The following is a 72,089-nucleotide window of genomic DNA, read 5'->3' on the forward strand; positions in this document are numbered from 1 at the left end:
TCTTTTGAAATGCCATTTCAGCCGAAGGTTGCACAAGAAAGAAATGCAGGAAAATGCCGAGCACATTCCCATCAGATACAGGACATTTAAAACACCTACAAGTGTTGCTTCAAATGGTTCTGAGTATGAAGCAGTCATTTGGGGTATCTTTTTCCAGCCACTGTTTCTCGATGAACCTATTTGTAATTGTTCCGGAAGTGTCCGAACTAGGGTTAGGGTTAGGTTTAGAACAACACCTAGGCATTTTGGGACGCCTCGGTTGTGATTTAGGTTGCATTTGGAATGCGGGAAGAGTGTTGCTTCGTTGTTTGCTCGAGATCGAAAATTGGCCCAATTTTGCTTTTTTTGATAAGCCGCGCGCCTGTCGAAAATGGTCAAAAATCCAAAGTTTGAAAACACACTTCCTGCATGCTCAAATTTCTTGTTGTTGGCATTGAAAACCAAATCAAATACTCATATCAGCCAGACTTTAGTGGTCATTGTGATTTTAACCTGTAAATGGCCCATAACCTGCTCTTTTTAAATGCCATTTCAGCCGAAGGTTGTACAAGAAAGACATGCAGGAAAATGCCGAGCACATTCCCATCAGATACAGGACATTTAAAACACCTAAAAGTGTTGCTTCAAATGGTCCTGAGTATGAAGCAGTCATTTGGGGTATCTTTTTCCAGCCACTGTTTCTCGATGAACCTATTTGTAATTGTTCCGGATGTGTCCGAACTAGGGTTAGGGTTAGGTTTAGAACAACACCTAGGCATTTTGGGACGCCTCGGTTGTGATTAAGGTTGCATTTGGAATGCGGGAAGAGTGTTGCTTCGTTGTTTGCTCGAGATCGAAAATTGGCCCAATTTTGCTTTTTTTGATAAGCCGCGCGCCTGTCGAAAATGGTCAAAAATCCAAAGTTTGAAAACACACTTCCTGCATGCTCAAATTTCTTGTTGTTGGCATTGAAAACCAAATCAAATACTCATATCAGCCAGACTTTAGTGGTCATTGTGATTTTAACCTGTAAATGGCCCATAACCTGCTCTTTTTAAATGCCATTTCAGCCGAAGGTTGCACAAGAAAGAAATGCAGGAAAATGCCGAGCACATTCCCATCAGATACAGGACATTTAAAACACCTAAAAGTGTTGCTTCAAATGGTCCTGAGTATGAAGCAGTCATTTGGGGTATCTTTTTCCAGCCACTGTTTCTCGATGAACCTATTTGTAATTGTTCCGGAAGTGTCCGAACTAGGGTTAGGGTTAGGTTTAGAACAACACCTAGGCATTTTGGGACGCCTCGGTTGTGATTTAGGTTGCATTTGGAATGCGGGAAGAGTGTTGCTTCGTTGTTTGCTCGAGATCGAAAATTGGCCCAATTTTGCTTTTTTTGATAAGCCGCGCGCCTGTCGAAAATGGTCAAAAATCCAAAGTTTGAAAACACGCTTCCTGCATGCTCAAATTTCTTGTTGTTGGCATTGAAAACCAAATCAAATACTCATTTCAGCCAGACTTTAGTGGTCATTGTGATTTTAACCTGTAAATGGCCCATAACCTGCTCTTTTGAAATGCCATTTCAGCCGAAGGTTGCACAAGAAAGAAATGCAGGAAAATGCCGAGCACATTCCCATCAGATACAGGACATTTAAAACACCTACAAGTGTTGCTTCAAATGGTTCTGAGTATGAAGCAGTCATTTGGGGTATCTTTTTCCAGCCACTGTTTCTCGATGAACCTATTTGTAATTGTTCCGGATGTGTCCGAACTAGGGTTAGGGTTAGGTTTAGAACAACACCTAGGCATTTTGGGACGCCTCGGTTGTGATTAAGGTTGCATTTGGAATGCGGGAAGAGTGTTGCTTCGTTGTTTGCTCGAGATCGAAAATTGGCCCAATTTTGCTTTTTTTGATAAGCCGCGCGCCTGTCGAAAATGGTCAAAAATCCAAAGTTTGAAAACACACTTCCTGCATGCTCAAATTTCTTGTTGTTGGCATTGAAAACCAAATCAAATACTCATATCAGCCAGACTTTAGTGGTCATTGTGATTTTAACCTGTAAATGGCCCATAACCTGCTCTTTTGAAATGCCATTTCAGCCGAAGGTTGCACAAGAAAGAAATGCAGGAAAATGCCGAGCACATTCCCATCAGATACAGGACATTTAAAACACCTACAAGTGTTGCTTCAAATGGTCCTGAGTATGAAGCAGTCATTTGGGGTATCTTTTTCCAGCCACTGTTTCTCGATGAACCTATTTGTAATTGTTCCGGAAGTGTCCGAACTAGGGTTAGGGTTAGGTTTAGAACAACACCTAGGCATTTTGGGACGCCTCGGTTGTGATTTAGGTTGCATTTGGAATGCGGGAAGAGTGTTGCTTCGTTGTTTGCTCGAGATCGAAAATTGGCCCAATTTTGCTTTTTTTGATAAGCCGCGCGCCTGTCGAAAATGGTCAAAAATCCAAAGTTTGAAAACACACTTCCTGCATGCTCAAATTTCTTGTTGTTGGCATTGAAAACCAAATCAAATACTCATTTCAGCCAGACTTTAGTGGTCATTGTGATTTTAACCTGTAAATGGCCCATAACCTGCTCTTTTGAAATGCCATTTCAGCCGAAGGTTGCACAAGAAAGAAATGCAGGAAAATGCCGAGCACATTCCCATCAGATACAGGACATTTAAAACACCTACAAGTGTTGCTTCAAATGGTTCTGAGTATGAAGCAGTCATTTGGGGTATCTTTTTCCAGCCACTGTTTCTCGATGAACCTATTTGTAATTGTTCCGGAAGTGTCCGAACTAGGGTTAGGATTAGGTTTAGAACAACACCTAGGCATTTTGGGACGCCTCGGTTGTGATTTAGGTTGCATTTGGAATGCGGGAAGAGTGTTGCTTCGTTGTTTGCTCGAGATCGAAAATTGGCCCAATTTTGCTTTTTTTGATAAGCCGCGCGCCTGTCGAAAATGGTCAAAAATCCAAAGTTTGAAAACACGCTTCCTGCATGCTCAAATTTCTTGTTGTTGGCATTGAAAACCAAATCAAATACTCATTTCAGCCAGACTTTAGTGGTCATTGTGATTTTAACCTGTAAATGGCCCATAACCTGCTCTTTTGAAATACCATTCAGCCGAAGGTTGCACAAGAAAGAAATGCAGGAAAATGCCGAGCACATTCCCATCAGATACAGGACATTTAAAACACCTACAATAGTTGCTTCAAATGGTTCTGAGTATGAAGCAGTCATTTGGGGTATCTTTTTCCAGCCACTGTTTCTCGATGAACCTATTTGTAATTGTTCCGGAAGTGTCCGAACTAGGGTTAGGGTTAGGTTTAGAACAACACCTAGGCATTTTGGGACGCCTCGGTTGTGATTTAGGTTGCATTTGGAATGCGGGAAGAGTGTTGCTTCGTTGTTTGCTCGAGATCGAAAATTGGCCCAATTTTGCTTTTTTTGATAAGCCGCGCGCCTGTCGAAAATGGTCAAAAATCCAAAGTTTGAAAACACACTTCCTGCATGCTCAAATTTCTTGTTGTTGGCATTGAAAACCAAATCAAATACTCATATCAGCCAGACTTTAGTGGTCATTGTGATTTTAACCTTCAAATGGCCCATAACCTACTCTTTTTAAATGCCATTTCAGCCGAAGGTTGCACAAGAAAGAAATGCAGGAAAATGCCGAGCACATTCCCATCAGATACAGGACATTTCAAACACCTAAAAGTGTTGCTTCAAATGGTCCTGAGTATGAAGCAGTCATTTGGGGTATCTTTTTCCAGCCACTGTTTCTCGATGAACCTATTTGTAATTGTTCCGGAAGTGTCCGAACTAGGGTTAGGGTTAAGTTTAGAACAACACCTAGGCATTTTGGGACGCCTCGGTTGTGATTTAGGTTGCATTTGGAATGCGGGAAGAGTGTTGTTTCGTTGTTTGCTCGAGATCGAAAATTGGCCCAATTTTGCTTTTTTTGATAAGCCGCGCGCCTGTCGAAAATGGTCAAAAATCCAAAGTTTGAAAACACACTTCCTGCATGCTCAAATTTCTTGTTGTTGGCATTGAAAACCAAATCAAATACTCATTTCAGCCAGACTTTAGTGGTCATTGTGATTTTAACCTGTAAATGGCCCATAACCTGCTCTTTTGAAATGCCATTCAGCCGAAGGTTGCACAAGAAAGAAATGCAGGAAAATGCCGAGCACATTCCCATCAGATACAGGACATTTAAAACACCTACAAGTGTTGCTTCAAATGGTTCTGAGTATGAAGCAGTCATTTGGGGTATCTTTTTCCAGCCACTGTTTCTCGATGAACCTATTTGTAATTGTTCCGGAAGTGTCCGAACTAGGGTTAGGGTTAGGTTTAGAACAACACCTAGGCATTTTGGGACGCCTCGGTTGTGATTTAGGTTGCATTTGGAATGCGGGAAGAGTGTTGCTTCGTTGTTTGCTCGAGATCGAAAATTGGCCCAATTTTGCTTTTTTTGATAAGCCGCGCGCCTGTCGAAAATGGTCAAAAATCCAAAGTTTGAAAACACACTTCCTGCATGCTCAAATTTCTTGTTGTTGGCATTGAAAACCAAATCAAATACTCATTTCAGCCAGACTTTAGTGGTCATTGTGATTTTAACCTGTAAATGGCCCATAACCTGCTCTTTTGAAATACCATTCAGCCGAAGGTTGCACAAGAAAGAAATGCAGGAAAATGCCGAGCACATTCCCATCAGATACAGGACATTTAAAACACCTACAAGTGTTGCTTCAAATGGTTCTGAGTATGAAGCAGTCATTTGGGGTATCTTTTTCCAGCCACTGTTTCTCGATGAACCTATTTGTAATTGTTCCGGAAGTGTCCGAACTAGGGTTAGGGTTAGGTTTAGAACAACACCTAGGCATTTTGGGACGCCTCGGTTGTGATTTAGGTTGCATTTGGAATGCGGGAAGAGTGTTGCTTCGTTGTTTGCTCGAGATCGAAAATTGGCCCAATTTTGCTTTTTTTGATAAGCCGCGCGCCTGTCGAAAATGGTCAAAAATCCAAAGTTTGAAAACACACTTCCTGCATGCTCAAATTTCTTGTTGTTGGCATTGAAAACCAAATCAAATACTCATTTCAGCCAGACTTTAGTGGTCATTGTGATTTTAACCTGTAAATGGCCCATAACCTGCTCTTTTGAAATACCATTCAGCCGAAGGTTGCACAAGAAAGAAATGCAGGAAAATGCCGAGCACATTCCCATCAGATACAGGACATTTAAAACACCTACAAGTGTTGCTTCAAATGGTTCTGAGTATGAAGCAGTCATTTGGGGTATCTTTTTCCAGCCACTGTTTCTCGATGAACCTATTTGTAATTGTTCCGGAAGTGTCCGAACTAGGGTTAGGGTTAGGTTTAGAACAACACCTAGGCATTTTGGGACGCCTCGGTTGTGATTTAGGTTGCATTTGGAATGCGGGAAGAGTGTTGCTTCGTTGTTTGCTCGAGATCGAAAATTGGCCCAATTTTGCTTTTTTTGATAAGCCGCGCGCCTGTCGAAAATGGTCAAAAATCCAAAGTTTGAAAACACACTTCCTGCATGCTCAAATTTCTTGTTGTTGGCATTGAAAACCAATTCAAATACTCATTTCAGCCAGACTTTAGTGGTCATTGTGATTTTAACCTGTAAATGGCCCATAACCTGCTCTTTTGAAATGCCATTTCAGCCGAAGGTTGCACAAGAAAGAAATGCAGGAAAATGCCGAGCACATTCCCATCAGATACAGGACATTTAAAACACCTACAAGTGTTGCTTCAAATGGTTCTGAGTATGAAGCAGTCATTTGGGGTATCTTTTTCCAGCCACTGTTTCTCGATGAACCTATTTGTAATTGTTCCGGAAGTGTCCGAACTAGGGTTAGGATTAGGTTTAGAACAACACCTAGGCATTTTGGGACGCCTCGGTTGTGATTTAGGTTGCATTTGGAATGCGGGAAGAGTGTTGCTTCGTTGTTTGCTCGAGATCGAAAATTGGCCCAATTTTGCTTTTTTTGATAAGCCGCGCGCCTGTCGAAAATGGTCAAAAATCCAAAGTTTGAAAACACGCTTCCTGCATGCTCAAATTTCTTGTTGTTGGCATTGAAAACCAAATCAAATACTCATTTCAGCCAGACTTTAGTGGTCATTGTGATTTTAACCTGTAAATGGCCCATAACCTGCTCTTTTGAAATGCCATTTCAGCCGAAGGTTGCACAAGAAAGAAATGCAGGAAAATGCCGAGCACATTCCCATCAGATACAGGACATTTAAAACACCTAAAAGTGTTGCTTCAAATGGTCCTGAGTATGAAGCAGTCATTTGGGGTATCTTTTTCCAGCCACTGTTTCTCGATGAACCTATTTGTAATTGTTCCGGAAGTGTCCGAACTAGGGTTAGGGTTAGGTTTAGAACAACACCTAGGCATTTTGGGACGCCTCGGTTGTGATTTAGGTTGCATTTGGAATGCGGGAAGAGTGTTGCTTCGTTGTTTGCTCGAGATCGAAAATTGGCCCAATTTTGCTTTTTTTGATAAGCCGCGCGCCTGTCGAAAATGGTCAAAAATCCAAAGTTTGAAAACACACTTCCTGCATGCTCAAATTTCTTGTTGTTGGCATTGAAAACCAATTCAAATACTCATTTCAGCCAGACTTTAGTGGTCATTGTGATTTTAACCTGTAAATGGCCCATAACCTGCTCTTTTGAAATGCCATTTCAGCCGAAGGTTGCACAAGAAAGAAATGCAGGAAAATGCCGAGCACATTCCCATCAGATACAGGACATTTAAAACACCTACAAGTGTTGCTTCAAATGGTTCTGAGTATGAAGCAGTCATTTGGGGTATCTTTTTCCAGCCACTGTTTCTCGATGAACCTATTTGTAATTGTTCCGGAAGTGTCCGAACTAGGGTTAGGGTTAGGTTTAGAACAACACCTAGGCATTTTGGGACGCCTCGGTTGTGATTTAGGTTGCATTTGGAATGCGGGAAGAGTGTTGCTTCGTTGTTTGCTCGAGATCGAAAATTGGCCCAATTTTGCTTTTTTTGATAAGCCGCGCGCCTGTCGAAAATGGTCAAAAATCCAAAGTTTGAAAACACACTTCCTGCATGCTCAAATTTCTTGTTGTTGGCATTGAAAACCAAATCAAATACTCATTTCAGCCAGACTTTAGTGGTCATTGTGATTTTAACCTGTAAATGGCCCATAACCTGCTCTTTTGAAATACCATTCAGCCGAAGGTTGCACAAGAAAGAAATGCAGGAAAATGCCGAGCACATTCCCATCAGATACAGGACATTTAAAACACCTACAAGTGTTGCTTCAAATGGTTCTGAGTATGAAGCAGTCATTTGGGGTATCTTTTTCCAGCCACTGTTTCTCGATGAACCTATTTGTAATTGTTCCGGAAGTGTCCGAACTAGGGTTAGGGTTAGGTTTAGAACAACACCTAGGCATTTTGGGACGCCTCGGTTGTGATTTAGGTTGCATTTGGAATGCGGGAAGAGTGTTGCTTCGTTGTTTGCTCGAGATCGAAAATTGGCCCAATTTTGCTTTTTTTGATAAGCCGCGCGCCTGTCGAAAATGGTCAAAAATCCAAAGTTTGAAAACACACTTCCTGCATGCTCAAATTTCTTGTTGTTGGCATTGAAAACCAATTCAAATACTCATTTCAGCCAGACTTTAGTGGTCATTGTGATTTTAACCTGTAAATGGCCCATAACCTGCTCTTTTGAAATGCCATTTCAGCCGAAGGTTGCACAAGAAAGAAATGCAGGAAAATGCCGAGCACATTCCCATCAGATACAGGACATTTAAAACACCTACAAGTGTTGCTTCAAATGGTTCTGAGTATGAAGCAGTCATTTGGGGTATCTTTTTCCAGCCACTGTTTCTCGATGAACCTATTTGTAATTGTTCCGGAAGTGTCCGAACTAGGGTTAGGGTTAGGTTTAGAACAACACCTAGGCATTTTGGGACGCCTCGGTTGTGATTTAGGTTGCATTTGGAATGCGGGAAGAGTGTTGCTTCGTTGTTTGCTCGAGATCGAAAATTGGCCCAATTTTGCTTTTTTTGATAAGCCGCGCGCCTGTCGAAAATGGTCAAAAATCCAAAGTTTGAAAACACACTTCCTGCATGCTCAAATTTCTTGTTGTTGGCATTGAAAACCAAATCAAATACTCATATCAGCCAGACTTTAGTGGTCATTGTGATTTTAACCTGTAAATGGCCCATAACCTGCTCTTTTTAAATGCCATTTCAGCCGAAGGTTGTACAAGAAAGACATGCAGGAAAATGCCGAGCACATTCCCATCAGATACAGGACATTTAAAACACCTAAAAGTGTTGCTTCAAATGGTCCTGAGTATGAAGCAGTCATTTGGGGTATCTTTTTCCAGCCACTGTTTCTCGATGAACCTATTTGTAATTGTTCCGGATGTGTCCGAACTAGGGTTAGGGTTAGGTTTAGAACAACACCTAGGCATTTTGGGACGCCTCGGTTGTGATTAAGGTTGCATTTGGAATGCGGGAAGAGTGTTGCTTCGTTGTTTGCTCGAGATCGAAAATTGGCCCAATTTTGCTTTTTTTGATAAGCCGCGCGCCTGTCGAAAATGGTCAAAAATCCAAAGTTTGAAAACACACTTCCTGCATGCTCAAATTTCTTGTTGTTGGCATTGAAAACCAAATCAAATACTCATATCATCCAGACTTTAGTGGTCATTGTGATTTTAACCTGTAAATGGCCCATAACCTGCTCTTTTTAAATGCCATTTCAGCCGAAGGTTGCACAAGAAAGAAATGCAGGAAAATGCCGAGCACATTCCCATCAGATACAGGACATTTAAAACACCTAAAAGTGTTGCTTCAAATGGTCCTGAGTATGAAGCAGTCATTTGGGGTATCTTTTTCCAGCCACTGTTTCTCGATGAACCTATTTGTAATTGTTCCGGAAGTGTCCGAACTAGGGTTAGGGTTAGGTTTAGAACAACACCTAGGCATTTTGGGACGCCTCGGTTGTGATTTAGGTTGCATTTGGAATGCGGGAAGAGTGTTGCTTCGTTGTTTGCTCGAGATCGAAAATTGGCCCAATTTTGCTTTTTTTGATAAGCCGCGCGCCTGTCGAAAATGGTCAAAAATCCAAAGTTTGAAAACACGCTTCCTGCATGCTCAAATTTCTTGTTGTTGGCATTGAAAACCAAATCAAATACTCATTTCAGCCAGACTTTAGTGGTCATTGTGATTTTAACCTGTAAATGGCCCATAACCTGCTCTTTTGAAATGCCATTTCAGCCGAAGGTTGCACAAGAAAGAAATGCAGGAAAATGCCGAGCACATTCCCATCAGATACAGGACATTTAAAACACCTACAAGTGTTGCTTCAAATGGTTCTGAGTATGAAGCAGTCATTTGGGGTATCTTTTTCCAGCCACTGTTTCTCGATGAACCTATTTGTAATTGTTCCGGATGTGTCCGAACTAGGGTTAGGGTTAGGTTTAGAACAACACCTAGGCATTTTGGGACGCCTCGGTTGTGATTAAGGTTGCATTTGGAATGCGGGAAGAGTGTTGCTTCGTTGTTTGCTCGAGATCGAAAATTGGCCCAATTTTGCTTTTTTTGATAAGCCGCGCGCCTGTCGAAAATGGTCAAAAATCCAAAGTTTGAAAACACACTTCCTGCATGCTCAAATTTCTTGTTGTTGGCATTGAAAACCAAATCAAATACTCATATCAGCCAGACTTTAGTAGTCATTGTGATTTTAACCTGTAAATGGCCCATAACCTTGTCTTTTTAAATGCCATTTCAGCCGAAGGTTGCACAAGAAAGAAATGCAGGAAAATGCCGAGCACATTCCCATCAGATACAGGACATTTAAAACACCTAAAAGTGTTGCTTCAAATGGTCCTGAGTATGAAGCAGTCATTTGGGGTATCTTTTTCCAGCCACTGTTTCTCGATGAACCTATTTGTAATTGTTCCGGAAGTGTCCGAACTAGGGTTAGGGTTAGGTTTAGAACAACACCTAGGCATTTTGGGACGCCTCGGTTGTGATTTAGGTTGCATTTGGAATGCGGGAAGAGTGTTGCTTCGTTGTTTGCTCGAGATCGAAAATTGGCCCAATTTTGCTTTTTTTGATAAGCCGCGCGCCTGTCGAAAATGGTCAAAAATCCAAAGTTTGAAAACACGCTTCCTGCATGCTCAAATTTCTTGTTGTTGGCATTGAAAACCAAATCAAATACTCATTTCAGCCAGACTTTAGTGGTCATTGTGATTTTAACCTGTAAATGGCCCATAACCTGCTCTTTTGAAATACCATTCAGCCGAAGGTTGCACAAGAAAGAAATGCAGGAAAATGCCGAGCACATTCCCATCAGATACAGGACATTTAAAACACCTACAAGTGTTGCTTCAAATGGTTCTGAGTATGAAGCAGTCATTTGGGGTATCTTTTTCCAGCCACTGTTTCTCGATGAACCTATTTGTAATTGTTCCGGAAGTGTCCGAACTAGGGTTAGGGTTAGGTTTAGAACAACACCTAGGCATTTTGGGACGCCTCGGTTGTGATTTAGGTTGCATTTGGAATGCGGGAAGAGTGTTGCTTCGTTGTTTGCTCGAGATCGAAAATTGGCCCAATTTTGCTTTTTTTGATAAGCCGCGCGCCTGTCGAAAATGGTCAAAAATCCAAAGTTTGAAAACACACTTCCTGCATGCTCAAATTTCTTGTTGTTGGCATTGAAAACCAAATCAAATACTCATTTCAGCCAGACTTTAGTGGTCATTGTGATTTTAACCTGTAAATGGCCCATAACCTGCTCTTTTGAAATGCCATTTCAGCCGAAGGTTGCACAAGAAAGAAATGCAGGAAAATGCCGAGCACATTCCCATCAGATACAGGACATTTAAAACACCTACAAGTGTTGCTTCAAATGGTTCTGAGTATGAAGCAGTCATTTGGGGTATCTTTTTCCAGCCACTGTTTCTCGATGAACCTATTTGTAATTGTTCCGGATGTGTCCGAACTAGGGTTAGGATTAGGTTTAGAACAACACCTAGGCATTTTGGGACGCCTCGGTTGTGATTTAGGTTGCATTTGGAATGCGGGAAGAGTGTTGCTTCGTTGTTTGCTCGAGATCGAAAATTGGCCCAATTTTGCTTTTTTTGATAAGCCGCGCGCCTGTCGAAAATGGTCAAAAATCCAAAGTTTGAAAACACGCTTCCTGCATGCTCAAATTTCTTGTTGTTGGCATTGAAAACCAAATCAAATACTCATTTCAGCCAGACTTTAGTGGTCATTGTGATTTTAACCTGTAAATGGCCCATAACCTGCTCTTTTGAAATACCATTCAGCCGAAAGTTGCACAAGAAAGAAATGCAGGAAAATGCCGAGCACATTCCCATCAGATACAGGACATTTAAAACACCTACAATAGTTGCTTCAAATGGTTCTGAGTATGAAGCAGTCATTTGGGGTATCTTTTTCCAGCCACTGTTTCTCGATGAACCTATTTGTAATTGTTCCGGAAGTGTCCGAACTAGGGTTAGGGTTAGGTTTAGAACAACACCTAGGCATTTTGGGACGCCTCGGTTGTGATTTAGGTTGCATTTGGAATGCGGGAAGAGTGTTGCTTCGTTGTTTGCTCGAGATCGAAAATTGGCCCAATTTTGCTTTTTTTGATAAGCCGCGCGCCTGTCGAAAATGGTCAAAAATCCAAAGTTTGAAAACACACTTCCTGCATGCTCAAATTTCTTGTTGTTGGCATTGAAAACCAAATCAAATACTCATATCAGCCAGACTTTAGTGGTCATTGTGATTTTAACCTGTAAATGGCCCATAACCTACTCTTTTTAAATGCCATTTCAGCCGAAGGTTGCACAAGAAAGAAATGCAGGAAAATGCCGAGCACATTCCCATCAGATACAGGACATTTCAAACACCTAAAAGTGTTGCTTCAAATGGTCCTGAGTATGAAGCAGTCATTTGGGGTATCTTTTTCCAGCCACTGTTTCTCGATGAACCTATTTGTAATTGTTCCGGAAGTGTCCGAACTAGGGTTAGGGTTAAGTTTAGAACAACACCTAGGCATTTTGGGACGCCTCGGTTGTGATTTAGGTTGCATTTGGAATGCAGGAAGAGTGTTGTTTCGTTGTTTGCTCGAGATTGAAAATTGGCCCAATTTTGCTTTTTTTGATAAGCCGCGCGCCTGTCGAAAATGGTCAAAAATCCAAAGTTTGAAAACACACTTCCTGCATGCTCAAATTTCTTGTTGTTGGCATTGAAAACCAAATCAAATACTCATTTCAGCCAGACTTTAGTGGTCATTGTGATTTTAACCTGTAAATGGCCCATAACCTGCTCTTTTGAAATGCCATTCAGCCGAAGGTTGCACAAGAAAGAAATGCAGGAAAATGCCGAGCACATTCCCATCAGATACAGGACATTTAAAACACCTACAAGTGTTGCTTCAAATGGTTCTGAGTATGAAGCAGTCATTTGGGGTATCTTTTTCCAGCCACTGTTTCTCGATGAACCTATTTGTAATTGTTCCGGAAGTGTCCGAACTAGGGTTAGGGTTAGGTTTAGAACAACACCTAGGCATTTTGGGACGCCTCGGTTGTGATTTAGGTTGCATTTGGAATGCGGGAAGAGTGTTGCTTCGTTGTTTGCTCGAGATCGAAAATTGGCCCAATTTTGCTTTTTTTGATAAGCCGCGCGCCTGTCGAAAATGGTCAAAAATCCAAAGTTTGAAAACACACTTCCTGCATGCTCAAATTTCTTGTTGTTGGCATTGAAAACCAAATCAAATACTCATTTCAGCCAGACTTTAGTGGTCATTGTGATTTTAACCTGTAAATGGCCCATAACCTGCTCTTTTGAAATACCATTCAGCCGAAGGTTGCACAAGAAAGAAATGCAGGAAAATGCCGAGCACATTCCCATCAGATACAGGACATTTAAAACACCTACAAGTGTTGCTTCAAATGGTTCTGAGTATGAAGCAGTCATTTGGGGTATCTTTTTCCAGCCACTGTTTCTCGATGAACCTATTTGTAATTGTTCCGGAAGTGTCCGAACTAGGGTTAGGGTTAGGTTTAGAACAACACCTAGGCATTTTGGGACGCCTCGGTTGTGATTTAGGTTGCATTTGGAATGCGGGAAGAGTGTTGCTTCGTTGTTTGCTCGAGATCGAAAATTGGCCCAATTTTGCTTTTTTTGATAAGCCGCGCGCCTGTCGAAAATGGTCAAAAATCCAAAGTTTGAAAACACACTTCCTGCATGCTCAAATTTCTTGTTGTTGGCATTGAAAACCAATTCAAATACTCATTTCAGCCAGACTTTAGTGGTCATTGTGATTTTAACCTGTAAATGGCCCATAACCTGCTCTTTTGAAATGCCATTTCAGCCGAAGGTTGCACAAGAAAGAAATGCAGGAAAATGCCGAGCACATTCCCATCAGATACAGGACATTTAAAACACCTACAAGTGTTGCTTCAAATGGTTCTGAGTATGAAGCAGTCATTTGGGGTATCTTTTTCCAGCCACTGTTTCTCGATGAACCTATTTGTAATTGTTCCGGAAGTGTCCGAACTAGGGTTAGGATTAGGTTTAGAACAACACCTAGGCATTTTGGGACGCCTCGGTTGTGATTAAGGTTGCATTTGGAATGCGGGAAGAGTGTTGCTTCGTTGTTTGCTCGAGATCGAAAATTGGCCCAATTTTGCTTTTTTTGATAAGCCGCGCGCCTGTCGAAAATGGTCAAAAATCCAAAGTTTGAAAACACGCTTCCTGCATGCTCAAATTTCTTGTTGTTGGCATTGAAAACCAAATCAAATACTCATATCAGCCAGACTTTAGTGGTCATTGTGATTTTAACCTGTAAATGGCCCATAACCTGCTCTTTTTAAATGCCATTTCAGCCGAAGGTTGTACAAGAAAGACATGCAGGAAAATGCCGAGCACATTCCCATCAGATACAGGACATTTAAAACACCTAAAAGTGTTGCTTCAAATGGTCCTGAGTATGAAGCAGTCATTTGGGGTATCTTTTTCCAGCCACTGTTTCTCGATGAACCTATTTGTAATTGTTCCGGATGTGTCCGAACTAGGGTTAGGGTTAGGTTTAGAACAACACCTAGGCATTTTGGGACGCCTCGGTTGTGATTAAGGTTGCATTTGGAATGCGGGAAGAGTGTTGCTTCGTTGTTTGCTCGAGATCGAAAATTGGCCCAATTTTGCTTTTTTTGATAAGCCGCGCGCCTGTCGAAAATGGTCAAAAATCCAAAGTTTGAAAACACACTTCCTGCATGCTCAAATTTCTTGTTGTTGGCATTGAAAACCAAATCAAATACTCATATCAGCCAGACTTTAGTGGTCATTGTGATTTTAACCTGTAAATGGCCCATAACCTGCTCTTTTTAAATGCCATTTCAGCCGAAGGTTGCACAAGAAAGAAATGCAGGAAAATGCCGAGCACATTCCCATCAGATACAGGACATTTAAAACACCTAAAAGTGTTGCTTCAAATGGTCCTGAGTATGAAGCAGTCATTTGGGGTATCTTTTTCCAGCCACTGTTTCTCGATGAACCTATTTGTAATTGTTCCGGAAGTGTCCGAACTAGGGTTAGGGTTAGGTTTAGAACAACACCTAGGCATTTTGGGACGCCTCGGTTGTGATTTAGGTTGCATTTGGAATGCGGGAAGAGTGTTGCTTCGTTGTTTGCTCGAGATCGAAAATTGGCCCAATTTTGCTTTTTTTGATAAGCCGCGCGCCTGTCGAAAATGGTCAAAAATCCAAAGTTTGAAAACACGCTTCCTGCATGCTCAAATTTCTTGTTGTTGGCATTGAAAACCAAATCAAATACTCATTTCAGCCAGACTTTAGTGGTCATTGTGATTTTAACCTGTAAATGGCCCATAACCTGCTCTTTTGAAATGCCATTTCAGCCGAAGGTTGCACAAGAAAGAAATGCAGGAAAATGCCGAGCACATTCCCATCAGATACAGGACATTTAAAACACCTACAAGTGTTGCTTCAAATGGTTCTGAGTATGAAGCAGTCATTTGGGGTATCTTTTTCCAGCCACTGTTTCTCGATGAACCTATTTGTAATTGTTCCGGATGTGTCCGAACTAGGGTTAGGGTTAGGTTTAGAACAACACCTAGGCATTTTGGGACGCCTCGGTTGTGATTAAGGTTGCATTTGGAATGCGGGAAGAGTGTTGCTTCGTTGTTTGCTCGAGATCGAAAATTGGCCCAATTTTGCTTTTTTTTGATAAGCCGCGCGCCTGTCGAAAATGGTCAAAAATCCAAAGTTTGAAAACACACTTCCTGCATGCTCAAATTTCTTGTTGTTGGCATTGAAAACCAAATCAAATACTCATATCAGCCAGACTTTAGTGGTCATTGTGATTTTAACCTGTAAATGGCCCATAACCTTGTCTTTTTAAATGCCATTTCAGCCGAAGGTTGCACAAGAAAGAAATGCAGGAAAATGCCGAGCACATTCCCATCAGATACAGGACATTTAAAACACCTAAAAGTGTTGCTTCAAATGGTCCTGAGTATGAAGCAGTCATTTGGGGTATCTTTTTCCAGCCACTGTTTCTCGATGAACCTATTTGTAATTGTTCCGGAAGTGTCCGAACTAGGGTTAGGGTTAGGTTTAGAACAACACCTAGGCATTTTGGGACGCCTCGGTTGTGATTTAGGTTGCATTTGGAATGCGGGAAGAGTGTTGCTTCGTTGTTTGCTCGAGATCGAAAATTGGCCCAATTTTGCTTTTTTTGATAAGCCGCGCGCCTGTCGAAAATGGTCAAAAATCCAAAGTTTAAAAACACACTTCCTGCATGCTCAAATTTCTTGTTGTTGGCATTGAAAACCAAATCAAATACTCATATCAGCCAGACTTTAGTGGTCATTGTGATTTTAACCTGTAAATGGCCCATAACCTGCTCTTTTGAAATACCATTCAGCCGAAGGTTGCACAAGAAAGAAATGCAGGAAAATGCCGAGCACATTCCCATCAGATACAGGACATTTAAAACACCTACAAGTGTTGCTTCAAATGGTTCTGAGTATGAAGCAGTCATTTGGGGTATCTTTTTCCAGCCACTGTTTCTCGATGAACCTATTTGTAATTGTTCCGGATGTGTCCGAACTAGGGTTAGGGTTAGGTTTAGAACAACACCTAGGCATTTTGGGACGCCTCGGTTGTGATTTAGGTTGCATTTGGAATGCGGGAAGAATGTTGCTTCGTTGTTTGCTCGAGATCGAAAATTGGCCCAATTTTGCTTTTTTTGATAAGCCGCGCGCCTGTCGAAAATGGTCAAAAATCCAAAGTTTGAAAACACACTTCCTGCTTGCTAAAATTTCTTGTTGTTGGCATTGAAAACCAAATCAAATACTCATATCAGCCAGACTTTAGTGGTCATTGTGATTTTAACCTGTAAATGGCCCATAACCTGCTCTTTTGAAATACCATTCAACCGAAGGTTGCACAAGAAAGAAATGCAGGAAAATGCCGAGCACATTCCCATCAGATACAGGACATTTAAAACACCTACAAGTGTTGCTTCAAATGGTTCTGAGTATGAAGCAGTCATTTGGGGTATCTTTTTCCAGCCACTGTTTCTCGATGAACCTATTTGTAATTGTTCCGGAAGTGTCCGAACTAGGGTTAGGGTTAGGTTTAGAACAACACCTAGGCATTTTGGGACGCCTCGGTTGTGATTTAGGTTGCATTTGGAATGCGGGAAGAGTGTTGCTTCGTTGTTTGCTCGAGATCGAAAATTGGCCCAATTTTGCTTTTTTTGATAAGCCGCGCGCCTGTCGAAAATGGTCAAAAATCCAAAGTTTGAAAACACACTTCCTGCATGCTCAAATTTCTTGTTGTTGGCATTGAAAACCAAATCAAATACTCATATCAGCCAGACTTTAGTGGTCATTGTGATTTTAACCTGTAAATGGCCCATAACCTGCTCTTTTTAAATGCCATTTCAGCCGAAGGTTGCACAAGAAAGAAATGCAGGAAAATGCCGAGCACATTCCCATCAGATACAGGACATTTAAAACACCTAAAAGTGTTGCTTCAAATGGTCCTGAGTATGAAGCAGTCATTTGGGGTATCTTTTTCCAGCCACTGTTTCTCGATGAACCTATTTGTAATTGTTCCGGAAGTGTCCGAACTAGGGTTAGGGTTAGGTTTAGAACAACACCTAGGCATTTTGGGACGCCTCGGTTGTGATTTAGGTTGCATTTGGAATGCGGGAAGAGTGTTGCTTCGTTGTTTGCTCGAGATCGAAAATTGGCCCAATTTTGCTTTTTTTGATAAGCCGCGCGCCTGTCGAAAATGGTCAAAAATCCAAAGTTTGAAAACACACTTCCTGCATGCTCAAATTTCTTGTTGTTGGCATTGAAAACCAAATCAAATACTCATTTCAGCCAGACTTTAGTGGTCATTGTGATTTTAACCTGTAAATGGCCCATAACCTGCTCTTTTGAAATACCATTCAGCCGAAGGTTGCACAAGAAAGAAATGCAGGAAAATGCCGAGCACATTCCCATCAGATACAGGACATTTAAAACACCTAAAAGTGTTGCTTCAAATGGTCCTGAGTATGAAGCAGTCATTTGGGGTATCTTTTTCCAGCCACTGTTTCTCGATGAACCTATTTGTAATTGTTCCGGAAGTGTCCGAACTAGGGTTAGGATTAGGTTTAGAACAACACCTAGGCATTTTGGGACGCCTCGGTTGTGATTTAGGTTGCATTTGGAATGCGGGAAGAGTGTTGCTTCGTTGTTTGCTCGAGATCGAAAATTGGCCCAATTTTGCTTTTTTTGATAAGCCGCGCGCCTGTCGAAAATGGTCAAAAATCCAAAGTTTGAAAACACGCTTCCTGCATGCTCAAATTTCTTGTTGTTGGCATTGAAAACCAAATCAAATTCTCATTTCAGCCAGACTTTAGTGGTCATTGTGATTTTAACCTGTAAATGGCCCATAACCTGCTCTTTTGAAATGCCATTTCAGCCGATGGTTGCACAAGAAAGAAATGCAGGAAAATGCCGAGCACATTCCCATCAGATACAGGACATTTAAAACACCTACAAGATTTGCTTCAAATGGTTCTGAGTATGAAGCAGTCATTTGGGGTATCTTTTTCCAGCCACTGTTTCTCGATGAACCTATTTGTAATTGTTCCGGAAGTGTCAGAACTAGGGTTAGGGTTAGGTTTAGAACAACACCTAGGCATTTTGGGACGCCTCGGTTGTGATTTAGGTTGCATTTGGAATGCGGGAAGAGTGTTGCTTCGTTGTTTGCTCGAGATCGAAAATTGGCCAAATTTTGCTTTTTTTGATAAGCCGCGCGCCTGTCGAAAATGGTCAAAAATCCAAAGTTTGAAAACACGCTTCCTGCATGCTCAAATTTCTTGTTGTTGGCATTGAAAACCAAATCAAATACTCATTTCAGCCACACTTTAGTGGTCATTGTGATTTTAACCTGTAAATGGCCCATAACCTGCTCTTTTGAAATGCCATTTCAGCCGAAGGTTGCACAAGAAAGAAATGCAGGAAAATGCCGAGCACATTCCCATCAGATACAGGACATTTAAAACACCTACAAGTGTTGCTTCAAATGGTTCTGAGTATGAAGCAGTCATTTGGGGTATCTTTTTCCAGCCACTGTTTCTCGATGAACCTATTTGTAATTGTTCCGGAAGTGTCCGAACTAGGGTTAGGGTTAGGTTTAGAACAACACCTAGGCATTTTGGGACGCCTCGGTTGTGATTTAGGTTGCATTTGGAATGCGGGAAGAGTGTTGCTTCGTTGTTTGCTCGAGATCGAAAATTGGCCCAATTTTGCTTTTTTTGATAAGCCGCGCGCCTGTCGAAAATGGTCAAAAATCCAAAGTTTGAAAACACACTTCCTGCATGCTCAAATTTCTTGTTGTTGGCATTGAAAACCAAATCAAATACTCATATCAGCCAGACTTTAGTGGTCATTGTGATTTTAACCTGTAAATGGCCCATAACCTGCTCTTTTTAAATGCCATTTCAGCCGAAGGTTGTACAAGAAAGAAATGCAGGAAAATGCCGAGCACATTCCCATCAGATACAGGACATTTAAAACACCTAAAAGTGTTGCTTCAAATGGTCCTGAGTATGAAGCAGTCATTTGGGGTATCTTTTTCCAGCCACTGTTTCTCGATGAACCTATTTGTAATTGTTCCGGAAGTGTCCGAACTAGGGTTAGGATTAGGTTTAGAACAACACCTAGGCATTTTGGGACGCCTCGGTTGTGATTTAGGTTGCATTTGGAATGCGGGAAGAGTGTTGCTTCGTTGTTTGCTCGAGATCGAAAATTGGCCCAATTTTGCTTTTTTTGATAAGCCGCGCGCCTGTCGAAAATGGTCAAAAATCCAAAGTTTGAAAACACGCTTCCTGCATGCTCAAATTTCTTGTTGTTGGCATTGAAAACCAAATCAAATACTCATTTCAGCCAGACTTTAGTGGTCATTGTGATTTTAACCTGTAAATGGCCCATAACCTGCTCTTTTGAAATGCCATTTCAGCCGAAGGTTGCACAAGAAAGAAATGCAGGAAAATGCCGAGCACATTCCCATCAGATACAGGACATTTAAAACACCTACAAGTGTTGCTTCAAATGGTTCTGAGTATGAAGCAGTCATTTGGGGTATCTTTTTCCAGCCACTGTTTCTCGATGAACCTATTTGTAATTGTTCCGGAAGTGTCCGAACTAGGGTTAGGATTAGGTTTAGAACAACACCTAGGCATTTTGGGACGCCTCGGTTGTGATTTAGGTTGCATTTGGAATGCGGGAAGAGTGTTGCTTCGTTGTTTGCTCGAGATCGAAAATTGGCCCAATTTTGCTTTTTTTGCTATTTGTAATTGTTCTGGATGTGTCCGAACTAGGGTTAGGGTTAGGTTTAGAACAACACCTAGGCATTTTGGGACGCCTCGGTTGTGATTTAGGTTGCATTTGGAATGCGGGAAGAGTGTTGCTTCGTAGTTTGCTCGAGATCGATAATTGGCCCAATTTTGCTTTTTTTGATAAGCCGCGCGCCTGTCGAAAATGGTCAAAAATCCAAAGTTTGAAAACACACTTCCTGCATGCTCAAATTTCTTGTTGTTGGCATTGAAAACCAAATCAAATACTCATATCAGCCAGACTTTAGTGGTCATTGTGATTTTAACCTGTAAATGGCCCATAACCTGCTCTTTTTAAATGCCATTTCAGCCGAAGGTTGCACAAGAAAGAAATGCAGGAAAATGCCGAGCACATTCCCATCAGATACAGGACATTTAAAACACCTAAAAGTGTTGCTTCAAATGGTCCTGAGTATGAAGCAGTCATTTGGGGTATCTTTTTCCAGCCACTGTTTCTCGATGAACCTATTTGTAATTGTTCCAGAAGTGTCCGAACTAGGGTTAGGATTAGGTTTAGAACAACACCTAGGCATTTTGGGACGCCTCGGTTGTGATTTAGGTTGCATTTGGAATGCGGGAAGAGTGTTGCTTCGTTGTTTGCTCGAGATCGAAAATTGGCCCAATTTTGCTTTTTTTGATAAGCCGCGCGCCTGTCGAAAATGGTCAAAAATCCAAAGTTTGAAAACACGCTTCCTGCATGCTCAAATTTCTTGTTGTTGGCATTGAAAACCAAATCAAATACTCATTTCAGCCAGACTTTAGTGGTCATTGTGATTTTAACCTGTAAATGGCCCATAACCTGCTCTTTTGAAATGCCATTTCAGCCGAAGGTTGCACAAGAAAGAAATGCAGGAAAATGCCGAGCACATTCCCATCAGATACAGGACATTTAAAACACCTACAAGTGTTGCTTCAAATGGTTCTGAGTATGAAGCAGTCATTTGGGGTATCTTTTTCCAGCCACTGTTTCTCGATGAACCTATTTGTAATTGTTCCGGAAGTGTCAGAACTAGGGTTAGGGTTAGGTTTAGAACAACACCTAGGCATTTTGGGACGCCTCGGTTGTGATTTAGGTTGCATTTGGAATGCGGGAAGAGTGTTGCTTCGTTGTTTGCTCGAGATCGAATATTGGCCAAATTTTGCTTTTTTTGATTAGCCGCGCGCCTGTCGAAAATGGTCAAAAATCCAAAGTTTGAAAACACGCTTCCTGCATGCTCAAATTTCTTGTTGTTGGCATTGAAAACCAAATCAAATACTCATTTCAGCCAGACTTTAGTGGTCATTGTGATTTTAACCTGTAAATGGCCCATAACCTGCTCTTTTGAAATGCCATTTCAGCCGAAGGTTGCACAAGAAAGAAATGCAGGAAAATGCCGAGCACATTCCCATCAGATACAGGACATTTAAAACACCTACAAGTGTTGCTTCAAATGGTTCTGAGTATGAAGCAGTCATTTGGGGTATCTTTTTCCAGCCACTGTTTCTCGATGAACCTATTTGTAATTGTTCCGGAAGTGTCAGAACTAGGGTTAGGGTTAGGTTTAGAACAACACCTAGGCATTTTGGGACGCCTCGGTTGTGATTTAGGTTGCATTTGGAATGCGGGAAGAGTGTTGCTTCGTTGTTTGCTCGAGATCGAATATTGGCCAAATTTTGCTTTTTTTGATTAGCCGCGCGCCTGTCGAAAATGGTCAAAAATCCAAAGTTTGAAAACACGCTTCCTGCATGCTCAAATTTCTTGTTGTTGGCATTGAAAACCAAATCAAATACTCATTTCAGCCACACTTTAGTGGTCATTGTGATTTTAACCTGTAAATGGCCCATAACCTGCTCTTTTGAAATGCCATTTCAGCCGAAGGTTGCACAAGAAAGAAATGCAGGAAAATGCCGAGCACATTCCCATCAGATACAGGACATTTAAAACACCTACAAGTGTTGCTTCAAATGGTTCTGAGTATGAAGCAGTTATTTGGGGTATCTTTTTCCAGCCACTGTTTCTCGATGAACCTATTTGTAAATGTTCCGGATGTGTCCGAACTAGGGTTAGGGTTAGGTTTAGAACAACACCTAGGCATTTTGGGACGCCTCGGTTGTGATTTAGGTTGCATTTGGAATGCGGGAAGAGTGTTGCTTCGTTGTTTGCTCGAGATCGAATATTGGCCCAATTTTGCTTTTTTTGATTAGCCGCGCGCCTGTCGAAAATGGTCAAAAATCCAAAGTTTGAAAACACGCTTCCTGCATGCTCAAATTTCTTGTTGTTGGCATTGAAAACCAAATCAAATACTCATTTCAGCCACACTTTAGTGGTCATTGTGATTTTAACCTGTAAATGGCCCATAACCTGCTCTTTTGAAATGCCATTTCAGCCGAAGGTTGCACAAGAAAGAAATGCAGGAAAATGCCGAGCACATTCCCATCAGATACAGGACATTTAAAACACCTACAAGTGTTGCTTCAAATGGTTCTGAGTATGAAGCAGTTATTTGGGGTATCTTTTTCCAGCCACTGTTTCTCGATGAACCTATTTGTAATTGTTCCGGAAGTGTCCGAACTAGGGTTAGGGTTAGGTTTAGAACAACACCTAGGCATTTTGGGACGCCTCGGTTGTGATTTAGGTTGCATTTGGAATGCGGGAAGAGTGTTGCTTCGTTGTTTGCTCGAGATCGAAAATTGGCCCAATTTTGCTTTTTTTGATAAGCCGCGCGCCTGTCGAAAATGGTCAAAAATCCAAAGTTTGAAAACACACTTCCTGCATGCTCAAATTTCTTGTTGTTGGCATTGAAAACCAAATCAAATACTCATATCAGCCAGACTTTAGTGGTCATTGTGATTTTAACCTGTAAATGGCCCATAACCTGCTCTTTTTAAATGCCATTTCAGCCGAAGGTTGTACAAGAAAGAAATGCAGGAAAATGCCGAGCACATTCCCATCAGATACAGGACATTTAAAACACCTAAAAGTGTTGCTTCAAATGGTCCTGAGTATGAAGCAGTCATTTGGGGTATCTTTTTCCAGCCACTGTTTCTCGATGAACCTATTTGTAATTGTTCCGGAAGTGTCCGAACTAGGGTTAGGATTAGGTTTAGAACAACACCTAGGCATTTTGGGACGCCTCGGTTGTGATTTAGGTTGCATTTGGAATGCGGGAAGAGTGTTGCTTCGTTGTTTGCTCGAGATCGAAAATTGGCCCAATTTTGCTTTTTTTGATAAGCCGCGCGCCTGTCGAAAATGGTCAAAAATCCAAAGTTCCTGCATGCTCAAATTTCTTGTTGTTGGCATTGAAAACCAAATCAAATACTCATATCAGCCAGACTTTAGTGGTCATTGTGATTTTAACCTGTAAATGGCCCATAACCTGCTCTTTTTAAATGCCATTTCAGCCGAAGGTTGCACAAGAAACAAATGCAGGAAAATGCCGAGCACATTCCCATCAGATACAGGACATTTAAAACACCTACAAGTGTTGCTTCAAATGGTTCTGAGTATGAAGCAGTCATTTGGGGTAACTTTTTCCAGCCACTGTTTCTCGATGAACCTATTTGTAATTGTTCCGGAAGTGTCCGAACTAGGGTTAGGATTAGGTTTAGAACAACACCTAGGCATTTTGGGACGCCTCGGTTGTGATTTAGGTTGCATTTGGAATGCGGGAAGAGTGTTGCTTCGTTGTTTGCTCGAGATCGAAAATTGGCCCAATTTTGCTTTTTTTGATAAGCCGCGCGCCTGTCGAAAATGGTCAAAAATCCAAAGTTTGAAAACACGCTTCCTGCATGCTCAAATTTCTTGTTGTTGGCATTGAAAACCAAATCAAATACTCATTTCAGCCAGACTTTAGTGGTCATTGTGATTTTAACCTGTAAATGGCCAATAACCTGCTCTTTTGAAATGCCATTTCAGCCGAAGGTTGCACAAGAAAGAAATGCAGGAAATTGCCGAGCACATTCCCATCAGATACAGGACATTTAAAACACCTACAAGTGTTGCTTCAAATGGTTCTGAGTATGAAGCAGTCATTTGGGGTATCTTTTTCCAGCCACTGTTTCTCGATGAACCTATTTGTAATTGTTCCGGAAGTGTCCGAACTAGGGTTAGGGTTAGGTTTAGAACAACACCTAGGCATTTTGGGACGCCTCGGTTGTGATTTAGGTTGCATTTGGAATGCGGGAAGAGTGTTGCTTCGTTGTTTGCTCGAGATCGAAAATTGGCCCAATTTTGCTTTTTTTGATAAGCCGCGCGCCTGTCGAAAATGGTCAAAAATCCAAAGTTTGAAAACACACTTCCTGCATGCTCAAATTTCTTGTTGTTGGCATTGAAAACCAAATCAAATACTCATATCAGCCAGACTTTAGTGGTCATTGTGATTTTAACCTGTAAATGGCCCATAACCTGCTCTTTTTAAATGCCATTTCAGCCGAAGGTTGTACAAGAAAGAAATGCAGGAAAATGCCGAGCACATTCCCATCAGATACAGGACATTTAAAACACCTAAAAGTGTTGCTTCAAATGGTCCTGAGTATGAAGCAGTCATTTGGGGTATCTTTTTCCAGCCACTGTTTCTCGATGAACCTATTTGTAATTGTTCCGGAAGTGTCCGAACTAGGGTTAGGATTAGGTTTAGAACAACACCTAGGCATTTTGGGACGCCTCGGTTGTGATTTAGGTTGCATTTGGAATGCGGGAAGAGTGTTGCTTCGTTGTTTGCTCGAGATCGAAAATTGGCCCAATTTTGCTTTTTTTGATAAGCCGCGCGCCTGTCGAAAATGGTCAAAAATCCAAAGTTCCTGCATGCTCAAATTTCTTGTTGTTGGCATTGAAAACCAAATCAAATACTCATATCAGCCAGACTTTAGTGGTCATTGTGATTTTAACCTGTAAATGGCCCATAACCTGCTCTTTTTAAATGCCATTTCAGCCGAAGGTTGTACAAGAAAGACATGCAGGAAAATGCCGAGCACATTCCCATCAGATACAGGACATTTAAAACACCTAAAAGTGTTGCTTCAAATGGTCCTGAGTATGAAGCAGTCATTTGGGGTATCTTTTTCCAGCCACTGTTTCTCGATGAACCTATTTGTAATTGTTCCGGAAGTGTCCGAACTAGGGTTAGGGTTAGGTTTAGAACAACACCTAGGCATTTTGGGACGCCTCGGTTGTGATTTAGGTTGCATTTGGAATGCGGGAAGAGTGTTGCTTCGTTGTTTGCTCGAGATCGAAAATTGGCCCAATTTTGCTTTTTTTGATAAGCCGCGCGCCTGTCGAAAATGGTCAAAAATCCAAAGTTTGAAAACACGCTTCCTGCATGCTCAAATTTCTTGTTGTTGGCATTGAAAACCAAATCAAATACTCATATCAGCCAGACTTTAGTGGTCATTGTGATTTTAACCTGTAAATGGCCCATAACCTGCTCTTTTTAAATGCCATTTCAGCCGAAGGTTGCACAAGAAAGAAATGCAGGAAAATGCCGAGCACATTCCCATCAGATACAGGACATTTAAAACACCTAAAAGTGTTGCTTCAAATGGTCCTGAGTATGAAGCAGTCATTTGGGGTATCTTTTTCCAGCCACTGTTTCTCGATGAACCTATTTGTAATTGTTCCGGAAGTGTCCGAACTAGGGTTAGGGTTAGGTTTAGAACAACACCTAGGCATTTTGGGACGCCTCGGTTGTGATTTAGGTTGCATTTGGAATGCGGGAAGAGTGTTGCTTCGTTGTTTGCTCGAGATCGAAAATTGGCCCAATTTTGCTTTTTTTGATAAGCCGCGCGCCTGTCGAAAATGGTCAAAAATCCAAAGTTTGAAAACACACTTCCTGCATGCTCAAATTTCTTGTTGTTGGCATTGAAAACCAAATCAAATACTCATTTCAGCCAGACTTTAGTGGTCATTGTGAGTTTAACCTGTAAATGGCCCATAACCTGCTCTTTTGAAATGCCATTTCAGCCGAAGGTTGCACAAGAAAGAAATGCAGGAAAATGCCGAGCACATTCCCATCAGATACAGGACATTTAAAACACCTACAAGTGTTGCTTCAAATGGTTCTGAGTATGAAGCAGTCATTTGGGGTATCTTTTTCCAGCCACTGTTTCTCGATGAACCTATTTGTAATTGTTCCGGAAGTGTCCGAACTAGGGTTAGGATTAGGTTTAGAACAACACCTAGGCATTTTGGGACGCCTCGGTTGTGATTTAGGTTGCATTTGGAATGCGGGAAGAGTGTTGCTTCGTTGTTTGCTCGAGATCGAAAATTGGCCCAATTTTGCTTTTTTTGATAAGCCGCGCGCCTGTCGAAAATGGTCAAAAATCCAAAGTTTGAAAACACACTTCCTGCATGCTCAAATTTCTTGTTGTTGGCATTGAAAACCAAATCAAATACTCATTTCAGCCAGACTTTAGTGGTCATTGTGATTTTAACCTGTAAATGGCCCATAACCTACTCTTTTTAAATGCCATTTCAGCCGAAGGTTGCACAAGAAAGAAATGCAGGAAAATGCCGAGCACATTCCCATCAGATACAGGACATTTCAAACACCTAAAAGTGTTGCTTCAAATGGTCCTGAGTATGAAGCAGTCATTTGGGGTATCTTTTTCCAGCCACTGTTTCTCGATGAACCTATTTGTAATTGTTCCGGAAGTGTCCGAACTAGGGTTAGGGTTAAGTTTAGAACAACACCTAGGCATTTTGGGACGCCTCGGTTGTGATTTAGGTTGCATTTGGAATGCGGGAAGAGTGTTGTTTCGTTGTTTGCTCGAGATTGAAAATTGGCCCAATTTTGCTTTTTTTGATAAGCCGCGCGCCTGTCGAAAATGGTCAAAAATCCAAAGTTTGAAAACACACTTCCTGCATGCTCAAATTTCTTGTTGTTGGCATTGAAAACCAAATCAAATACTCATTTCAGCCAGACTTTAGTGGTCATTGTGATTTTAACCTGTAAATGGCCCATAACCTGCTCTTTTGAAATGCCATTCAGCCGAAGGTTGCACAAGAAAGAAATGCAGGAAAATGCCGAGCACATTCCCATCAGATACAGGACATTTAAAACACCTACAAGTGTTGCTTCAAATGGTTCTGAGTATGAAGCAGTCATTTGGGGTATCTTTTTCCAGCCACTGTTTCTCGATGAACCTATTTGTAATTGTTCCGGAAGTGTCCGAACTAGGGTTAGGGTTAGGTTTAGAACAACACCTAGGCATTTTGGGACGCCTCGGTTGTGATTTAGGTTGCATTTGGAATGCGGGAAGAGTGTTGCTTCGTTGTTTACTCGAGATCGAAAATTGGCAAAATTTTGCTTTTTTTGATAAGCCGCGCGCCTGTCGAAAATGGTCAAAAATCCAAAGTTTGAAAACACACTTCCTGCATGCTCAAATTTCTTGTTGTTGGCATTGAAAACCAAATCAAATACTCATTTCAGCCAGACTTTAGTGGTCATTACGATTTTAACCTGTAAATGGCCATAACCTGCTCTTTTGAAATGCCATTTCAGCCGAAGGTTGCACAAGAAAGAAATGCAGGAAAATGCCGAGCACATTCCCATCAGATACAGGACATTTAAAACACCTACAAGTGTTGCTTCAAATGGTTCTGAGTATGAAGCAGTCATTTGGGGTATCTTTTTCCAGCCACTGTTTCTCGATGAACCTATTTGTAATTGTTCCGGAAGTGTCCGAACTAGGGTTAGGATTAGGTTTAGAACAACACCTAGGCATTTTGGCACGCCTCGGTTGTGATTTAGGTTGCATTTGGAATGCGGGAAGAGTGTTGCTTCGTTGTTTGCTCGAGATCGAAAATTGGCCCAATTTTGCTTTTTTTGATAAGCCGCGCGCCTGTCGAAAATGGTCAAAAATCCAAAGTTTGAAAACACGCTTCCTGCATGCTCAAATTTCTTGTTGTTGGCATTGAAAACCAAATCAAATACTCATTTCAGCCAGACTTTAGTGGTCATTGTGATTTTAACCTGTAAATGGCCCATAACCTGCCCTTTTGAAATACCATTCAGCCGAAGGTTGCACAAGAAAGAAATGCAGGAAAATGCCGAGCACATTCCCATCAGATACAGGACATTTAAAACACCTACAAGTGTTGCTTCAAATGGTTCTGAGTATGAAGCAGTCATTTGGGGTATCTTTTTCCAGCCACTGTTTCTCGATGAACCTATTTGTAATTGTTCCGGAAGTGTCCGAACTAGGATTAGGGTTAGGTTTAGAACAACACCTAGGCATTTTGGGACGCCTCGGTTGTGATTTAGGTTGCATTTGGAATGCGGGAAGAGTGTTGCTTCGTTGTTTGCTCGAGATCGAAAATTGGCAAAATTTTGCTTTTTTTGATAAGCCGCGCGCCTGTCGAAAATGGTCAAAAATCCAAAGTTTGAAAACACACTTCCTGCATGCTCAAATTTCTTGTTGTTGGCATTGAAAACCAAATCAAATACTCATTTCAGCCAGACTTTAGTGGTCATTGTGATTTTAACCTGTAAATGGCCAATAACCTGCTCTTTTGAAATGCCATTTCAGCCGAAGGTTGCACAAGAAAGAAATGCAGGAAATTGCCGAGCACATTCCCATCAGATACAGGACATTTAAAACACCTACAAGTGTTGCTTCAAATGGTTCTGAGTATGAAGCAGTCATTTGGGGTATCTTTTTCCAGCCACTGTTTCTCGATGAACCTATTTGTAATTGTTCCGGAAGTGTCCGAACTAGGGTTAGGGTTAGGTTTAGAACAACACCTAGGCATTTTGGGACGCCTCGGTTGTGATTTAGGTTGCATTTGGAATGCGGGAAGAGTGTTGCTTCGTTGTTTGCTCGAGATCGAAAATTGGCCCAATTTTGCTTTTTTTGATAAGCCGCGCGCCTGTCGAAAATGGTCAAAAATCCAAAGTTTGAAAACACACTTCCTGCATGCTCAAATTTCTTGTTGTTGGCATTGAAAACCAAATCAAATACTCATATCAGCCAGACTTTAGTGGTCATTGTGATTTTAACCTGTAAATGGCCCATAACCTGCTCTTTTTAAATGCCATTTCAGCCGAAGGTTGTACAAGAAAGAAATGCAGGAAAATGCCGAGCACATTCCCATCAGATACAGGACATTTAAAACACCTAAAAGTGTTGCTTCAAATGGTCCTGAGTATGAAGCAGTCATTTGGGGTATCTTTTTCCAGCCACTGTTTCTCGATGAACCTATTTGTAATTGTTCCGGAAGTGTCCGAACTAGGGTTAGGATTAGGTTTAGAACAACACCTAGGCATTTTGGGACGCCTCGGTTGTGATTTAGGTTGCATTTGGAATGCGGGAAGAGTGTTGCTTCGTTGTTTGCTCGAGATCGAAAATTGGCCCAATTTTGCTTTTTTTGATAAGCCGCGCGCCTGTCGAAAATGGTCAAAAATCCAAAGTTCCTGCATGCTCAAATTTCTTGTTGTTGGCATTGAAAACCAAATCAAATACTCATATCAGCCAGACTTTAGTGGTCATTGTGATTTTAACCTGTAAATGGCCCATAACCTGCTCTTTTTAAATGCCATTTCAGCCGAAGGTTGTACAAGAAAGACATGCAGGAAAATGCCGAGCACATTCCCATCAGATACAGGACATTTAAAACACCTAAAAGTGTTGCTTCAAATGGTCCTGAGTATGAAGCAGTCATTTGGGGTATCTTTTTCCAGCCACTGTTTCTCGATGAACCTATTTGTAATTGTTCCGGAAGTGTCCGAACTAGGGTTAGGGTTAGGTTTAGAACAACACCTAGGCATTTTGGGACGCCTCGGTTGTGATTTAGGTTGCATTTGGAATGCGGGAAGAGTGTTGCTTCGTTGTTTGCTCGAGATCGAAAATTGGCCCAATTTTGCTTTTTTTGATAAGCCGCGCGCCTGTCGAAAATGGTCAAAAATCCAAAGTTTGAAAACACGCTTCCTGCATGCTCAAATTTCTTGTTGTTGGCATTGAAAACCAAATCAAATACTCATATCAGCCAGACTTTAGTGGTCATTGTGATTTTAACCTGTAAATGGCCCATAACCTGCTCTTTTTAAATGCCATTTCAGCCGAAGGTTGCACAAGAAAGAAATGCAGGAAAATGCCGAGCACATTCCCATCAGATACAGGACATTTAAAACACCTAAAAGTGTTGCTTCAAATGGTCCTGAGTATGAAGCAGTCATTTGGGGTATCTTTTTCCAGCCACTGTTTCTCGATGAACCTATTTGTAATTGTTCCGGAAGTGTCCGAACTAGGGTTAGGGTTAGGTTTAGAACAACACCTAGGCATTTTGGGACGCCTCGGTTGTGATTTAGGTTGCATTTGGAATGCGGGAAGAGTGTTGCTTCGTTGTTTGCTCGAGATCGAAAATTGGCCCAATTTTGCTTTTTTTGATAAGCCGCGCGCCTGTCGAAAATGGTCAAAAATCCAAAGTTTGAAAACACACTTCCTGCATGCTCAAATTTCTTGTTGTTGGCATTGAAAACCAAATCAAATACTCATTTCAGCCAGACTTTAGTGGTCATTGTGAGTTTAACCTGTAAATGGCCCATAACCTGCTCTTTTGAAATGCCATTTCAGCCGAAGGTTGCACAAGAAAGAAATGCAGGAAAATGCCGAGCACATTCCCATCAGATACAGGACATTTAAAACACCTACAAGTGTTGCTTCAAATGGTTCTGAGTATGAAGCAGTCATTTGGGGTATCTTTTTCCAGCCACTGTTTCTCGATGAACCTATTTGTAATTGTTCCGGAAGTGTCCGAACTAGGGTTAGGATTAGGTTTAGAACAACACCTAGGCATTTTGGGACGCCTCGGTTGTGATTTAGGTTGCATTTGGAATGCGGGAAGAGTGTTGCTTCGTTGTTTGCTCGAGATCGAAAATTGGCCCAATTTTGCTTTTTTTGATAAGCCGCGCGCCTGTCGAAAATGGTCAAAAATCCAAAGTTTGAAAACACACTTCCTGCATGCTCAAATTTCTTGTTGTTGGCATTGAAAACCAAATCAAATACTCATTTCAGCCAGACTTTAGTGGTCATTGTGATTTTAACCTGTAAATGGCCCATAACCTGCTCTTTTGAAATACCATTCAGCCGAAGGTTGCACAAGAAAGAAATGCAGGAAAATGCCGAGCACATTCCCATCAGATACAGGACATTTAAAACACCTAAAAGTGTTGCTTCAAATGGTCCTGAGTATGAAGCAGTCATTTGGGGTATCTTTTTCCAGCCACTGTTTCTCGATGAACCTATTTGTAAATGTTCCGGAAGTGTCCGAACTAGGGTTAGGGTTAGGTTTAGAACAACACCTAGGCATTTTGGGACGCCTCGGTTGTGATTTAGGTTGCATTTGGAATGCGGGAAGAGTGTTGCTTCGTTGTTTGCTCGAGATCGAAAATTGGCCCAATTTTGCTTTTTTTGATAAGCCGCGCGCCTGTCGAAAATGGTCAAAAATCCAAAGTTTGAAAACACACTTCCTGCATGCTCAAATTTCTTGTTGTTGGCATTGAAAACCAAATCAAATACTCATTTCAGCCAGACTTTAGTGGTCATTGTGATTTTAACTTGTAAATGGCCCATAACCTGCTCTTTTGAAATGCCATTTCAGCCGAAGGTTGCACAAGAAAGAAATGCAGGAAAATGCCGAGCACATTCCCATCAGATACAGGACATTTAAAACACCTACAAGTGTTGCTTCAAATGGTTCTGAGTATGAAGCAGTCATTTGGGGTATCTTTTTCCAGCCACTGTTTCTCGATGAACCTATTTGTAATTGTTCCGGAAGTGTCCGAACTAGGGTTAGGATTAGGTTTAGAACAACACCTAGGCATTTTGGCACGCCTCGGTTGTGATTTAGGTTGCATTTGGAATGCGGGAAGAGTGTTGCTTCGTTGTTTGCTCGAGATCGAAAATTGGCCCAATTTTGCTTTTTTTGATAAGCCGCGCGCCTGTCGAAAATGGTCAAAAATCCAAAGTTTGAAAACACGCTTCCTGCATGCTCAAATTTCTTGTTGTTGGCATTGAAAACCAAATCAAATACTCATTTCAGCCAGACTTTAGTGGTCATTGTGATTTTAACCTGTAAATGGCCCATAACCTGCTCTTTTGAAATACCATTCAGCCGAAGGTTGCACAAGAAAGAAATGCAGGAAAATGCCGAGCACATTCCCATCAGATACAGGACATTTAAAACACCTACAAGTGTTGCTTCAAATGGTTCTGAGTATGAAGCAGTCATTTGGGGTATCTTTTTCCAGCCACTGTTTCTCGATGAACCTATTTGTAATTGTTCCGGAAGTGTCCGAACTAGGGTTAGGGTTAGGTTTAGAACAACACCTAGGCATTTTGGGACGCCTCGGTTGTGATTTAGGTTGCATTTGGAATGCGGGAAGAGTGTTGCTTCGTTGTTTGCTCGAGATCGAAAATTGGCCCAATTTTGCTTTTTTTGATAAGCCGCGCGCCTGTCGAAAATGGTCAAAAATCCAAAGTTTGAAAACACACTTCCTGCATGCTCAAATTTCTTGTTGTTGGCATTGAAAACCAAATCAAATACTCATATCAGCCAGACTTTAGTGGTCATTGTGATTTTAACCTGTAAATGGCCCATAACCTACTCTTTTTAAATGCCATTTCAGCCGAAGGTTGCACAAGAAAGAAATGCAGGAAAATGCCGAGCACATTCCCATCAGATACAGGACATTTCAAACACCTAAAAGTGTTGCTTCAAATGGTCCTGAGTATGAAGCAGTCATTTGGGGTATCTTTTTCCAGCCACTGTTTCTCGATGAACCTATTTGTAATTGTTCCGGAAGTGTCCGAACTAGGGTTAGGGTTAAGTTTAGAACAACACCTAGGCATTTTGGGACGCCTCGGTTGTGATTTAGGTTGCATTTGGAATGCGGGAAGAGTGTTGTTTCGTTGTTTGCTCGAGATTGAAAATTGGCCCAATTTTGCTTTTTTTGATAAGCCGCGCGCCTGTCGAAAATGGTCAAAAATCCAAAGTTTGAAAACACACTTCCTGCATGCTCAAATTTCTTGTTGTTGGCATTGAAAACCAAATCAAATACTCATTTCAGCCAGACTTTAGTGGTCATTGTGATTTTAACCTGTAAATGGCCCATAACCTGCTCTTTTGAAATGCCATTCAGCCGAAGGTTGCACAAGAAAGAAATGCAGGAAAATGCCGAGCACATTCCCATCAGATACAGGACATTTAAAACACCTACAAGTGTTGCTTCAAATGGTTCTGAGTATGAAGCAGTCATTTGGGGTATCTTTTTCCAGCCACTGTTTCTCGATGAACCTATTTGTAATTGTTCCGGAAGTGTCCGAACTAGGGTTAGGGTTAGGTTTAGAACAACACCTAGGCATTTTGGGACGCCTCGGTTGTGATTTAGGTTGCATTTGGAATGCGGGAAGAGTGTTGCTTCGTTGTTTGCTCGAGATCGAAAATTGGCAAAATTTTGCTTTTTTTGATAAGCCGCGCGCCTGTCGAAAATGGTCAAAAATCCAAAGTTTGAAAACACACTTCCTGCATGCTCAAATTTCTTGTTGTTGGCATTGAAAACCAAATCAAATACTCATTTCAGCCAGACTTTAGTGGTCATTACGATTTTAACCTGTAAATGGCCATAACCTGCTCTTTTGAAATGCCATTTCAGCCGAAGGTTGCACAAGAAAGAAATGCAGGAAAATGCCGAGCACATTCCCATCAGATACAGGACATTTAAAACACCTACAAGTGTTGCTTCAAATGGTTCTGAGTATGAAGCAGTCATTTGGGGTATCTTTTTCCAGCCACTGTTTCTCGATGAACCTATTTGTAATTGTTCCGGAAGTGTCCGAACTAGGGTTAGGATTAGGTTTAGAACAACACCTAGGCATTTTGGCACGCCTCGGTTGTGATTTAGGTTGCATTTGGAATGCGGGAAGAGTGTTGCTTCGTTGTTTGCTCGAGATCGAAAATTGGCCCAATTTTGCTTTTTTTGATAAGCCGCGCGCCATGTCGAAAATGGTCAAAAATCCAAAGTTTGAAAACACGCTTCCTGCATGCTCAAATTTCTTGTTGTTGGCATTGAAAACCAAATCAAATACTCATTTCAGCCAGACTTTAGTGGTCATTGTGATTTTAACCTGTAAATGGCCCATAACCTGCCCTTTTGAAATACCATTCAGCCGAAGGTTGCACAAGAAAGAAATGCAGGAAAATGCCGAGCACATTCCCATCAGATACAGGACATTTAAAACACCTACAAGTGTTGCTTCAAATGGTTCTGAGTATGAAGCAGTCATTTGGGGTATCTTTTTCCAGCCACTGTTTCTCGATGAACCTATTTGTAATTGTTCCGGAAGTGTCCGAACTAGGATTAGGGTTAGGTTTAGAACAACACCTAGGCATTTTGGGACGCCTCGGTTGTGATTTAGGTTGCATTTGGAATGCGGGAAGAGTGTTGCTTCGTTGTTTGCTCGAGATCGAAAATTGGCAAAATTTTGCTTTTTTTGATAAGCCGCGCGCCTGTCGAAAATGGTCAAAAATCCAAAGTTTGAAAACACACTTCCTGCATGCTCAAATTTCTTGTTGTTGGCATTGAAAACCAAATCAAATACTCATTTCAGCCAGACTTTAGTGGTCATTATGATTTTAACCTGTAAATGGCCATAACCTGCTCTTTTGAAATGCCATTTCAGCCGAAGGTTGCACAAGAAAGAAATGCAGGAAAATGCCGAGCACATTCCCATCAGATACAGGACATTTAAAACACCTACAAGTGTTGCTTCAAATGGTTCTGAGTATGAAGCAGTCATTTGGGGTATCTTTTTCCAGCCACTGTTTCTCGATGAACCTATTTGTAATTGTTCCGGAAGTGTCCGAACTAGGGTTAGGATTAGGTTTAGAACAACACCTAGGCATTTTGGGACGCCTCGGTTGTGATTTAGGTTGCATTTGGAATGCGGGAAGAGTGTTGCTTCGTTGTTTGCTCGAGATCGAAAATTGGCCCAATTTTGCTTTTTTTGATAAGCCGCGCGCCTGTCGAAAATGGTCAAAAATCCAAAGTTTGAAAACACACTTCCTACATGCTCAAATTTCTTGTTGTTGGCATTGAAAACCAAATCAAATACTCATATCAGCCAGACTTTAGTGGTCATTGTGATTTTAACCTGTAAATGGCCCATAACCTGCTCTTTTTAAATGCCATTTCAGCCGAAGGTTGCACAAGAAAGAAATGCAGAAAATGCCGAGCACATTCCCATCAGATACAGGACATTTAAAACACCTAAAAGTGTTGCTTCAAATGGTCCTGAGTATGAAGCAGTCATTTGGGGTATCTTTTTCCAGCCACTGTTTCTCGATGAACCTATTTGTAATTGTTCCGGAAGTGTCCGAACTAGGGTTAGGGTTAGGTTTAGAACAACACCTAGGCATTTTGGGACGCCTCGGTTGTGATTTAGGTTGCATTTGGAATGCGGGAAGAGTGTTGCTTCGTTGTTTGCTCGAGATCGAAAATTGGCCCAATTTTGCTTTTTTTGATAAGCCGCGCGCCTGTCGAAAATGGTCAAAAATCCAAAGTTTGAAAACACACTTCCTGCATGCTCAAATTTCTTGTTGTTGGCATTGAAAACCAAATCAAATACTCATTTCAGCCAGACTTTAGTGGTCATTGTGATTTTAACCTGTAAATGGCCCATAACCTGCTCTTTTGAAATGCCATTTCAGCCGAAGGTTGCACAAGAAAGAAATGCAGGAAAATGCCGAGCACATTCCCATCAGATACAGGACATTTAAAACACCTACAAGTGTTGCTTCAAATGGTTCTGAGTATGAAGCAGTCATTTGGGGTATCTTTTTCCAGCCACTGTTTCTCGATGAACCTATTTGTAATTGTTCCGGAAGTGTCCGAACTAGGGTTAGGGTTAGGTTTAGAACAACACCTAGGCATTTTGGGACGCCTCGGTTGTGATTTAGGTTGCATTTGGAATGCGGGAAGAGTGTTGCTTCGTTGTTTGCTCGAGATCGAAAATTGGCCCAATTTTGCTTTTTTTGATAAGCCGCGCGCCTGTCGAAAATGGTCAAAAATCCAAAGTTTGAAAACACGCTTCCTGCATGCTCAAATTTCTTGTTGTTGGCATTGAAAACCAAATCAAATACTCATATCAGCCAGACTTTAGTGGTCATTGTGATTTTAACCTGTAAATGGCCCATAACCTGCTCTTTTTAAATGCCATTTCAGCCGAAGGTTGCACAAGAAAGAAATGCAGGAAAATGCCGAGCACATTCCCATCAGATACAGGACATTTAAAACACCTAAAAGTGTTGCTTCAAATGGTCCTGAGTATGAAGCAGTCATTTGGGGTATCTTTTTCCAGCCACTGTTTCTCGATGAACCTATTTGTAATTGTTCCGGAAGTGTCCGAACTAGGGTTAGGATTAGGTTTAGAACAACACCTAGGCATTTTGGGACGCCTCGGTTGTGATTTAGGTTGCATTTGGAATGCGGGAAGAGTGTTGCTTCGTTGTTTGCTCGAGATCGAAAATTGGCCCAATTTTGCTTTTTTTGATAAGCCGCGCGCCTGTCGAAAATGGTCAAAAATCCAAAGTTTGAAAACACACTTCCTGCATGCTCAAATTTCTTGTTGTTGGCATTGAAAACCAAATCGAATACTAATTTCAGCCAGACTTTAGTGGTCATTTTGATTTTAACCTGTATATGGCCCATAAACTGCTCTTTTGAAATACCATTCAGCCGAAGGTTGCACAAGAAAGAAATGCAGGAAAATGCCGAGCACATTCCCATCAGATACAGGACATTTAAAACACCTACAAGTGTTGCTTCAAATGGTTCTGAGTATGAAGCAGTCATTTGGGGTATCTTTTTCCAGCCACTGTTTCTCGATGAACCTATTTGTAATTGTTCCGGAAGTGTCCGAACTAGGATTAGGGTTAGGTTTAGAACAACACCTAGGCATTTTGGGACGCCTCGGTTGTGATTTAGGTTGCATTTGGAATGCGGGAAGAGTGTTGCTTCGTTGTTTGCTCGAGATCGAAAATTGGCCCAATTTTGCTTTTTTTGATAAGCCGCGCGCCTGTCGAAAATGGTCAAAAATCCAAAGTTTGAAAACACACTTCCTGCATGCTCAAATTTCTTGTTGTTGGCATTGAAAACCAAATCAAATACTCATTTCAGCCAGACTTTAGTGGTCATTATGATTTTAACCTGTAAATGGCCATAACCTGCTCTTTTGAAATGCCATTTCAGCCGAAGGTTGCACAAGAAAGAAATGCAGGAAAATGCCGAGCACATTCCCATCAGATACAGGACATTTAAAACACCTACAAGTGTTGCTTCAAATGGTTCTGAGTATGAAGCAGTCATTTGGGGTATCTTTTTCCAGCCACTGTTTCTCGATGAACCTATTTGTAATTGTTCCGGAAGTGTCCGAACTAGGGTTAGGGTTAGGTTTAGAACAACACCTAGGCATTTTGGGACGCCTCGGTTGTGATTTAGGTTGCATTTGGAATGCGGGAAGAGTGTTGCTTCGTTGTTTGCTCGAGATCGAAAATTGGCCCAATTTTGCTTTTTTTGATAAGCCGCGCGCCTGTCGAAAATGGTCAAAAATCCAAAGTTTGAAAACACACTTCCTGCATGCTCAAATTTCTTGTTGTTGGCATTGAAAACCAAATCAAATACTCATTTCAGCCAGACTTTAGTGGTCATTGTGATTTTAACCTGTAAATGGCCCATAACCTGCTCTTTTGAAATGCCATTTCAGCCGAAGGTTGCACAAGAGAGAAATGCAGGAAAATGCCGAGCACATTCCCATCAGATACAGGACATTTAAAACACCTACAAGTGTTGCTTCAAATGGTTCTGAGTATGAAGCAGTCATTTGGGGTATCTTTTTCCAGCCACTGTTTCTCGATGAACCTATTTGTAATTGTTCCGGAAGTGTCCGAACTAGGGTTAGGGTTAGGTTTAGAACAACACCTAGGCATTTTGGGACGCCTCGGTTGTGATTTAGGTTGCATTTGGAATGCGGGAAGAGTGTTGCTTCGTTGTTTGCTCGAGATCGAAAATTGGCCCAATTTTGCTTTTTTTGATAAGCCGCGCGCCTGTCGAAAATGGTCAAAAATCCAAAGTTTGAAAACACACTTCCTGCATGCTCAAATTTCTTGTTGTTGGCATTGAAAACCAAATCAAATACTCATTTCAGCCAGACTTTAGTGGTCATTGTGATTTTAACCTGTATATGGCCCATAACCTGCTCTTTTGAAATACCATTCAGCCGAAGGTTGCACAAGAAAGAAATGCAGGAAAATGCCGAGCACATTCCCATCAGATACAGGACATTTAAAACACCTACAAGTGTTGCTTCAAATGGTTCTGAGTATGAAGCAGTCATTTGGGGTATCTTTTTCCAGCCACTGTTTCTCGATGAACCTATTTGTAATTGTTCCGGAAGTGTCCGAACTAGGGTTAGGGTTAGGTTTAGAACAACACTTAGGCATTTTGGGACGCCTCGGTTGTGATTTAGGTTGCATTTGGAATGCGGGAAGAGTGTTGCTTCGTTGTTTGCTCGAGATCGAAAATTGGCCCAATTTTGCTTTTTTTGATAAGCCGCGCGCCTGTCGAAAATGGTCAAAAATCCAAAGTTTGAAAACACACTTCCTGCATGCTCAAATTTCTTGTTGTTGGCATTGAAAACCAAATCAAATACTCATTTCAGCCAGACTTTAGTGGTCATTGTGATTTTAACCTGTAAATGGCCCATAACCTGCTCTTTTGAAATGCCATTTCAGCCGAAGGTTGCACAAGAGAGAAATGCAGGAAAATGCCGAGCACATTCCCATCAGATACAGGACATTTAAAACACCAACAAGTGTTGCTTCAAATGGTTCTGAGTATGAAGCAGTCATTTGTGGTATCTTTTTCCAGCCACTGTTTCTCGATGAACCTATTTGTAATTGTTCCGGAAGTGTCCGAACTAGGGTTAGGGTTAGGTTTAGAACAACACCTAGGCATTTTGGGACGCCTCGGTTGTGATTTAGGTTGCATTTGGAATGCGGGAAGAGTGTTGCTTCGTTATTTCCTCGAGATCGAAAATTGGCCCAATTTTGCTTTTTTTGATAAGCCGCGCGCCTGTCGAAAATGGTCAAAAATCCAAAGTTTGAAAACACACTTCCTACATGCTCAAATTTCTTGTTGTTGGCATTGAAAACCAAATCAAATACTCATTTCAGCCAGACTTTAGTGGTCATTGTGATTTGAACCTGTAAATGGCTCATAACCTGCTCTTTTGAAATGCCATTTTTTAGCCGAAGGTTGCACAAGTAAGAAATGCAGGAAAATGCCGAGCACATTCCCATCAGATACAGGACATTTAAAACACCTACAAGTGTTGCTTCAAATGGGTCTGAGTATGAAGCAGTCATTTGGGGTATCTTTTTCCAGCCACTGTTTCTCGATGAACCTATTTGTAATTGTTCCGGAAGTGTCCGAACTAGGGTTAGGGTTAGGTTTAGAACAACACCTAGGCATTTTGGGACGCCTCAGTTGTGATTTAGGTTGCATTTGGAATGCGGGAAGAGTGTTGCTTCGTTGTTTGCTCGAGATCGAAAATTGGCCCAATTTTGCTTTTTTTGATAAGCCGCGCGCCTGTCGAAAATGGTCAAAAATCAAAAGTTTGAAAACACACTTCCTGCATGCTCAAATTTCTTGTTGTTGGCATTGAAAACCAAATCAAATACTCATTTCAGCCAGACTTTAGTGGTCATTGTGATTTTAACCTGTATATGGCCCATAACCTGCTCTTTTGAAATACCATTCAGCCGAAGGTTGCACAAGAAAGAAATGCAGGAAAATGCCGAGCACATTCCCATCAGATACAGGACATTTAAAACACCTACAAGTGTTGCTTCAAATGGTTCTGAGTATGAAGCAGTCATTTGGGTTATGTTTTTCCAGCAACTGTTTCTCGATGAACCTATTTGTAATTGTTCCGGAAGTGTCCGAACTAGGGTTAGGGTTAGGTTTAGAACAACACCTAGGCATTTTGGGACGCCTCGGTTGTGATTTAGGCTGCATTTGGAATGCGGGAAGAGTGTTGCTTCGTTATTTCCTCGAGATCGAAAATTGGCCCAATTTTGCTTTTTTTGATAAGCCGCGCGCCTGTCGAAAATGGTCAAAAATCCAAAGTTTGAAAACACACTTCCTGCATGCTCAAATTTCTTGTTGTTGGCATTGAAAACCAAATCAAATACTCATTTCAGCCAGACTTTAGTGGTCATTGTGATTTTAACCTGTAAATGGCCCATAACCTGCTCTTTTGAAATGCCATTTCAGCCGAAGGTTGCACAAGAAAGAAATGCAGGAAAATGCCGAGCACATTCCCATCAGATACAGGACATTTAAAACACCTACAAGTGTTGTTTCAAATGGTTCTGAGTATGAAGCAGTCATTTGGGGTATCTTTTTCCAGCCACTGTTTCTCGATGAACCTATTTGTAATTGTTCCGGAAGTGTCCGAACTAGGGTTAGGGTTAGGTTTAGAACAACACCTAGGCATTTTGGGACGCCTCAGTTGTGATTTAGGTTGCATTTGGAATGCGGGAAGAGTGTTGCTTCGTTGTTTGCTCGAGATCGAAAATTGGCCCAATTTTGCTTTTTTTGATAAGCCGCGCGCCTGTCGAAAATGGTCAAAAATCCAAAGTTTGAAAACACGCTTCCTGCATGCTCAAATTTCTTGTTGTTGGCATTGAAAACCAAATCAAATATTCATTTCAGCCAGACTTTAGTGGTCATTGTGATTTTAACCTGTAAATGGCCCATAACCTGTTCTTTTGAAATGCCATTTCAGCCGAAGGTTGCACAAGAAAGAAATGCAGGAAAATGCCGAGCACATTCCCATCAGATACAGGACATTTAAAACACCTACAAGTGTTGCTTCAAATGGTTCTGAGTATGAAGCAGTCATTTGTGGTATCTTTTTCCAGCCACTGTTTCTCGATGAACCTATTTGTAATTGTTCCGGAAGTGTCCGAACTAGGGTTAGGGTTAGGTTTAGAACAACACCTAGGCATTTTGGGACGCCTCGGTTGTGATTTAGGTTGCATTTGGAATGCGGGAAGAGTGTTGCTTCGTTATTTCCTCGAGATCGAAAATTGGCCCAATTTTGCTTTTTTTGATAAGCCGCGCGCCTGTCGAAAATGGTCAAAAATCCAAAGTTTGAAAACACACTTCCTGCATGCTCAAATTTCTTGTTGTTGGCATTGAAAACCAAATCAAATACTCATTTCAGCCAGACTTTAGTGGTCATTGGGATTTGAACCTGTAAATGGCTCATAACCTGCTCTTTTGAAATGCCATTTTTTAGCCGAAGGTTGCACAAGTAAGAAATGCAGGAAAATGCCGAGCACATTCCCATCAGATACAGGACATTTAAAACACCTACAAGTGTTGCTTCAAATGGGTCTGAGTATGAAGCAGTCATTTGGGGTATCTTTTTCCAGCCACTGTTTCTCGATGAACCTATTTGTAATTGTTCCGGAAGTGTCCGAACTAGGGTTAGGGTTAGGTTTAGAACAACACCTAGGCATTTTGGGACGCCTCGGTTGTGATTTAGGCTGCATTTGGAATGCGGGAAGAGTGTTGCTTCGTTGTTTCCTCGAGATCGAAAATTGGCCCAATTTTGCTTTTTTTGATAAGCCGCGCGCCTGTCGAAAATGGTCAAAAATCCAAAGTTTGAAAACACACTTCCTGCATGCTCAAATTTCTTGTTGTTGGCATTGAAAACCAAATCAAATACTCATTTCAGCCAGACTTTCAGTGGTCATTGTGATTTTAACCTGTAAATGGCCCATAACCTGCTCTTTTGAAATGCCATTTCAGCCGAAGGTTGAACAAGAAAGAAATGCAGGAAAATGCCGAGCACATTCCCATCAGATACAGGACATTTAAAACACCTACAAGTGTTGCTTCAAATGGTTCTGAGTATGAAGCAGTCATTTGGGGTATCTTTTTCCAGCCACTGTTTCTCGATGAACCTATTTGTAATTGTTCCGGAAGTGTCCGAACTAGGGTTAGGGTTAGGTTTAGAACAACACCTAGGCATTTTGGGACGCCTCGGTTGTGATTTAGGTTGCATTTGGAATGCGGGAAGAGTGTTGCTTCGTTGTTTGCTCGAGATCGAAAATTGGCCCAATTTTGCTTTTTTTGATAAGCCGCGCGCCTGTCGAAAATGGTCAAAAATCCAAAGTTTGAAAACACACTTCCTGCATGCTCAAATTTCTTGTTGTTGGCATTGAAAACCAAATCAAATACTCATTTCAGCCAGACTTTAGTGGTCATTGTGATTTTAACCTGTATATGGCCCATAACCTGCTCTTTTGAAATACCATTCAGCCGAAGGTTGCACAAGAAAGAAATGCAGGAAAATGCCGAGCACATTCCCATCAGATACAGGACATTTAAAACACCTACAAGTGTTGCTTCAAATGGTTCTGAGTATGAAGCAGTCATTTGGGTTATGTTTTTCCAGCCACTGTTTCTCGATGAACCTATTTGTAATTGTTCCGGAAGTGTCCGAACTAGGTTTAGGGTTAGGTTTAGAACAACACCTAGGCATTTTGGGACGCCTCGGTTGTGATTTAGGCTGCATTTGGAATGCGGGAAGAGTGTTGCTTCGTTATTTCCTCGAGATCGAAAATTGGCCCAATTTTGCTTTTTTTGATAAGCCGCGCGCGCCTGTCGAAAATGGTCAAAAATCCAAAGTTTGAAAACACACTTCCTGCATGCTCAAATTTCTTGTTGTTGGCATTGAAAACCAAATCAAATACTCATTTCAGCCAGACTTTAGTGGTCATTGTGATTTTAACCTGTAAATGGCCCATAACCTGCTCTTTTGAAATGCCATTTCAGCCGAAGGTTGCACAAGAAAGAAATGCAGGAAAATGCCGAGCACATTCCCATCAGATACAGGACATTTAAAACACCTACAAGTGTTGCTTCAAATGATTCTGAGTATGAAGCAGTCATTTGGGTTATGTTTTTCCAGCCACTGTTTCTCGATGAACCTATTTGTAATTGTTCCGGAAGTGTCCGAACTAGGGTTAGGGTTAGGTTTAGAACAACACCTAGGCATTTTGGGACGCCTCGGTTGTGATTTAGGTTGCATTTGGAATGCGGGAAGAGTGTTGCTTCGTTGTTTGCTCGAGATCGAAAATTGGCCCAATTTTGCTTTTTTTGATAAGCCGCGCGCCTGTCGAAAATGGTCAAAAATCCAAAGTTTGAAAACACGCTTCCTGCATGCTCAAATTTCTTGTTGTTGGCATTGAAAACCAAATCAAATATTCATTTCAGCCAGACTTTAGTGGTCATTGTGATTTTAACCTGTAAATGGCCCATAACCTGTTCTTTTGAAATGCCATTTCAGCCGAAGGTTGCACAAGAAAGAAATGCAGGAAAATGCCGAGCACATTCCCATCAGATACAGGACATTTAAAACACCTACAAGTGTTGCTTCAAATGGTTCTGAGTATGAAGCAGTCATTTGGGGTATCTTTTTCCAGCCACTGTTTCTCGATGAACCTATTTGTAATTGTTCCGGAAGTGTCCGAACTAGGGTTAGGGTTAGGTTTAGAACAACACTTAGGCATTTTGGGACGCCTCGGTTGTGATTTAGGTTGCATTTGGAATGCGGGAAGAGTGTTGCTTCGTTATTTCCTCGAGATCGAAAATTGGCCCAATTTTGCTTTTTTTGATAAGCCGCGCGCCTGTCGAAAATGGTCAAAAATCCAAAGTTTGAAAACACACTTCCTGCATGCTCAAATTTCTTGTTGTTGGCATTGAAAACCAAATCAAATACTCATTTCAGCCAGACTTTAGTGGTCATTGTGATTTTAACCTGTAAATGGCCCATAACCTGCTCTTTTGAAATGCCATTTCAGCCGAAGGTTGCACAAGAGAGAAATGCAGGAAAATGCCGAGCACATTCCCATCAGATACAGGACATTTAAAACACCAACAAGTGTTGCTTCAAATGGTTCTGAGTATGAAGCAGTCATTTGTGGTATCTTTTTCCAGCCACTGTTTCTCGATGAACCTATTTGTAATTGTTCCGGAAGTGTCCGAACTAGGGTTAGGGTTAGGTTTAGAACAACACCTAGGCATTTTGGGACGCCTCGGTTGTGATTTAGGTTGCATTTGGAATGCGGGAAGAGTGTTGCTTCGTTATTTCCTCGAGATCGAAAATTGGCCCAATTTTGCTTTTTTTGATAAGCCGCGCGCCTGTCGAAAATGGTCAAAAATCCAAAGTTTGAAAACACACTTCCTGCATGCTCAAATTTCTTGTTGTTGGCATTGAAAACCAAATCAAATACTCATTTCAGCCAGACTTTCGTGGTCATTGTGATTTGAACCTGTAAATGTCTCATAACCTGCTCTTTTGAAATGCCATTTTTTAGCCGAAGGTTGCACAAGTAAGAAATGCAGGAAAATGCCGAGCACATTCCCATCAGATACAGGACATTTAAAACACCTACAAGTGTTGCTTCAAATGGGTCTGAGTATGAAGCAGTCATTTGGGGTATCTTTTTCCAGCCACTGTTTCTCGATGAACCTATTTGTAATTGTTCCGGAAGTGTCCGAACTAGGGTTAGGGTTAGGTTTAGAACAACACCTAGGCATTTTGGGACGCCTCGGTTGTGATTTAGGCTGCATTTGGAATGCGGGAAGAGTGTTGCTTCGTTGTTTGCTCGAGATCGAAAATTGGCCCAATTTTGCTTTTTTTGATAAGCCGCGCGCCTGTCGAAAATGGTCAAAAATCCAAAGTTTGAAAACACACTTCCTGCATGCTCAAATTTCTTGTTGTTGGCATTGAAAACCAAATCAAATACTCATTTCAGCCAGACTTTAGTGGTCATTGTGATTTTAACCTGTATATGGCCCATAACCTGCTCTTTTGAAATACCATTCAGCCGAAGGTTGCACAAGAAAGAAATGCAGGAAAATGCCGAGCACATTCCCATCAGATACAGGACATTTAAAACACCTACAAGTGTTGCTTCAAATGGTTCTGAGTATGAAGCAGTCATTTGGGTTATGTTTTTCCAGCCACTGTTTCTCGATGAACCTATTTGTAATTGTTCCGGAAGTGTCCGAACTAGGGTTAGGGTTAGGTTTAGAACAACACCTAGGCATTTTGGGACGCCTCGGTTGTGATTTAGGCTGCATTTGGAATGCGGGAAGAGTGTTGCTTCGTTATTTCCTCGAGATCGAAAATTGGCCCAATTTTGCTTTTTTTGATAAGCCGCGCGCCTGTCGAAAATGGTCAAAAATCCAAAGTTTGAAAACACACTTCCTGCATGCTCAAATTTCTTGTTGTTGGCATTGAAAACCAAATCAAATACTCATTTCAGCCAGACTTTAGTGGTCATTGTGATTTTAACCTGTATATGGCCCATAACCTGCTCTTTTGAAATACCATTCAGCCGAAGGTTGCACAAGAAAGAAATGCAGGAAAATGCCGAGCACATTCCCATCAGATACAGGACATTTAAAACACCTACAAGTGTTGCTTCAAATGGTTCTGAGTATGAAGCAGTCATTTGGGTTATGTTTTTCCAGCCACTGTTTCTCGATGAACCTATTTGTAATTGTTCCGGAAGTGTCCGAACTAGGGTTAGGGTTAGGTTTAGAACAACACCTAGGCATTTTGGGACGCCTCGGTTGTGATTTAGGCTGCATTTGGAATGCGGGAAGAGTGTTGCTTCGTTATTTCCTCGAGATCGAAAATTGGCCCAATTTTGCTTTTTTTGATAAGCCGCGCGCCTGTCGAAAATGGTCAAAAATCCAAAGTTTGAAAACACGCTTCCTGCATGCTCAAATTTCTTGTTGTTGGCATTGAAAACCAAATCAAATATTCATTTCAGCCAGACTTTAGTGGTCATTGTGATTTTAACCTGTAAATGGCCCATAACCTGTTCTTTTGAAATGCCATTTCAGCCGAAGGTTGCACAAGAAAGAAATGCAGGAAAATGCCGAGCACATTCCCATCAGATACAGGACATTTAAAACACCTACAAGTGTTGCTTCAAATGGTTCTGAGTATGAAGCAGTCATTTGGGGTATCTTTTTCCAGCCACTGTTTCTCGATGAACCTATTTGTAATTGTTCCGGAAGTGTCCGAACTAGGGTTAGGGTTAGGTTTAGAACAACACCTAGGCATTTTGGGACGCCTCGGTTGTGATTTAGGTTGCATTTGGAATGCGGGAAGAGTGTTGCTTCGTTGTTTGCTCGAGATCGAAAATTGGCCCAATTTTGCTTTTTTTGATAAGCCGCGCGCCTGTCGAAAATGGTCAAAAATCCAAAGTTTGAAAACACGCTTCCTGCATGCTCAAATTTCTTGTTGTTGGCATTGAAAACCAAATCAAATACTCATTTCAGCCAGACTTTAGTGGTCATTGTGATTTTAACCTGTAAATGGCCCATAACCTGTTCTTTTGAAATGCCATTTCAGCCGAAGGTTGCACAAGAAAGAAATGCAGGAAAATGACGAGCACATTCCCATCAGATACAGGACATTTAAAACACCTACAAGTGTTGCTTCAAATGGTTCTGAGTATGAAGCAGTCATTTGTGGTATCTTTTTCCAGCCACTGTTTCTCGATGAACCTATTTGTAATTGTTCCGGAAGTGTCCGAACTAGGGTTAGGGTTAGGTTTAGAACAACACCTAGGCATTTTGGGACGCCTCGGTTGTGATTTAGGTTGCATTTGGAATGCGGGAAGAGTGTTGCTTCGTTATTTCCTCGAGATCGAAAATTGGCCCAATTTTGCTTTTTTTGATAAGCCGCGCGCGCCTGTCGAAAATGGTCAAAAATCCAAAGTTTGAAAACACACTTCCTGCATGCTCAAATTTCTTGTTGTTGGCATTGAAAACCAAATCAAATACTCATTTCAGCCAGACTTTAGTGGTCATTGTGATTTGAACCTGTAAATGGCTCATAACCTGCTCTTTTGAAATGCCATTTTTTAGCCGAAGGTTGCACAAGTAAGAAATGCAGGAAAATGCCGAGCACATTCCCATCAGATACAGGACATTTAAAACACCTACAAGTGTTGCTTCAAATGGGTCTGAGTATGAAGCAGTCATTTGGGGTATCTTTTTCCAGCCACTGTTTCTCGATGAACCTATTTGTAATTGTTCCGGAAGTGTCCGAACTAGGGTTAGGGTTAGGTTTAGAACAACACCTAGGCATTTTGGGACGCCTCGGTTGTGATTTAGGCTGCATTTGGAATGCGGGAAGAGTGTTGCTTCGTTGTTTCCTCGAGATCGAAAATTGGCCCAATTTTGCTTTTTTTGATAAGCCGCGCGCCTGTCGAAAATGGTCAAAAATCCAAAGTTTGAAAACACACTTCCTGCATGCTCAAATTTCTTGTTGTTGGCATTGAAAACCAAATCAAATACTCATTTCAGCCAGACTTTAGTGGTCATTGTGATTTTAACCTGTAAATGGCCCATAACCTGCTCTTTTGAAATGCCATTTCAGCCGAAGGTTGCACAAGAAAGAAATGCAGGAAAATGCCGAGCACATTCCCATCAGATACAGGACATTTAAAACACCTACAAGTGTTGCTTCAAATGGTTCTGAGTATGAAGCAGTCATTTGGGGTATCTTTTTCCAGCCACTGTTTCTCGATGAACCTATTTGTAATTGTTCCGGAAGTGTCCGAACTAGGGTTAGGGTTAGGTTTAGAACAACACCTAGGCATTTTGGGACGCCTCAGTTGTGATTTAGGTTGCATTTGGAATGCGGGAAGAGTGTTGCTTCGTTGTTTGCTCGAGATCGAAAATTGGCCCAATTTTGCTTTTTTTGATAAGCCGCGCGCCTGTCGAAAATGGTCAAAAATCCAAAGTTTGAAAACACACTTCCTGCATGCTCAAATTTCTTGTTGTTGGCATTGAAAACCAAATCAAATACTCATTTCAGCCAGACTTTCAGTGGTCATTGTGATTTTAACCTGTAAATGGCCCATAACCTGCTCTTTTGAAATGCCATTTCAGCCGAAGGTTGCACAAGAAAGAAATGCAGGAAAATGCCGAGCACATTCCCATCAGATACAGGACATTTAAAACACCTACAAGTGTTGCTTCAAATGGTTCTGAGTATGAAGCAGTCATTTGGGGTATCTTTTTCCAGCCACTGTTTCTCGATGAACCTATTTGTAATTGTTCCGGAAGTGTCCGAACTAGGGTTAGGGTTAGGTTTAGAACAACACCTAGGCATTTTGGGACGCCTCGGTTGTGATTTAGGTTGCATTTGGAATGCGGGAAGAGTGTTGCTTCGTTGTTTGCTCGAGATCGAAAATTGGCCCAATTTTGCTTTTTTTGATAAGCCGCGCGCCTGTCGAAAATGGTCAAAATTCAAAAGTTTGAAAACACACTTCCTGCATGCTCAAATTTCTTGTTGTTGGCATTGAAAACCAAATCAAATACTCATTTCAGCCAGACTTTAGTGGTCATTGTGATTTTAACCTGTATATGGCCCATAACCTGCTCTTTTGAAATACCATTCAGCCGAAGGTTGCACAAGAAAGAAATGCAGGAAAATGCCGAGCACATTCCCATCAGATACAGGACATTTAAAACACCTACAAGTGTTGCTTCAAATGGTTCTGAGTATGAAGCAGTCATTTGGGTTATGTTTTTCCAGCAACTGTTTCTCGATGAACCTATTTGTAATTGTTCCGGAAGTGTCCGAACTAGGGTTAGGGTTAGGTTTAGAACAACACCTAGGCATTTTGGGACGCCTCGGTTGTGATTTAGGCTGCATTTGGAATGCGGGAAGAGTGTTGCTTCGTTATTTCCTCGAGATCGAAAATTGGCCCAATTTTGCTTTTTTTGATAAGCCGCGCGCCTGTCGAAAATGGTCAAAAATCCAAAGTTTGAAAACACACTTCCTGCATGCTCAAATTTCTTGTTGTTGGCATTGAAAACCAAATCAAATACTCATTTCAGCCAGACTTTAGTGGTCATTGTGATTTTAACCTGTAAATGGCCCATAACCTGCTCTTTTGAAATGCCATTTCAGCCGAAGGTTGCACAAGAAAGAAATGCAGGAAAATGCCGAGCACATTCCCATCAGATACAGGACATTTAAAACACCTACAAGTGTTGCTTCAAATGGTTCTGAGTATGAAGCAGTCATTTGGGGTATCTTTTTCCAGCCACTGTTTCTCGATGAACCTATTTGTAATTGTTCCGGAAGTGTCCGAACTAGGGTTAGGGTTAGGTTTAGAACAACACCTAGGCATTTTGGGACGCCTCAGTTGTGATTTAGGTTGCATTTGGAATGCGGGAAGAGTGTTGCTTCGTTGTTTGCTCGAGATCGAAAATTGGCCCAATTTTGCTTTTTTTGATAAGCCGCGCGCCTGTCGAAAATGGTCAAAAATCCAAAGTTTGAAAACACACTTCCTGCATGCTCAAATTTCTTGTTGTTGGCATTGAAAACCAAATCAAATACTCATTTCAGCCAGACTTTAGTGGTCATTGTGATTTGAACCTGTAAATGGCTCATAACCTGCTCTTTTGAAATGCCATTTTTTAGCCGAAGGTTGCACAAGTAAGAAATGCAGGAAAATGCCGAGCACATTCCCATCAGATACAGGACATTTAAAACACCTACAAGTGTTGCTTCAAATGGGTCTGAGTATGAAGCAGTCATTTGGGGTATCTTTTTCCAGCCACTGTTTCTCGATGAACCTATTTGTAATTGTTCCGGAAGTGTCCGAACTAGGGTTAGGGTTAGGTTTAGAACAACACCTAGGCATTTTGGGACGCCTCGGTTGTGATTTAGGCTGCATTTGGAATGCGGGAAGAGTGTTGCTTCGTTGTTTCCTCGAGATCGAAAATTGGCCCAATTTTGCTTTTTTTGATAAGCCGCGCGCCTGTCGAAAATGGTCAAAAATCCAAAGTTTGAAAACACACTTCCTGCATGCTCAAATTTCTTGTTGTTGGCATTGAAAACCAAATCAAATACTCATTTCAGCCAGACTTTAGTGGTCATTGTGATTTTAACCTGTAAATGGCCCATAACCTGCTCTTTTGAAATGCCATTTCAGCCGAAGGTTGCACAAGAAAGAAATGCAGGAAAATGCCGAGCACATTCCCATCAGATACAGGACATTTAAAACACCTACAAGTGTTGCTTCAAATGGTTCTGAGTATGAAGCAGTCATTTGGGGTATCTTTTTCCAGCCAATGTTTCTCGATGAACCTATTTGTAATTGTTCCGGAAGTGTCCGAACTAGGGTTAGGGTTAGGTTTAGAACAACACCTAGGCATTTTGGGACGCCTCAGTTGTGATTTAGGTTGCATTTGGAATGCGGGAAGAGTGTTGCTTCGTTGTTTGCTCGAGATCGAAAATTGGCCCAATTTTGCTTTTTTTGATAAGCCGCGCGCCTGTCGAAAATGGTCAAAAATCCAAAGTTTGAAAACACACTTCCTGCATGCTCAAATTTCTTGTTGTTGGCATTGAAAACCAAATCAAATACTCATTTCAGCCAGACTTTCAGTGGTCATTGTGATTTTAACCTGTAAATGGCCCATAACCTGCTCTTTTGAAATGCCATTTCAGCCGAAGGTTGCACAAGAAAGAAATGCAGGAAAATGCCGAGCACATTCCCATCAGATACAGGACATTTAAAACACCTACAAGTGTTGCTTCAAATGGTTCTGAGTATGAAGCAGTCATTTGGGTTATGTTTTTCCAGCCACTGTTTCTCGATGAACCTATTTGTAATTGTTCCGGAAGTGTCCGAACTAGGGTTAGGGTTAGGTTTAGAACAACACCTAGGCATTTTGGGACGCCTCGGTTGTGATTTAGGCTGCATTTGGAATGCGGGAAGAGTGTTGCTTCGTTATTTCCTCGAGATCGAAAATTGGCCCAATTTTGCTTTTTTTGATAAGCCGCGCGCGCCTGTCGAAAATGGTCAAAAATCCAAAGTTTGAAAACACACTTCCTGCATGCTCAAATTTCTTGTTGTTGGCATTGAAAACCAAATCAAATACTCATTTCAGCCAGACTTTAGTGGTCATTGTGATTTTAACCTGTAAATGGCCCATAACCTGCTCTTTTGAAATGCCATTTCAGCCGAAGGTTGCACAAGAAAGAAATGCAGGAAAATGCCGAGCACATTCCCATCAGATACAGGACATTTAAAACACCTACAAGTGTTGCTTCAAATGGTTCTGAGTATGAAGCAGTCATTTGGGTTATGTTTTTCCAGCCACTGTTTCTCGATGAACCTATTTGTAATTGTTCCGGAAGTGTCCGAACTAGGGTTAGGGTTAGGTTTAGAACAACACCTAGGCATTTTGGGACGCCTCGGTTGTGATTTAGGCTGCATTTGGAATGCGGGAAGAGTGTTGCTTCGTTATTTCCTCGAGATCGAAAATTGGCCCAATTTTGCTTTTTTTGATAAGCCGCGCGCCTGTCGAAAATGGTCAAAAATCCAAAGTTTGAAAACACACTTCCTGCATGCTCAAATTTCTTGTTGTTGGCATTGAAAACCAAATCAAATACTCATTTCAGCCAGACTTTAGTGGTCATTGTGATTTTAACCTGTAAATGGCCCATAACCTGCTCTTTTGAAATGCCATTTCAGCCGAAGGTTGCACAAGAAAGAAATGCAGGAAAATGCCGAGCACATTCCCATCAGATACAGGACATTTAAAACACCTACAAGTGTTGCTTCAAATGGTTCTGAGTATGAAGCAGTCATTTGGGGTATCTTTTTCCAGCCACTGTTTCTCGATGAACCTATTTGTAATTGTTCCGGAAGTGTCCGAACTAGGGTTAGGGTTAGGTTTAGAACAACACCTAGGCATTTTGGGACGCCTCGGTTGTGATTTAGGTTGCATTTGGAATGCGGGAAGAGTGTTGCTTCGTTGTTTGCTCGAGATCGAAAATTGGCCCAATTTTGCTTTTTTTGATAAGCCGCGCGCCTGTCGAAAATGGTCAAAAATCCAAAGTTTGAAAACACACTTCCTGCATGCTCAAATTTCTTGTTGTTGGCATTGAAAACCAAATCAAATATTCATTTCAGCCAGACTTTAGTGGTCATTGTGATTTTAACCTGTAAATGGCCCATAACCTGTTCTTTTGAAATGCCATTTCAGCCGAAGGTTGCACAAGAAAGAAATGCAGGAAAATGCCGAGCACATTCCCATCAGATACAGGACATTTAAAACACCTACAAGTGTTGCTTCAAATGGTTCTGAGTATGAAGCAGTCATTTGTGGTATCTTTTTCCAGCCACTGTTTCTCGATGAACCTATTTGTAATTGTTCCGGAAGTGTCCGAACTAGGGTTAGGGTTAGGTTTAGAACAACACCTAGGCATTTTGGGACGCCTCGGTTGTGATTTAGGCTGCATTTGGAATGCGGGAAGAGTGTTGCTTCGTTGTTTCCTCGAGATCGAAAATTGGCCCAATTTTGCTTTTTTTGATAAGCCACGCGCCTGTCGAAAATGGTCAAAAATCCAAAGTTTGAAAACACACTTCCTGCATGCTCAAATTTCTTGTTGTTGGCATTGAAAACCAAATCAAATACTCATTTCAGCCAGACTTTCGTGGTCATTGTGATTTGAACCTGTAAATGGCTCATAACCTGCTCTTTTGAAATGCCATTTTTTAGCCGAAGGTTGCACAAGAAAGAAATGCAGGAAAATGCCGAGCACATTCCCATCAGATACAGGACATTTAAAACACCTACAAGTGTTGCTTCAAATGGGTCTGAGTATGAAGCAGTCATTTGGGGTATCTTTTTCCAGCCACTGTTTCTCGATGAACCTATTTGTAATTGTTCCGGAAGTGTCCGAACTAGGGTTAGGGTTAGGTTTAGAACAACACCTAGGCATTTTGGGACGCCTCGGTTGTGATTTAGGTTGCATTTGGAATGCGGGAAGAGTGTTGCTTCGTTATTTCCTCGAGATCGAAAATTGGCCCAATTTTGCTTTTTTTGATAAGCCGCGCGCCTGTCGAAAATGGTCAAAAATCCAAAGTTTGAAAACACACTTCCTGCATGCTCAAATTTCTTGTTGTTGGCATTGAAAACCGATTTGTGCCCCAGACTGGTACTGGTCCTCGAGCAGCAGCTGCGCCAGCTTGGCACCGGACTGGGAACAGGACGCCTCGGTTGTGATTTAGGTTGCATTTGGAATGCGGGAAGAGTGTTGCTTCGTTGTTTGCTCGAGATCGAAAATTGGCCCAATTTTGCTTTTTTTGATAAGCCGCGCGCCTGTCGAAAATGGTCAAAAATCCACAGTTTGAAAACACACTTCCTGCATGCTCAAATTTCTTGTTGTTGGCATTGAAAACCAAATCAAATACTCATTTCAGCCAGACTTTAGTGGTCATTGTGATTTTAACCTGTAAATGGCCCATAACCTGCTCCTTTGAAATGCTATTTCACACAAATGTTGCACAATTGTACTCAGAACCATTTGAAACAACACTTGTAGGTATTTTAAATGTTCAGTATCTGATGGGAATGTGCTCTACATTTTCCTTTATTTCTTTCTTGTGCAACCTTCAGCTGATATGGCATTTCACAAGAGCAGGTTATGGGGCATTTTCAGGTTAAAATCACAATTATCACTAAAGTCTGCTAAAGAAGCAACACTCTTCCCGCATTTTAAATGCAACCTAAAGCATAAGGAATTCTGTGACTAATCTTTCTGGCCTGTGTCATATCTTGGTCACGCCTGAGAGATATTAATCAAACTGAGTGGTGAACTACTACAATATTTGGTTCTGGATGAAGGACCTGGAAGGTTATCCTATGAAAACCAATAAACATATAAAACCTTCATAAACATGCTTGTTTCACTGGTCAGAATGGTCAATGGTCTACTCTAAACGATCTTGTGCAGATAAGCAATGCATGCAGGCTATTTTGATTTTGAAACTTTAAGTTTTTTTAGGTGACAGAAAACAACATATCTGCATAGAGTCCATATTATTTTATTACAGTGAGTGTTAAACGGTATTGTTCACTAGTTTTAACAGAATTGTAGTGTGTCCCTTCTTATCTCTAGTAAGAGTAATCTCTCACCTATCTACCCTTTAAAGGTAAAGCAGCATGCCCTCTTCATTTTCCTCCAGTTGTAATGGGTAAAGTAAAAAAATTCTCAATTAAAATGTCCAAACAGTTCAACCTTCATCTATATTCCCAATTCTACCTTTACAAATGTAATTGTAATGTACCGTCCAGTATATTACAATGTACAGTACCTCTTCACGTTAAATAAGTAAGCATTTTAATACAATCTCATTAATTGTATTTGAGCATGTAGACGTGTACTACTTAAGGAACCTAGCACAAAAATTAAAATATAATGTTTTCAGTGTATCTTGTTGCAGACACATAGTGTACTCCCATAGTGAACCCCCACAGTATACAGTACATGCCATTTAGATTGCATCAGGAATATAAATACACCAAGAAAATCTTTGCATTTGGTCAAGATTGTGGTAAAAAATGCACTATGTGAATTAACCTGGAACAGGAAGATTATTATTATGAACACATTATTGTATAGATGTTTTGAAGATGGATCTATTTATTTTATTCAAAATACTTCTTATAAAGCTGCTGTTCAAGAGTGACTGTGATATTATTCAAATGACCATTTCTATAGTCTTTTTCCTCAAATCTTGAAGCTTACTTTTCAATGTACTTTTAAAATTGTTTGCAAAACCCTATAGAAATGATGAAGAAAAGGTACACATTCATTAAACTTGAATTTTATTCCCCGGTCTTGTCTGTGTATGGAGCAGTGAGCTTTACCTTTTAAAAGATTTAATACAAAGTATCAAGTCACGATCTGACCTTCAGATATCACAAGAGGTTTGTGGAGCCCTGTGACATTTGTCTTTTTTCCCTCTTTGTGGAATGGCAAGTCTGCCTCTGGAGTAGCTCCAAGAGTAAAAGCTTTCACGTAGAGCTCAGGTTGATATGTATTGCCCCAACAATGTCAGATCAAGCCTGTGTCACTAGCTGATATTGAGTGGCACAGGTCAAATAGCAGAGACCTGCTGACTTATTGTTTTGAATGGATGGACAGAAAACACCTGTGACTTGCCAGCTTTCTGTAATGTAGGCAAAAGAAATGTAGTTTCCCCAGTCAGTGCAAACCGTCCATTCAGACTCTATGTAACTTGCAGAGTTTCAAACGGCAAATGCAGGATAAAGGTCAGAGGTACATACTGTAGCTGGAGTGACTGAACCCAGGGGTTGAAGCCTCTGTGGTTTCTGAATAGAAATGGGGGCCACTGGGGACTGGACGGCTCATTTCACTAGTAACCTCTGGATGCCACCTCTTCGGGGGTGTCTTAAGCTGTGAGCACAGATGCATTCCTCTAGATTCTAAGAAATTCAACCAGCACTTCAGTTCGTCGTTCTGATTGGGTGCAATGTAAATAGTTAAGGGCTTTTTACAACAGTGTCCCAGAGTCTTTTTGGTAATGTTGCATTACGATATTCATTCACAGGCTAATGTTTCCCTATCATCTTAAAGATGGTGCAACTGAGTCTCCTTTTTACTTGCGCATGTAAAGAAAGAAACCTAAAATTGACCTTTTCAGAAATATTTCTAAGGGTTGGATTGGTATTTTTCAGAATGAATCTTGCTGAAAGACATAACACTACAGTACTTGAATATCCTGCAAAATGACATTTGCAAATGTCAGTGTTATATAGGAAAGAAAGAAATGAGAATCTATACTGTATTGCACTGGGTAACCACTGAGGAAACTGCCAAGCATGCATTTTGTTACATTACTGAATGATTTGTTTTGATGGCTGGATATTTTTTAGTGATTTTCCTTTCATTGAAAAAAAGAACTTAAAGCAAAATAATTCATTTTTAATGTTGTTTGGGAAGATTTAACAGCTTTATTTCAGCAACTGAAGGTGCTTCAAGGCGTCAGGGATCAAAATCTCGAGTTCTGCTGTTTTACAAAAGCTTACAGTAGGCTACTTGAATTTTAAAAGCTTACACAAAAAATGAAAGCCTGAAATTCATAGCAAAGCCAAAGACATTTTGAGCTGCAGCCACTCCTCTTCATTTTGTCATATGTTACTATACAAAAGCTTTTACTGCTTGTTTTGTTACCAAACTGCAATTGTTTTGCAACTGCTGTGAAAAAAAAACATATTAGATATATTACATTAATATTACATTTTCATAGCCAGTAGTTAATGTGTAGAGAACATATTTTTAATACCATATTTGTTATGTCTCCCACTTGGCAATCATTAATTTTTTAAGCATCACTTTAACAGTAGTCTTATGTACAATGAATAAAGATTCACCTCATTCAGGTGCAAGAAAAACAGAACATCAAGAAATAGAAAAACTACTAGTAAAATGTACAAATTATTTTTAAATTATACTTACCCTCAGAAAATTGGTATTCAGTATTTATAAGTTATTATTGTGGTTCACCCATAATATTATGTTTTTACATTTTGCATCTGTGCTTAATCTCAGATATCCCTGGTATAGAACTAATTGTATGAGTATAAAATGTGTACCATGAGATTACTTGGTTTGAAAAAAAAAACACCCAGTTGATTCTGTTCATACTGTATTATTCACAATCAAGGGCATTTATAGCCTTTTGTAAGAATTTTGTACAGAACTACACATCTACCCCTGCCAATCTGTGCAAAACTGCAGGGGACTGTGCATCAGAACATTTCAATTATTTTGATTAGTGGGTTAATACCTGTACATAGGCCACATTAATATACAATTACTTTGTCTGTTTCTTGTTTACATTTAAACTAAATGTCCTGACAAATTAATGTTGGTTTTTAACTTGAGAACTGCATTTAGGCTACAATTTACTGGATGAGGGGATGTAGTTATTAATGAGATACTCAATTGCTATTAGTCACAAAACAAATGAGAACCACAACTGCGTATTTGAAACAGAATGCTACTGTACTATTGCGGCTTTAATCTCCTTTGTTAAATAAGACACTCCGGACGAACAAGCAAACACATCACTATTGCTAAATCGTTACAAAAGAAACCAACTAATGACCGGTAAATTGAAGTTTTATTTTTAACAGAAATGGAAATTAAACTTATAAAATTACTTGAGCAAAAAAAGAAATGTTTATTGCTCCTCTGACCTTCTAAGCATTTCTATTTTTTAAATTAGTACATTTCTTTACCACAGTGTGGCTTTTTGCTTACTTTTTAGAAGTTTTATTTTCTCTTGAAATAAACTTTTCTCTCTCTCCTCCTGTGTCAGTAGGAGCCTATAGTACGTTTCAAATTAAGTTCTTTTGTAGTCAGTTCCAACATCTTCCTTTCAAAGTGGGGAAGAGTTCGCTGGCATGTGTTGCCTAAATCATGTTGGCTGATCATCTCCCTCTGCCTGGTTATTGGGATCTTCTGCACCACTCTCCAGAGGGACCTTCGCTGTCAGAGTCAGACTCGTCTGCAGAGAATGTCCTTTCTGTTGGGATGTTATATCTGAAATATGTTCTACTGTACGTTTGAGACAGTCGATGGTGTTGCAATATGTACAGAGAAGGGACAGTGTTCCATAGAACCATCATAATAATTCAATTACCCTCACGGGATCAATAAAGTATCTATCTAATCACTTTTAAGTTGACTTTTTTTTTCTTTGACGTATGCTTTCATTTGCCTACAGATACAGTATTACTCTCTGTACCACCAATTTCCTCATTATCTCTGCTTTCCTCTGATAACCACAATCAACTATTTAACAAATCTATTCAGTTGACTCCCATATTGTAAAGAACAAATTAAAGGCTCACGCTCCATTTGTATTCTTTTTGCTTAAGTTCAGTTCTCTTCACTCCCTAGGATATCTTAAAATTCACAGCTAGTAATAATGATGGACATTAAACATAATTATTAGTAAATTACACTTTTGTTAACACCTATATTAATAAACTTCATTATTAATAAATGTGGTATGAGTGTTAAGCAATTTGAGTTAAATATTGCAATAATTTTCCAAGCAACGGATGCATAAATTCAATACGTGGTGACAATATTATTTCCACTACATTCGGGAGCCTTCTAATGCGATCTAGCGTTATGCGAAGTATGGTACTAAGTTGCTTAAACCATATGAAGAGGTGGTTTAAGTTAGTCCGCTACTTTAGTCACCTCTAGAGGGCAGCACCTGTTATTTTGTGTTAATTGAAATTGAGAACAGGTTTAGTACAGTGCTGCGGACTAAGCACAGTGGCAAAATTCATTGCAATTGGTCTTAAAGTGGAGCACAAATTTAAACTGCAGCTGCGTGCTAAGCACGCATTGAACTCCTGTTAGTATGCTACTTTCAGTTTGTTGCAATTGACCCTGAAGGTCTTACATTTTTTTTGTCTACAGTATTTGTACTTACTGTAGCTGTGTGAGAGAGCACTCTGTCTGTCTGTCTGTCTGTCTGGAAGTACCATTTTTACAGATACAGTTAAAAATGGGTAAAATGTTTTGTTCAGGGTTGGTATTTTTTTTTGTAAATTCTGTGTATTTGATTTTTTTAAAGGATGGATTGCTATGGCTGTTTATCATGAGAAATGCAGCTCAATACTTTTTATATAACAGTGGTACAGTCCGAGGGGGCAGGGTTACACTGTACCTATTTAGGAGGCATCTTTGCTAGGCTAGGGGAGAGCTGATAGGACCTACTGTAAATGTGGTGGGACTCCTGGTTTGCAATTCTTAGAGGATGGGTTTATGATTTTTTTGTGTATATTTGTTCCATTATGTTAGTTTTCTACTACAGTATATATAATTGTTTGTAAGTTTGTGGGAGCACTGTCCTAATAAATTACCACTTTTGCACCTAAGTTCTATTGCTGCTGAGCCATCGTTCGGTTTTAAAAGAACTCACTTGGGCACCCCTATTGCCCTCCCTGTGACAGCCTCTAATGAGCAAGCTAGAAATGAATGCAATTATATGTGCAATAATTTATTTTCCACAAGCTGTAAAAGTTATTTGAAGGCATTGTAAATAAAACAATTGGTACTGAATGGCTATCATTGATTTTCCTCTTTTTAATTTGTTTTTAAAATTATTATCTGAGGTGAATGTGGAAATACTTTAAGAACTTTCATTATAGTGGCATTAGTGTGTACACAGTATTATATACAGTACATTATACAAGAGGACTTGTACTGTATACAGTATACTCATGTATAAATGCTTAATAGAAGAATGTAGACTTTGTATGCCATCAGAACATAAGAGCACTTAGTGTGATATTATTCTTATGCTTTTATGTTCTAATAGTGAAATCACAAATAATACATCAAACTTTATGTGGAATGCTTGCCCATCTTGCACTTAAGTTCTTTGAATCAGATACTGTGTTAATGAAAAGCGAATCTCAGTGGGGGAGTTACGAGTGGTATCTCATCAGATGTTGTACAAAGAGCTTTAGCACTTAAAATGAAGGCATAATGTGAAAATAAGCTTATTATTTTCTTTTTATTTGCATTTTTGTTAAATGTTCTGATTTGTATTTCGACATGACATGTCTTGATATGTTTTAAAAAATGAAAACTTAATGTTGTAGCCAAATTTATTTCTATCTTATTGAAGTGTAACTAAGTTATCAAAGGGAACACAGATGTAAATCATGATATTTCAGCATTCGTGAAAATAAATGTGTGAAAAAGAGTATTAAATATATTAATAACACACTATGAAAAGTATATAATATATATTTATATATATATTTAAAAAAATAGTATATTTAAAATACACAGTCATCAAATTAATTCAAATATAAATATAATGAAAACAAATACTTCCAAATTAAGCTTTCAATTTGTTTTTGTCATCTGATAGTTTCACAAAGGCTTGGAAAGTTTCTAGAAATGTCTGAAAGTTGCCATTATTGCCAGTTAATATTAAGGAGGTCGAACAGAATAACAAAACACCAGACCACCATAGGGAAAATTGTTAGTAGAATCATAAGATCCCAGCTTTAAGTGTGGTTTCCATAAACAAGGAATTCCATGTTAGTGGGAATGTTCCACCAGGAAGAGGAAGTATGAAGAGGCAATAAAAAGTTCTCCCGTGGCAATATTCCAGTTGACTTTATGAATATGGGGTCAGTGGTAGAGTTACATACAAACTTGAAAAGACATTAATTTGCCAAACAAAAATGGATTGCTTCCTCAGTTGGCACCACATGGTGGTGATGAATTAAAATTTTTGAAAAATCATTCCAGACGTATGATTAACACAGAAAAGTGAAGCTTTGTTATAAAAGAATGTCTTCTGTTCTTTCAGGAACAGGAATATACTGTATCATTTGTGCTTTGGGGTTGTCTTCCACCCTCTGATTTCGGTGTCCTAATCAAATTAAGGACCAGATAGATTGCAAAGTTTACCAGGATATTTAGCCAAATTGTGCCTTCTGTGAACGGAAGCATGCATCAAACTCAATGACCAGAAGCTTAAAGGAGTATATAAAATAACATTTCTGATCATTATTATGGTCTCTGGTAATAATATTGCAGATCACAAGCACAGATTGTGTATCCTGGAGGAGCAGTAGAGTTGATCTACATGGAGGAGTAGTCAAAAGACACTAACTGTATGAGTATTTTAATTACCTCTTAAAAGTCTATAGCACATAACCTCTTGAGCTATCAGAGCCAAAGAGGGTTTCAAAACATGAATTGCCTTCAAAGGAATACATTTGCACATTGCACCTCGCTATTTGAGTTAAATGTTTTTTTTATTCACCTTTTGTTTTATAAAAGCAGTCCCCAAGGAAATTGTTTTGTAGGGATCCAAATATCCTTTAAGTACCATTCACTACAATGCTTACTTTTATAGTCTGGGGTGTTCAGTATCATGTTTCTCCTGTTTCATTACCAGGCAGATAACCCATTTTGAATGTTAACTTGCTGTGCCACACACATTATGGGTTAGAGGTCAGCTTCTTTCCATGGTTTGTCATGCCTGCTACCACTTTCTACCCAATGAAGCTAATGAGCTAATGTTTCCAAGCCACTGCATTCAGGTGGAAGCCATGATTCATCTTTGCCCAGGGACAGTAGGGTCACTGTGGGTCACTGAGGCAAATGACAAATAAAGCCAAAAAACTCTACCTTGCTGGAAAACAACCCACTCAAACTGTGAGGTCTTAGTAAATTACAGCACATCCCAGATGATCAGAACATGTTGGATTTTTCCAGCATCTCCTTTACCAAGAGACCTGATGAGAAAACATAGTTGTGACAGTATGGTCAAAGGTAACTGATATAAATTTACTCAATTAAGTACAGAGAAATTTTGAGAGACAGTAACTTCTGCTGTTTCTCTGCTCAAATTTTCTGCATTTTCACATGTGTTTGTTAAACAGCACTGCTGACAACATACACCAACAATCAGATGTGTTTCTAATACAGATTGCATACTACCCACATAGTCTGTGAAAGAGGCTCCTGAAAACACTCTTAGGAAACATCAACTCAGTTTTTTTCTAAAGTCGCCATGGTTATTGGCACAACATAAGCACGAAGAAAAAAAATGCAAAAGCAATTGTAAATCCAGAGTCTGTGTAAGCTATTTATAATGTAGTTTTTAAATTATTAACTCTGGCTTAACAGACAAAAAGCCATCAAAAGGCCATTAAAATGCAGGGATGAAAAAACCACTTATTGCTTTGCACTATGAGATTTTTATTGTATAAGCCATAGGCTTTTGTAAATATTCAAGTACCAGGTGTTGGACATCAGCATACTTATAACACCATATTTTATCTTAAATGTTACACAGACAAACATGTGCAGCTAAATATAAAATAGAGACCTACAATATGTATAATAGCTGCATTAAATCTAAAAAAGGATTTAGCTTCATGACAAACTGAATTTAATTTCCATCCCTGTTGTGGTATTAATCACTTGCTGCACATTCATATTGGAGAAAAATATGCCTTTGTTTTTCTGTTCAGGACATGATATATTCTGTATGTATTTTTATAAATGCTCAAAAGCTGATTCTCTTCAAACTAATAAAACCTCTCTTATTTTTCCTGCTTTTCAGCTGGGGACCCTATTAATGAAATGTCAGGGTAAGGTTATACAGTCTTTGTTCTGACCTATTGAGGGTTTTTACCATAATGGATGCATTGTGAAACTGTACTCCACTTCAGCTCAGATTACAAATTAGTAGCATCTACTCTTCTCTGGCTCTTTTAGCTAAAAGCATATTACTAATAAAGGTTTAATACATACATATGTATTTATTGATCAATGAGTTTTATGCTTTCCTTTCTTTTCAAAGCCAATCTGCATTTGATGCATATTTCTACAAGTCAAAAGATAATTTGATTAATTACCTACCAATGCATTATCAAGAAAACATGTGCCTCTAACTGTGTTTGACAATTGTCATGAATCCTCTTAATTGCAATACTAATTAAATACAACAGGTTGTAAATGGTTAATGAAATGAATGATGGATGTGGAATGTTAAAAGATTATGTGGAAGCAATGTATAATTGCAATATTTAGCTGCAGACCTGATGCCTGTGTCACTTACACCTAGAGATTTCAGTTACAGTATATCTGTAGTAAGGAAACTTAGATAGTTCACCTTGCCAGTTAACACACATTTCAAGGACAAGGATGCTGCGGGGGTCTCTTGCTGCACATGCCCTTTCCTGCTCTGCCTCAGCACTTTCTCTGGCTGAAGCCCTGTGTTATGTGATTTGAAGTCTTAAACCTCTCTTTAAAGCCTCTGAATAACTCTGGATGAGCACTCCTACGTGTGGTTTATTCTGGTAGGAAAATAAAAAAAGAGGCTGTTGCTCAGTGCACTGCATGCACTGATAGAGCATGCAATATGATTCTGTCATAATGGAATTGATAGCTTACATTTAAAAAGAAAAACAATGCTAATACATCCGTGTGTCCAATTAATCTGACCATAAACAGTCATCTGTTTATAGCTGCTTGTCATGGAGGGAACCCTAGGGCACTAGTGGTGAAGGAAGCTCCCAAGGCAAAGAAAGATTTCACAGGAATGCTTGTGAGCTGATCAAATTAATTTAAGAAATGTCAGCTGGATGCCAAGGGATTGCAGAAGCCACAGAGAATGAGCTTGGGAGAGCGTCAATCAAGTTCCTGAAAACTATTTGACACCTTAGGAGGAGTCAGCGGGATGTTGCCCAGGCTGTTTGAGTGGTGAAAGCTGATCTTGTCTGAGAAGAAGATCTTGCTGTTGTGGGGAGACTTTTAAGCAACTGTAGATGAATCCTTCTTACATCAGGAAGCTCAGGTGAGAGTGGTGGTAAAGGCTTCCTAATGGTTAGGCAGCAGGGATGTACTATAGAGGAATGTCCCTGAAGTGGTGAAAATTGAGGTGGTGCCTTGTTGATATATCATGGCTCATCTGCCTCCTTAATGTTATTTGGAAAGCATATTCCAGGAAAATATTGGCAAACAAGGATGGCAGTTACCTTTTCTAAGAAATAGGACAAGATCTTGTATTTTGATGAAACAAAAAAATACAAAAAGGTCGGAGTGCCCTCTAGAGGAGGGTTGACAACCTTGACATACAGTACCAGGGCTCCAGAAAGGAGACAGCCCGCTAGCTGAGCCCCAGATTCAAGAGGAACAATGCAAATCCCATTCCTGCCATAGAATAATGAACAAGTGCTTTGCTCTTTTCCAGGACGTTTAGGTTTTATTTTAGTTGCGGAATAGCTAATTCTTTTTTATACCCTGAGCTGGGAATAGCCAATTGTTAACTGATCTTGTGCTACATAAGGGCAAAAAAGGAGGTGCAAACTTGCTCTGATAGACCATTATTAATGTTTCAGCTCCTCAGAACACAAATTGCTGCTTTTTTATAGAACAAATATTGAGGTAAAATTAATTAATCCCCTACAGATAATTGATACAAGATAGAATTCTGATGTCACTTCAGCATATGGCACGTAAAATGTTCAATTTAAGCTTTGATTTACTACCTCTACTCTGATTCATGAATTTAAAAGTAAATTTTATTTTTTCTATATGGGAACATCTGTATTACCAATGTTTGGTTTACCAACCTCCTGTTTTACAACGTTCTGTGAGGGACTCAAAATTTTAGCTCCCAGTAAGCAGACGGGGACCATCATAACATTTTTACTTCAGAAAGAGTGGTTCCCTTGCTGGATTTTTCAAAGGAATGTGAAGTATTTTTGCTTTGGTTTAATTTCCCTTCAGGTAACACCTGAAGCAAACAGTATCTTAAAATGGCACCTGTGTTTTTATCAGAAATTAAGGGAATTGATTTTGTCTCACGGATTTAGGGGCACTATTAAAAAAAGCCTTCTTTTAAAAAATGTCCATACATTTACAGACCACTGACAACAAATTTAAGAGTGCACATTAAAATACAATATATGAGTTAAACATTCACATAGCCAAATTGGAAAATGAAGCAAAATGGCTGGAATTTAGTTATGCATACAGCACACGGAGCATACATTATTGAACAACAGGAGAGCAAGACTCTCTGATATCACTTTCCGGACTGACTTCACATTAGCATCTCATTCTATACATCTTGCAGCAATAAAGAATGGAAAATTACTGCATCTGGAGCATCAGAATGTGACTAAAATGCCTCAGCTACAGCTGTAAGACTAGAGCTCTCTGGTGATTTAATGTCTACTGCAGCACTGTCAGCCACACTGCAGTAGTCTGAAACTAAAAAACAATATTCTGCTACTGGCTGAGAAGAGAATTTTGCATTGAGTGCAACATCCTTTTAATTATCCCAACATGCTTAAACAGAGGACACTTCTGATTTTCATAAGTTCTTGCTTTTTTGTCAGGAGGCAGAACAACAACAAATGGACCGAAACTGAAGTCAAGCCCTTCTTTTTATTTTGGTTTCAAAGAAAGATGTACTGTAGGTGACAATGGCAGAATAAAAAGAGTACTATATATCTTACAATGCAGCCTATTTGTAAGAACAATAGAATCTCCAATATTCAAATGTATGGAATAATACTTTTGTCTTGGCACTATTATTTCTGATAAGTGCAGAAGCTATATTGGAATTGAAATGTTAAGAAATTCTGGACAGATTTCCATTAAAATATAGCCTACATTTGTTGCTATTTTTTAAGATATACTGTATTCTTTGCTCCTTATTTGTATAGTACAACATGCCCCTGCAATCCATATCCACTCCCTGAGACATGGGATCATTGCAAAACATAAACAGCTCCACATCTCATCAATAACAGGCAGCTGTCCTGACTGTTGCTCCCAAAGGACTTCTCCCTTTTGAAACATCAGCTACTTACAGGCACAAAATCAAACTGAGAGCTCCCTGCAGGACTGCATGCAATCTCTTCCCTTTGTGTTAGCTTCTGGGGGATATAAATGTAGCTAGTCTTATACTGTAGGTATGCTCCTTTTGTAGTCAAAGATATTTTGTTCTGTGTGGACTGGATGTCCCCTGTTTTTGAATGACATTGCATGACAAAAGGTCTTTTGTGATACTTCAATTTTCATAGAAAGTGTAAATAAGTGTAAATTATGTTTTGAAATGCTTCCATTTAACATGAATATGTAAATATGTAGCACCTTATAAATCTGTGTGGAACTAATTTGCGACATTGTAAACTGTGCCACGAGGAGCTTGAGGGGCTTGTATGATTCAACAGTCAGTGTCAGAGTTATTTATATCATGCTATGACGACCCTGGTACTGTGCTCCCTAGGTATGAGGAAAATCTGTCTTTTAGTTCAATTGAATAAACAGTTCAATCAGTTAGATATAACAATAAAAATGTCATGACAAGCCTGTGACTGGGAAAAGATATTGGTTTATTATTTCCACATGAGTTGTTGTGGTGCAATTTTGAGTTGGATGAAAGTAATAGTGTTTGGAAATACCAAATAAATCTGTGATAAGTTACAATGAATAGAAGACGTGACAAAAAAGTCAGTGATTCAGAAAATATATGTCTTTGCAATTCTGAGGGTCCGTTTTAATAAATCTGTTGAATTATTTAAAAATAAATTATATTTTTAAATCTATTACTTCCTGTATTTAAGCAATGTAAATCTTAAATTGCTGTGTTTTTTGTTAATATACAGTATTTTTCTATTTATTTTTTGTGAACCATCTTCCAGGTAATGTAAAGACTGTAAATAAAGTTCAGAACTGTTAAAATGACATTCCAGTTCTGTGTAATTTTCAATTTAAAAAATAGTATGTTGTCTGGAGATGAATTTGAAGAGATGTGTGTCTATCTGGAGATACACAAACAAATTAGTGCAGGATACCATCACATTGCCTCTATTAAGCACATAATTGACTTTCTGAGTGACAAACCTGAAAACTTAGAGAAGATAGGCATGTATTTATTAACCGATATAATAAAGAAAAATAAAAATGACTGAATATTCCCAGTCCGATGACCTTGCTATACTATAAGCACAGACACTCAGCTAAACAGAAGAAACAAATTAAACTGTAAATGAAACAGATAAAACTAACTGAAATCAAAACCTACAGTACATGAAGCAGATCAGACTTCATATCAAAGAGCATTTTCAAAACATTTGGACACATTGTATTTCCCAAGCTAAATGTTTTAGTTGTTTAGCATATCAAGTTAACAGTGCGTTATGGAAAGGCTAAATAAAAATGGAATTTGTAAGTAGATGTTTTATTTTATTTAGAGAGGAAAGTGATATGCCCCACTTTGCTACCAGCTGTCTTGTTGTAACAATTAATGTGGTCTAATGCCTATAATGGTGCTATATTATATGAGGAATGAGGACACAATGAGCAAGAGTAGTACATTTCTAATTCTATACATACTCTATATACAGTATACAGTAGATTCAGTATTTGGCGAAAACCAATTTATACAAACAACAAATTATAACGTACTTTTCAAACTTTCAAACCATTTGACAAATTAAAACATTTAGTCATATTGAACAGTTGCATTTAAGTTCATGAAACACATTTAGTCCTTTCCTGGAAAAACAATAATTTTATACCAGTACTTATCCCAAAGAATTATTCCAGGCTACATGCTTTTGGTAAGGTGTCCAATGAAATTCAGTTAGATTCAAATCCAATGTAAAGTTCATGAAAAAAGAGTAATGTAAAACATGACTTGCTGTTCCTGGAGTACAATGAGGAAAGTCTTAAGTAGAATTTCCATGGGATAGAACAAAGAAAATTAAAATGACCATGAGAAATAACGTACTTACATCAACATGAAGGTAAGGTACGAGTATGTAAGATACAGTATACTGTATGTATTGAAACAATTGCCTTCAATTTATTAAATTTAAAAAGTTTTTACAGGCATACATAAAGCCTCATGCTTTACTTATTGCAGGAAAAAAGTATAGGCACTTGCATCAATCACTCATAAATAAACCTCTTAAAAATATCCTTTAAACCTTGTGCCATCCTTCAAAAGAGACATTAAATCAAGGTCTTGAAGTCTTGGCCATAAAACATCCTACAGCACAACTCATAACAGTGTCCAGGCTAAAGTTCAGCTCCTTAAATTTCCCTCTCAATTCAATTGGCGAAACAATTTCCCTCTTTTTCTGCGCTTTGTGCTGTGTAGTGGGGTGGTGGTGCAGAATGTCTGTCACACATCACCCAGGTGAAAAAGATAAAATCCACATTAATCCATTTAATTAAAAATTCCTTTATCATACAGTAAATATAGGTATGCAACTTTAATTTAATAACATTTACTCTACCAGAAAAGCCCAAATCATATCAGTCCCATTATATTTTGTCTATACTTTTTGACAATTCTTTATCTCCATGCTAAGAACATGTGTAACCAAAGCAAATTGCAAAAATCTGGAGTTGTTCTACAAAATCCTGCACATCTACTTTTAGAACAGAATTGTGTGCATTCAGAATAGACCTACAGTAAATTTCTTCTGTATTACTGAAAAATCGAAAATATATTTTTCCCCACAAACTACTGTTTCAATGGTTCAGTGACATTGGCAACAGTGCAATTGCAATGATTTGATCTGAATGCACTCTGGTTATGTAAGATATTAAATGTAAAAATCTGTGGTCAGTTCATCACCATATAGTTTCTAATAAACCTTTATTTAAAATATATCCTGTGATATCTAGATTTGATTAGTGAATTGCTGAAGAATTTATATTCACATTTTCTTCCATAGTTATAGGTGTTTTTTTTTCCAATTCTGTAACCTAATCATTTTACTGTTAACATGAACGTATCTGCAAATGGTTTCCAATTAGGAATGCATTGGGGGTTTATAATATAATGAGCGAGTTCTGAAATTACAGGGTGTCAAAAATTTTAAATACATTTAATGATACTCTAGATAATCACTGCACACTGTGATGATTTAGGCTTTTTCAAAGAACCCCTGTTGCTCTGTAGTATACAGTAATGTACTAAACATTCTCTGGAAATAAAAGATTAAAGCTGGCAAATGTAATATCGCAGGAGAGTTCATTGCTTTTGTGGTCTGATAAAGTATTTCTCTTCACATGGTTTTAGAAATGGTTTTGAGAGTGTTTTTTTCCAGATTGCTTTTCAGGGAGTTTCATTTAGAGAACAACGTGTAAATCTTCTGGGAGGTGACTATAGAAAATGGAAAGGCCACTGTTTAAACATATGTTTGCTACTTGACATTTTTAAGATGTTGAGTCTGAGCATCATTTGTGTTTGTATTTTATTTTATTTTGTCTATTACAGAATGATAAAGTTCACATTTCTTATCACATGTGCCTGGTCATGCCCATTCTCAATCACTACAATTGTGCTTAATATTCTGTGTACTTTTTTTGCTTGCTCATTTTGCATTTGAAACCCATTTTACCTGTATTCTGACAAACATTTCACAGGCTGTCAAATGCAAACCTGACAAGGCATTAGAGTTACTTTTGGAAATCAATTTGAAATTGTTTTAATTGGCATCAAAACTTCAAACACATTTTCGTTTTTGTTGTTGTGATTTGTCTTTAGTTTAGATTGACACTACATAATTCATCACTGTCACGAACATGTTACATGTCAGTGTGTAAGCACTGGTGTCTGTTTTCAATTCAGCTCCTAGATATTTTCCTTTGCCCCACATGTGCCACAGGCAACCCAAGAAATTAATTTAAATGCAGGGACAATATTACAAAATGTGCCCTTTTAAATGTCCTTGGTAATGTGATATTTAAAAAAGCAAACATTTTATTTAATTTAATGAGTCTGATGACTCAGAAAAACAGCAAGTGTTAGGCATTGTTTCCTTCCAAGTGAATTGCAGCTATTAAGTCTCGGGGAAGTGCCCTTTATCACTGCTCCACTGCTAAGTACAGAATATCACAGTCATCCAAATGGACCCTGCCACTTCATGCAGCCCTGGTTATTTATCTGCTGTGAGGCTGAGATCACACGGCAGCTCATTGCCATTCTTGTCCTCACTGCTGCCCAGACAGATTTTTCTGGGTATCACTGGACCAGCCTCAGCTTTTCTACCAAGAGCCGACTTCATCCCTCTCATGAGTTTGCTAGGTTCATTTTCCACCTTCGCTTCTCTCTCCTCCTGCTTCCCATTTTTTTTCCTTAAGCAGGAAATCACAGGTTGAGACAGCAGAGCTCCTGGACTCCACAGACAAGGACCCTTTGAGAACTCTCTCCGACTCTGGGTGTCTGCAAGAAGTTACAGTGAAAGATGATGCACTTTATGAAATCTCAGCAAAGGCTGAGCCTCTTCATGGATCCCTGCCTCCTGTGGGACTGCACTCTGAATCCTTGACAGTAAATGTTTGCTGACCAAAGCAAGCTATAGCAAAAGTGAAGGTAGCCAAAGTAAAATTACTGTATATGAAATACCGTTGTGCATTCACTACAAAAAACATTCGTAAGGCATGTCTTCTTTTTACATTTACCATTTCAGTATTTTGGGCAATTTTTAGATGCCTGCATGATCTTTTTAAATGCTTACAGTTTTAGTTTCAGATTTTGTGAATGTATGTACTTCTTTAGTACATTTTATTGTCTATTTACTGTCAAAGAAAACATATTCAATATTTTATTGAACCTAATCTTACAGCTAGGTTACTAGATGATATAAAAATGTAGTTGTGGCATGTAAGATGAAGTCAGTGAAAGAACAGTTTGTGTAATAAGGGATACACAAATAAATATGTAGTGAAATAAATAGGCCTGTTTAAGACACAAATGACCTTTACTCTAAAAATGTCTTTTGTATGTACAAAAGAACAGCCAGTAGTGCACAAGGACAAAATTCAATTGATTGAACGAAAACTGACATAGACAGACATCATTCAAAATATCTGAAAAGGTATTGAACTAGATTATGATGTATTGAATGTGAAGGTCAAAGTTTCAAAGATGACTGAAACAAAAATCAGTCTGCAGTATATTGTTTCTATAATGAAAATGTTTGTATTGAGTCTTGCAAGAAGATATTTAAAAGAGTGGTGGCTTCAGCTACTGCAGGTTTCTTGACAGCAAAACTTAAGACAGAAACTTACTTCCTAATATGAAATGTGGTTAAAAGCAACAAACCTTTTTTGGAAATTCAGACAACCACATTTTTTGTGTTTTGTGTTTCCTGGTTTCAATAGTTATTTTTCACTGTTAATCACCTTCCTAATGAACAATGGCCTGCTTATGGGATGGTAGTGTTAGAAACTCCCTGGCTAGATAAGGAAGGATAAGGAAGGTGGAGGGACGTAACGAGATAAACTGGGAAACTAGGGCTTTATTAACTGTATTTCTAGTTGGCAGACATGAGTGCTAAGGCTTGTCTGGTCTCCCTTACTTTATTTCAGCCCCCACAAAATTATTTGTTTTTTGAACACTGATTAAGCTGATAGTCAACAACTTAAATTTGCCAATTGTTTCTTTACATCTCAGCTCTACTTGACATCTAAATCTCTACTTAGCTTCACAGTGAATGAGGATTTGCCGAAATGCTCCTGACCACCAATCAGGACATTCATCTTGGGGCTGATTGCAAGCTCCACAGTGCCTTTCAGGGGGCACTCATGATTTAGATTCTTATAATGTCTCTCAGCTACTATGCATTATCTACCTGCAGGCATTCAGGAAGTCACAGAAGTTCCTGTTATGCTTAATAATGTTATACTGAGAAATTCCGGGCTGATTTATCCCAACTCTCCATTGCTATTCCAGTCATAGCCAATTATGCGATGTGACCCAGGTTCAAACTTACAATGTCTAAGTAATAGAGCTTAACCAGCAGTTTGAGTGAATGCCCTTACCGACAGATTCATGTGGGATCTTTTTCAATTAATTTAGAATAAACTCCTAATTCTCCTAATTCTGCTTTGTTGATATAACAGGTACAATTTTCCCACGCCTTTGTGATCAATCTGATATTTCACTTAAAATACAGATTTCAAGCAACTCACATTTTTTACCATTCCTTTATTAGGTCAGCAATTTAAAAGGTAATAAAATAGGCTTTTACACACCATGATTGTGACCCAACCTTTTCATATTATTGGAAAGCTGAGCAGATAACTTTGTCACATATGTGGGATTTATAACAGTTATTTAAGAAAGGGAACTGGAAAAGATTATTTGAAAAATTCTTGGCAATGCATTTATCGGAGCAATCCTTTTATTGGTTTGAAATAAGAGTCCAATTATGACCTGAACGTTAACTGATGATTGTGTGTACAGAATGTGAGGTACTGTATTAAGATACACTACTGATGATTTAGGGGAATACCTTGCATTCTTGCATTACAGAAAAAAAGCATTACTGGCACAGTTCAGTGTGCTCTTGTTTCTCAAGTTCAGCTCTAACTCATGTGAATCAGAAAGGCAACACTTTAACTGGGAGAAATCCAGTTTATTCTTGTTTCTATAATGTTTGAAGAAGCAGAATTTTAAGGAGAAATGTGCGATAAAGCAGGCTTCAGCCTACAGTTACCACCATGTTCTAGAACACTAGGAAAGATAAACATACAGTACATATACAACCAAGCAATAGGTTATACTTGCTTTGTGCCTGTATTGTATTCTGGGTGCACACATGGGCCAATATAAGACACAAAGTTGAATAATAGAGGTTTAAAAGCACTTTACAATACTGTAGTTACAAAT

This window comes from Lepisosteus oculatus, chromosome 16 (assembly GCF_040954835.1).
Source record: "Lepisosteus oculatus isolate fLepOcu1 chromosome 16, fLepOcu1.hap2, whole genome shotgun sequence".
NCBI lineage: Eukaryota > Metazoa > Chordata > Actinopteri > Semionotiformes > Lepisosteidae > Lepisosteus > Lepisosteus oculatus.